The 72,089-nt window shown below is 43.6% G+C and overlaps 1 protein-coding gene and 1 pseudogene across 2 annotated transcripts; one reads left to right on the plus strand and one right to left on the minus strand.

The window, feature by feature from the left end:
- Nucleotides 1-21,049: 21,049 nt before the first annotated feature.
- LOC149314705 (disintegrin and metalloproteinase domain-containing protein 20-like) lies at nt 21,050-25,746 on the plus strand (annotated as a pseudogene).
- On the minus strand, nt 25,566-41,240 carry CCDC177 (coiled-coil domain containing 177). 2 transcript variants are annotated; one of them, XR_016280954.1, is made up of 3 exons: nt 40,967-41,240; nt 34,761-38,446; nt 25,566-26,546 (listed from the first exon to the last, which is right to left on the minus strand). XR_016280954.1 is itself a non-coding variant. In XM_089521763.1 (2 exons), exon 2 carries the CDS (start codon nt 38,425-38,427, stop codon nt 36,292-36,294), a length of 2,136 nt encoding a protein of 711 aa, XP_089377889.1. In that variant the 5' UTR covers nt 38,428-38,446; nt 40,967-41,240; the 3' UTR covers nt 31,868-36,291. The 2 variants fall into 2 exon arrangements, 1 of the variants encoding a protein (XP_089377889.1); XM_089521763.1 differs by lacking the exon at nt 25,566-26,546 and having other exon boundaries at nt 31,868-38,446.
- Nucleotides 41,241-72,089: the final 30,849 nt, after the last annotated feature.

Genomic DNA, 72,089 nt, shown 5'->3' on the forward strand with positions numbered 1-72,089 from the left:
TGTGTGTGTGTTTGGCCATGAGCATTCAGCAGAGTGGCAAGGCTGATCAGCACAGCTGAAGCTCATTGGCTCAAGGACACTTCAATGTCCAAGTGCACGTAGCCATGGATGATGAAACATGTGTCTGGATTGCACAGGAGACACATGACATGGTTACACACCTGAACTCACTGGGTTTGGGAGACCACATGGTCTGGAGACTATATAAACCCAGGGGTTGCAAGGGATAGCTTGTGGGTTTGAAGTAGAAGTTGGATTGGTATGTTTTGGAGTTTTAGAGATCTGGTTTTGTATTATAGCACTGTTAATAAAGAGCACTTTGGGGATTTTGTTTCTCTGGTGGTTTATCAGAAGAAGCTACAGCATCGGTTTGCTGTGTGTCCCCGGAGGTTCCTGCATTGCTGCAGTTCCTGGAAAACATCCAGTTGCTGTCATCCCAATTGGACTTTGGAGCCACGCGTCAGCTTCTGGAAATTTCCAGCTCTGCTACAAGGGTCCGATTTAACCCCAGGACTCATTTGAGTTGCTGACAGTGGTTGTTGGACCCCAGCAGTTGTGCTGACACTCAATGCTAGGGAATTCTGGGAACTGTAGTTTTGTGAGACATCTGTTAGAGCTCTGGTGCCATTATAAACTATAATTTCCAGGATACCCTAGCACTGAGGCAGGGCAGTTAAAGCAGTCTCAAAATGGATTATTTCTGCAGTGTGTTTTGGACCATTGTTACATTTGAAATGTATTTAAAGTGATTTAAAATAGTGCATTTTTACTAGAAGTGTGCACGTCTGTGTCTATTAATATGATTGTTTTTTAAAAAATTAAAAAGCTTTGTTGTTGTTGTTTTAATCAGTGTTGAGAGTTACCTTACATCCTGCATTGGTAGAAAGGATCTTAAATTAATTAATTAAAATAGATACAGGTCTCAGAATTCTTCTGCTGTCTGAGGATTATGGGCACAGCAGTCCAAAAGGTAACTTTTCAGGCTCTGGTGCTGCCCAGTTTTCCATGAACAGGATGCAAAAGTAGTGAGGAGCATCTGCACAGAACTTCAGTGTCCAGTACATGATAGTACATGCCCGTTTCCCTGCCTGCCTTCTCTCTGCAGGTCTTCCAATGGCCCCATTCTGTCTTTTGAGTCCTGTAGCTTGAACTCTTCACTAGTCAGCTGTGACTTAATTCATTTTATGTAACAAATTATTTTGGATATCACTTTGGAAGGACAGAACATTCTAAGTGGCTTCAGACATGAGCAGTGCCAACTGCCTCAGGAACATCATAGAATAGGGAGGAGGACTGAATCTGTATGTGCAAACAGACCCATCAGTGGAGCCTGAAGCTGCAATGTCCATTGGAAGGCTGTCCAATGAAACTGTAATCAGTGGCTGTTATCAGCAACTGTTATCAGCATTATTCCATTGCGCTGCCCCGTAATTGCATTACATCAAAGCTTGGAAAAGTTACTTTTCCAAATGACAACTTTGTTTGTTTTTGTAACAGTACCTTGTTTTAAACAGGATGTGAGCCACGTTCAGTCCTATGCAATGGGAAAGAATAATAATAATAATAATAATAATAATAATAATAATAATATAAAACTGCCCTGGTGGCACAGTGGTTAAATGCCTGTACTGCAGCCACTCACTCAAAACCATAAGGTTGTGAGTTCAATACCAGCAAAAGGGCTCAAGCTTGACTCAGGCTTGCATTCTTCCAAGGTCGCTAAAAAGAGTACCCAGATTGTTGGGGGCAATTAGCTTACAGTTGTAAACTGCTTAGACGCTGTTAGTTCAGTATGAAGTGGTATATAAATGAAGTTGTTTGTTAAAAAAAACAGTTTCCAGATCCAGCCACCCTGGGCACAAATACTGGCCATTCTTATCTGGGGATTCTGGAAGCTGTAGTCCAGAAAAAAAATTGTTTCCACCCTCTGTATTCCATTAATAGCAATTCCATTGATATCAGTGGGAACTTACTTCCAAAAAAGGTTGCTGATGTGAATCACATTCAGTAACTAAAACAAATGCTCTTAGTAAGCATGTAGGGATGAGTGAAAAAATTATTTTTGTTCATTTTCAAACCAATAATTTACAATCCTCCTCTTCCTCCTCTTTTTGTTGCTATTAATATATAGGTTTTTATGTAGGGATGAGTCTACCAGGTGTTACTAACTGGAGTTTTGGGCCATGAATAATTCAGATTCTTTCCAAGAATCTAGGAATCTGTGAGTTATTCTTGGATAATGTGGCTTGCTCCAAGTAACTGTGTTGTTATCACTTTTTGCAACTGTCCTAGTGTGGTCCAACTTTTGGCAATTTCATTCAGGTATTTTGTCAGATTGTTTGGATTGCTTCTAGAGCACTACCTGGCCAGACCACGAAAGCATTGCTGGGGGACAAGCAAGACATCAAGGGGGGCGGGGGATGGAAAAGAAGGCAAGGCTTCTTCTTTAGGTTTCTCTGCCTCCTTGGCTCCCTTGTCTGAGAGAGCCGTGACAGTGGAGAAGCTGGAATAGGCATGCATGCAGCCCTTCTTCTGTGGCCTCTAGATGGCCCATTTCGTGGCTGGTATGATTGCTTGCCCAGTAGGTGTGCCAAATCTGGAACAGAAGGCACCATACACACCCCACCAGCAACCACTGATAGGGGGTTGTTGCAGCCTCCTGGTGGCCCCTTCCAGTCTGGCATAGCTGCTAGGTGAATGAGAGGCAATACCCTTTCTCACTTGTCCAGCAGCACCAGTCCCACCAGGTGTACCTCCCCACTGAGCATACACCCCACCTCTGGTGTGTCACCCACTGTGGTCTGCACCCCCCCACACACACACATCCCTAGAGATGTCCCTGCCACTGAAGCTATTTTAGTAAGGAGGTTATGTGTTGCTTGTAACCAGCCTGAGTCAGCAAACTGGCTGGAATGTTATGGATTCTCTGTCATTTTCAGATAGTTTCCAAGGGCAGCCCCACACCATAATCAAAATGGGATGTAATGAAGGCATGTATCACTGAGGTCAGATATGATTCCTCCAGTAATGGGTGCAGCTGGCACTTTAGTTTTAACAGGGCAAATTACTTCTAGCCATCACCAAAACCTGGGCAGGCTCACACCTGAGCCTAGGGTGAGTGATTGTGGTGATGCAAACAACAGCTTGATGCAAGGTTTTAAAAAATGTTACTGTAGGTTTGTTTGTTTTTTAAAAAAAACTGCACTACATTCAGGTTTCATGTGTATAAGAAGGAACCATTTCAAAGCTATTTTTAATGAGCTTAACAGCAAAATGGAAAGCTGCAAATGTTCAAAGCATCTTTAATTTTCTCCCCTGAGTTGCCAGAAATACCTTGAACCTGAATGGAAAGAGAACTTCAAAAGGTCTGCTAGAGGCAGCCACAACAGCCTTATGAAACCATCTTCTTCTGCCCTTGTCTTGTTGACTTCCTCTCAGCTTTCTGAGTGTCCCCTCAGAAGAACCAACATGAAGGAGTATTAAAGCATAAAATGAAACATTACTTGTGGTTGGTGAGGGACTTTAAAAACTGTATGCAAAGAACCTACATTTCTTCAATGTTTTAGTGTTTATTACTTAATGTTTACTGTTTTCTCATTTACTGTTTAAACTGCATCTCTGTTAATGCCTACAAGACTATATATACCATGCCCTTGTGTTCCACTCATTTGTCAGTCATCAAAAGCACAGGAGGAGCCAAGCTGGAGTAGACCAAAGGCCTGCCTTGTCCAATATTTACAGTTAGCCAACAGTTGCCCATGGAAAGCCCACCAATAGATCAAAAGAATTATACTGCCCTCCATCTCATGGTCCTCAGCACTTCATATGTAGAGGCACGCTGCCTCTGATATTTGAATTATTTCATAAATTCATAGTAATTTTTTTTGTGGGCCCCAAACAAAAATGTAAAAGCAGTGGGGTTAAGAAACTCTGTTAGTGAATTGTGAATATGTGTAATGCATCACTGGCAAGTGTCCAGCTGCGCATTGGCATTCTCTAGTTGGTATCATAATGCACGATGGGACCCATGAGCATTGGTTTCAATATGCATTGATCCCATTGTGCTTCAGTCCTATTGTCCCTCTGTCCCAATTCCCGTTGGTCATTTTGTTGGTTCTCCTATATAGTAATAGAAACCCGTTATAATAAACTCTTTTAGAACATGGCCTCATAGCCCCCCCAAAAAACAAAACCCATCAAAAAACCCCTATTTTTTTAAAGTTAAAATTGGGAGGAGAAGATGCTTGTGAGGGTCTCAGAAATGGCTCTATGGTTACAAGCGATGTACTAGATGTATGTGGCTCAATGATGTACCAGTTGTGATGGAATCCATACACCACTGCTCCTCAAACATTGTTCTAGTTTTACAAATAAAATCTCATACTGCGTCAGTTTGTATAACAAAAATCCTATCAAACCGGATTGTGGGATAAATTAGTAAGCTTCACCTGCACTGTATTGTAGAAACCATAAATTGACACCATGGCTTTGACTGGCTGCTTCATAATCTAGCCTTATTCAAAATAATAATAATAATAACAACAACTTAGCTTCAGTCTCTGCTAGACAAAAGGAAATAAAGTGCAAGGCTGAGCAGCAATGTCCTCAGCTATTCTCCCATTCTTCTGCAAAATATCTAGATGGAACTTGCAAGCCCCCAAAAGTACACAGACCACAATTAGGAAAAAAAAAATACTGCAGATTCTTAATACTGAGTATGGAAGGACTGGCCTCAAGCAAAGGAGAACGGAGGTTACAAAAACAGAGATATTTGTTTCTGAATGTTAGAGGCGCTTGACATTCTTTATGAACATTAGGACCTGCAATTATACTCTTATTCACCCAAGCATATATTTATTTCAATGAGAGGGAAGAGGAAGCTTTTATTGCTTGCTGAGGTGTGGGTGGAAAATGAAGGAATTGCTAATGTTATCCAAGGAAGTGAATTTCACAGAAGAGAAAAACGTATACTACTTCTTAGAGCCAAGATCTATTGTTCCAGCTGGATGCTGATTACAAGAGAAAATTTCCCATACACATCCTCTACGCAGACTATCCTTCATGATATCCTCCTGCTTCCTCTTTTTTGTCTTCCATGTCTGGTCTGCAGGGAGCTTCCGCAAAGAATACTACATCTTCCTATTCTAATTACACAGCCCATTTTGTTCACCATCTAAACTACACAAAAAGTGATTTTCACCTTGTGTACCCTTTATTATTATTATTATTATTATTATTATTATTTATATAGCGCTGTAGATTTGCACAGCGCTGTACATAAAACAATAAATATATAAGAGAAAGCCTGCCTATGGCGTATAATCTAAGAGATAATAGGGAAATACATCTAAAATACAAGAAATGGTTCAAAAAACAGGGAACAAAAGAACATCACATAGTAAATGATAATCACGCAATGCCTGGGAACACTTCTTTGAACAGGATGGTCTTTAACTCTGTTTTGAAGCTGGTTAAAGAAGTGATGGCCCTTGCTCGCGGGGGAAGAAGGTTCCAGGAGTGAGGGGCAGCAAGTGATTCTTGATTGACAACACTCTACCCAAGCATCTCTTGATATGCTTGCCTGTGTGTAAAGAGAAAGTGACTAGAAAACATCCTACAAATCACTGCTTCTCAGAGTATGCAGTGTGAAGGACTGCCAATTGTTTCCCCCAATGGGTTGAGGACCAGCCCCATATTTGTGCCCATTAGCTACCATTGTTTCCTGGAAACTTGCCAGGGATTAGCAACCAATGCCTTGGGAATGGGCACTAGTCCAGAGACCACAATTTTAAGTAGCACCACTATAAACAAATCCCACAACCGACCATAAAATGCACCATACTTGACAACATTTCACAGATAAAAACTGGGGTGCATGTGGCCAAGCAACATCAAAGTGGGGCTTAGATGGGAAAAGTAATTGATGATGAAGAACACAGGAGCTAGGAGGGGCTGAAGAGGTTTGATTCTGCCAGAACCTACAGGGAAGACCAAGATTGTCACTGTTTCTCCTCTCTCTTCTGAGCTGACTGAGTGAAAATATCTTCTGTACTTTGAACTCAGTTTGCAGAATTTGAAGGAAGATGAGAAATACGGGAGGAAGTGGGAGGAAATATAGGGGACATTTTTAAAGCAATTTAAAAAGTGGGAAGGCAGAATAATCAGGTCTGTTCCTGCCAAACTGGGAAACTTAGAATACTTCAGATTTTGTTTTATCATCAACATGGATACCCTACATTTGGAGAATGGCAGGATGTGCAGATATCAAACTTACCCTATAAACAGGGAGTGGATTTACACTGGGACTTGATTTTCTGAGCATTATTCTCTCCAGCACAAAGTAAAGCAGTCTGATTTGGCTTAATTGACATGGCTTCACCTATTGTTGTTGTTGTTGTGTGCCTCCAAGTCATTTCTGATTTATGGCAAACCTAAGGCAAACCTATCATAGGGTTTTCAGGGCAGGTTTCTTCTGACAGAGGTTACCATTGCTTTCCCATGAGGCTGAGAGAGTGTGACTTTCCCAAAGTCACCCAGTGGGTTTTTTTTTTTTAATGTTTAAGTGGTGATTCAAACCCTGATTTCCAGAGTCATAGTTCAACACTCAAACCACTACACCATGCTGGCCGTAATGCCTAAAGTTATCTCTCAGCCTGATAATGCAGAAGCTTCCCGAGAGACTCACTGCATCCTTCCTACAAAGTGGTCTGTGGCATCACACAAGACAGAAACAGAACTACTGTAGTTCTCAAACAGAGGTGCTTTATTGCTGCCAATGGAGAAGGAAATGTTTACTGCATTTCTTTTACTGCTTTTGTTCCTACTCATTCATGGCTATGGGACTGTGGCCTAACCTCATAATCAGGTTAAGTAAACACCCCAACCAAGGTGTTCAAAGATCATCACTTTTCTTCTGCTACATTATTTTTTTAACCACCTTTCCCTGATGAAGGAGCAAGTATGATTCAAAAGCTGATGTGATGTATTTTGCACTTTTCAATTGGCTTTATAAAGCAATCACCACAATGTCTACTCTTATAGACAAATAACAGATTGTTTGGGTTGTGATCCCCACTGCCTTGCTTCTGAACAAATTATGTTATAATTTATATGAGAAATGGTTTTAACAATGGATTTTCCCCCTTGCATATAAATTGTTGTTCTGCCAGACAGATGTATTTTTTCTCCAGATTTCTGAGACGGCTTTAACAAATCCCATACTGCCCGCACCCCAGCTGAGGCTGTTCAGCTGACAGCTTAGCAAGATGCTTTCATCAATTCACAGGGATACGTGGAATCCCTGAGGAAGCCCCTTCTGTGTGGGTCTTTAAAAAATCATTTATTTATTCATGCACTGCTGTCTGACATGCTTGGTGGATCTCTCTGGTGACCAGCAGCTCAGTTTTTAGCTTATCACGTATGTTCTCTGGGATCTTGTGCTGATCTCTGCATAGATTCTCCAGTGTTACTATCCATGTTCTCTTTTTCTAATTGTGAATTAAATCCCAGCAGGCGAAATTGAAACATACCACCACTGTAGTGCTGAGCTACAAGGAAGTTCAATTTATCAATGAAAAGGAGTGGTTATTTGGCAACACTGGCTGGGTTCTTGGTGAAACTTTTTGGTAGTGCTGTTGTACTCATGGGTCTGTTAGTTTCAAATTTGGCATCTGGTTGGCCAATATGTGAAGAAAATGCTATACTGTACTAATTAGGCTTTCAGTCTGATCCAAAATGGCTCCTCTTATGTTCTTACAACTGAAAAGCCCATGTGTTGTAAAGGCTAAGTTGTCAGATAAGGAGCACAGGCCTAGATTCAGATTCATTGGCATGGTACAGACCACGCAAATGCGCCGTGCTGGCACTGATTTTAGGGTTAGAGACCACTTGGCAACCTCATGATCCCTAACCCTAGAATGGTGCAGCGGTATTCCGTGTACTCTACACTGCCATTGTTACATAAGTGCTCCACGGCGTCCGCACGGCGCTGCATGGCACTTACATCGTAAGTGCGCCAATGGTGCACTCGAGACATCAGCCCTGCAATGCAAAAAGAACCCGTTTTTTCCGGGTTCTTTTTCCTCCAGAGGGAAGCCACGCAGTTTGGCGGCTGCGGCTTCCCTCTGGAGGGAATTAGGCCACTGGCAGGCCACCCCTTTGGGGTGGTCTGTCCCATGCCTTATTCAGCCACCATATTCACTGGGTGATCTTGGATCCATCACTAACTTGTAGTGGCTGTGCTTAAGCATTTGAACTCCCTTTCCAAGGAAGAATAATGTCACTCCCATAAAGATTTCTTGTTTTTTGTTGTTAACTGCCCTCGAGTTGATCTCAACCCATGGCGACCCTTCTGCTGAGACATCTCCAAGACCCTCTGTCCTCCACTGCTCTGATCAACTCTTGCAAACTCATACTCATGATCTCTTTAATAGAGTCCATCGAATAGACAGGGGGTCTTGGATGAAACGGATTATCTGGACCCATTTCAAACTGGCTTTCGGGCAGGTTATGGGGTTGAGACGGCCATGGTCGCCTTGGTCGATGATCTCCGTCTGGGCATCGACAGGGGAAGCGTGTCCCTGTTGGTGCTCTTGGACATCTCAGCGGCTTTCGATACCATAGACCATGGTATCCTTCTGGGGCGCCTGGCAGAGGTGGGAATCGGGGGCACTGCGCTCCAGTGGTTCCGGTCCTACCTCTCCGGGAGGTCCCAGATGGTGCAGCTGGGAGACGTGTGCTCCGATGAGAGGGCCCTTAAAACTGGGGTCCCTCAAGGAGCCATTCTGTCTCCCATGCTATTTAACATTTACATGAAACCGCTGGGAGAGATCATCCGGAGACATGGGGCGCGGGGTTATCAGTACGCTGATGACACCCAAATAATCTTCTCTATGTCTCCGACTGATGCAGTGACTGAGGATGGCGTCTCTCCTCTCGTGGCCTGTCTGGAGTCAGTAATGGGCTGGATGAGGGAAAACCGACTCAAGCTGAATCCAGAGAAAACGGAGGTACTTGTGATAGGTTCCCCTGGTCCAGGAATGACGGTGGTTCCACCTGTCCTGAACGGGGTCACGCTCTCTGTGAAGGACTCCGTGTGCAGTCTGGGGGTGCTTCTTGACTCGTCCCTTCGCCTGACTGCTCAGGTGAATGCGACGGTCAAGAGCACCTGCTATCAGCTTCGGCTTATTCGCCAGCTGCGCCCATACCTGGCCCAGAGGGACCTTGAAACTGTGGTACATGCCCTGGTAACCTCGAGACTGGATTTCTGCAATGGACTCTACATGGGACAGCCCTTATACCAAACCCGGAAGCTTCAAATGGTGCAGAACATGGCTGCTAGGCTGGTCACTGGCACGTCCAGAGCCAGCCATATAACACCGTTTTTAAAAAACCTCCATTGGCTGCCCATTCGCTTCCGGGCACAATACAAGGTGCTGGTAATGACCTATAAAGTCCTAAATGGCTTGGGCCCAGGATACCTGAAGGACCGCCTCTCCCCGTACATGCCGCCTCGCACCCTCAGAACATCTGGGCAGCAACTCCTTAGGGTCCCTGGGGCGAGGTTATCCTCCACCTCTAGGAGGTCTTTTTCCATCGCCGCCCCGGCCCTTTGGAATACGCTGCCCATAGAGCTCCGCTCAGTTACCTCCCTGGCCCAATTCAAACGGGAGTTGAAGACCTACCTGTTTCAAATTGCATTCCCCAATTAAGTCCCTATAGGCCCCCCCGCCGCAAAGGCCGCACAGGCAATGGTTGGCTAACCCGGGGGCATTTGTTGTTGTTTTTATTTTTGTTTTTTGCTTTGTGTTGTAGTGTATTGATGTAATTTTTGATATGGTTTTTAATGGAATTTTTTGTGTATTTTTAAATGCTGTAAACCGCCCTGATCTTATGGAAGGGCGGTATACAAATAAAACGTTTATTTATTATTATTATTATTTATCTTGCATGTGGCCTCTTTCTACTTCCCTCTACCTTTCCTAGCATTACTGGGTTTTTTTCAATGATTCATGCCTTCTCATGATGTGTCCAAAGTACAACAACCTGAGTTTTGTCATCTTGGCTTCCAGGGAGATTTCTGGCTTGATCTGCTCCAGGACGCATTTGTTTGTCTTTGTGGCTGTCCATAGAATCCTTAACACTCTTCTCCAGCACCCACATTTTGAATGAGTTGATTTTCCTCCTTTCCTCCTTCTTATCTGTCCAGCTCTCAGATCTATGCATGGCAATATGGAATACAGTAGCTTGTACGTTTCTAACTTTTGTGCTCAGTTGTATATCCTTGCATTTTAGGATCTTCTCTCATTCTTTCATAGCTGTCCTTCCCATTCTTAATTTTCTTCTGATTTCCTGGCTGCTGTCTTCATTTCTGTCAATGTTTGATCACAGGTATCAGAATTCTTTTACTATTTCTGTTTTTTGTTGTTGTTGTCGAATTCAATTTGTGTAGGTTCTCTGTGGTCATTATTTTTGTTTTCTTTATGTTCAACAATAGGCCTGCTTTTGCACTTTCTTCCTTGATCTTTCTTAGTAGTTGTTCCAGGTCTTTGAGCTTTTCTGCTAGTAGTATGGTGTCATCTGCATATCTCAGATTATTCATATTCCCTCCTCGTATTTTCACCCCTCCTTCTTCTGTATCCAAGCATGCTTTTCTTACAATGTGTTCTGCATATAAGTTGAACAAGTAGGATAAATAAACCTACCTTGTATGATAAGATAAATAAACCTACTTTATAGGATTGTTGTAAGGACAAAATTGGTAGATCATATCCATATATGTCACCCTGAGCTCATTGGGAAAAAGTAGTGAAAAATGTAATAAATAAACTGCAAGTGGCATTTGGGTCATTGCCCATCTATTTGTATTAACTTTAATTGCCTATAGATTTTTTAAAAAAATTGATCAGTAGCATGTAATGTATTTATTGTTGTTGTGTACCTTTAAGTCATTTCTGACTTATGATGATCGTAAGGTGAAATTATCATGAGGTTTTCTTGGCAAGTTTCTACTGAGGGGGTTTGCTGATATCTGATCCAAATCTCAGAAATAGATGGTTGCAAATAAATACTTACTTATAATACAATAATTCCTTTCCCCCAATAATAGAGGTATAATCACATTACAGTTATAACTAAATGAGGAATAATGGCACTCCTTTTATGGTGTGGCAGTAATGCATATGTTACTGTTATAGATGAAGGAGTCTGTCCTGACTTAATGGTGAGGGGGAAATACTCCATGGTTCAGGTACTGCCTCAGTTCTATGTTGCATGTGTTGAGGAGTGACAAGTTGGCTGAGAAGACAGTATATTCTGTACCAGTGCTACCCAAAATGGCAGTCCATGGAACATTGCTGGTTCATGTGCTATTAGCTGCCAGTCCACAGTCATTTTCCAGGAAAGGAAGAAATGTAGTTAGGACTCAGATAAGTTGCTGATCCCTGGCATATTGGAGAAAAATCTTTCTCGTCCCTTAATAAGTGCTGCTTTTTCACACAGGCTAAAGACTGCCAATGAATACCAGGTGTTGTAAGCTATATTTCAGATGAAGGAACTGGTAAAACCATCTCTGAATATGCTTAATACCCAAGAAAGCCCTATGGAATTAATGGGATCACCATAAGTTGGCAGGCAACTTGTAGGCACATACACAGAAAGAGAAAGGAAAAAAACCCAAGGAAAATGTACAATTCAAAGACATAGCCATGTTAGTCTGGAATATCAGTATGAAAAGGAATCCTGCATCACCTTTGAGACTAAGGTGATAAAAATTAAGACAGAGGTTGTTAGCATGAGCTTTTGCAGACTTGAGCCTACTTCCTCAGATGCATGATGCAGAACATCTGAGGAAGTAGGCTCAAGCCTCCAAAAGCTCATGCTACCAATGTCTAGTCACAAAGGTGCTGCAAGATCCCTTTGCATAGGAGAATGTATAGAAGAGGAATTCCACTGTGGTATGTGTTTTAAAAAGAGTTTGTGGATTCAAACCTGCAAGATCAGCAGCTTTTGAGAACATGCTGCATTTTCACAGCTAAGCCACAAACAAAAGACCTGGTTTCAAATTTCTCTTCACAAAACTATTTCTTTCTTTTAAAATATGTGATTCTAACTGCATTATTCAAATTGCAAACATTACACACACATTAAATGTGTTATTTGTGTCTCTCAATTTGAAGTGGAGGAAAGTGCAAGGGGACTGAATTCCAATAGAAAAATAAGAGGTGGGGGTGTATGTGTGAGAAGAACTGTGTGAATATATTTAGAAAGAAGGGATAACTTTCAGGTTACCATAGTAACAATGCCAAAGAGGACAGTTAACACTGTCTAACACAAAGGCATTGAGCTTTAGACAAGCAGAACATGAAGGTCGGTTTTTGTTTGGGGTTTCGTTTGTTTTTATCCTACTAGGCCTATAATCCCAAGCACTCTTCTGGAGGTAAATGACAAAGGAATCAAATGTTCTTTCCAAATAAACATGGTTATAAAAATGTTGTGTGTTTGTAGTGTGTGTTTATAATGTAGCTTTTATCAAAATAGAGGGAAATGTTTGCATTTGTAGGGAAATGGCAAAGGACATAAATTATACAAGACACACAAAGCAATGCTCAGGGGTCAGGCAGGCAGAGAGAATAAGCAGAGGCCATATGCTCATTTTTGTACCATGCCAAAATATCTAACAGCTGCTCTCTGAAGACCCCGGCAGACCCCAGGGGAAAATAAAGTGATATGTGTCCCCAGCTGTAGGACAGAGGATGAGCATTTGCCATTTGTATTGTCCTCATCATTCATCTCTTGCCCCTTCATCCCAAATGTAACCAGGGTGTCTGCTTACATATGGGGGGACAGGATGAAAGATGATGTCAATTGCCATAAACATTTTCATATGTTCATTTTACATATCAGTGTGATTTTAGAAACTGTTACAGGTCACATAGACTACAATTAATTTCATTATAGTGGAAAAGGCTATGATCAAAGGCCTTCTGTGTTTCAAAATTACAGTGCTGTGATTAATTTCCAGGGCAACATCCTATGAAATCTTGGGATTTTCTTTTTGGGGAGGGAGAATCAGAAAACTCCAGCACCTCACCAAAATACAAACTCCAGGATTCCATAGGATGCAGCTGGGGCTGTTAAAGTGGATTCATAGCGCTATAATTGTGAAATGGAAAAGGGGTCCAGGTGACTTGTGTCAGTCTGCTGTCCAGGTGCTAAGTGCTGATGCACACCTTGAAGGCCACTGATCTCCTTTCTAAATCTTTAAATCACATTTCAGCTGAATTTCAGACAAAAGAGATCTGCAAACAGAAAACTGTTGTCTGGCAGGCCATGAAATAGAAGAAAATTTGAAGTAAGTTCCATCGCCACCCTAGAGTTCATCCTAAATGGTTGCTCTTCCATGGTTTCTCTTCTCTTTTGACCAAAACATTTAGCTGCTGGTGCTGAAAGAAAGGTTACTCACACCTCTGCTCTGTATAATAAAGCAGAATTGCTAGAAGAAACCATGGCATGCCATTCCTCATTTATTGGAATACAGGAGATGAATAATGAATATTCTGCCTTTTCCTTCAACCCAGCTTTGGGCTAGCTCAAAACCTACCTTAAATAATATATAATCCTTCAATGCTAGAGACAGATGATAAAGATTCTTTAGGGATCTGCAGCTAAAATTTGGGCTGACTAATTCAATCAATAAGTGAAATGCAGTCTTCTCTTCTACACTTAGCATTTACCTCTCCTCTTGAGCATGTAGCTCAGAGTGCCCATGGCTTCCAATAGACATCTTGCCACAAGCCCCTAGCATCTACTGTACTTATCTCTTTTGTGCAGTTGTTGCCCTCTGTATCTCTCCATTTCATCTGTTCCTTCCACTAACCATTCCTTCTCCCCCAATCATCTGTCTCCCTTCCTCCTGTGACTTCTCATTCCCTGCCATGCTAGAAATTTGAGGACTGAAAAAAAAGTTAGGGGGAGTGGGACACAGAATTCCTATCTGCTGGAGGCAATGCCCTCATTTTGCCTCCCTCTGGCTACATCCTGGACTGGGGTTTGGTAGTTTGTGTTGGAAGTCTCAAGGTGAAATATATGTTTGGTAAAGAAACCAATGTGCTCAAGTTCCCACGTGTATTGTAAAGCCACACAAAGTGCTTCTGTTCCAGTTCACCAAAGTTCCCTTCTGTGACTACAAGCTCTGAGAGATGTGACATGAGCTGCATACCACACGCTCTGTCATCTCAGTTACGATCTCTGTGTGAGGGGTTCACATGCTGCACATGGTGTGCTGTAATTGGGATGTTCCTGAGTTATGCTGTATTATACTAGCAGAGAATCACAGACTCATAGAGTTGGAAGAGACCCAATGGACCATCCAGTGCAACCCCTACCATGCAGGAATACACAGTCAAAGTACCCCTGACAGATGGCCATCCTGTTTCTGTTTAAAAACCTCCATAGAAGGAGACTCCCCCACACTCCAAGAACAGCTCTTATTGTCAGGAAATTCTTCCTAATGTTCAGGTGGAATCTCTTTTCCTGTAGTTCGGATCCATTGCATGTTGCCATAGTTCAGGTAATACGGAGATGGGAAAAAAAGGAGTGGTAAATCTGATGAGATAAGATGAGGAGCTGGAAAGAAGAACTGATGTTTAGAACTAATCTAGCAAAACAGCTCAGGTTATGCTGTTTTACCTACTTTGTCATGCTCATGTCATTGTTGATGCAAGACAGTTCCTAATCCTTCCATTTAAGTTATGGGAAATTTTATTTATTTTTGTTTGCATCAGGCTCAGGCCTATGAAAAGACCTGCTTTTGTGGAGGAGTCATCTGTAGCTTTAATGCAGTGGCAAGAAAACTCTGAAGCACAAGGCTTCCCTGTCCAGCCTGGGTGCAGCTTCTCTAGGCTGTCCCTTTTCTGCTGCAGGCTGGTGATGAAGGAAAAAATAGGTCTTTTTCTGCATTGCCAGCACTTTTGGTTTGTTTGCTCAGTGCACAGTTAGGAAAAACAGTGAGCTATTTCTGATGTAGGTGATAGAGGAGAAGATATGTTGCATATGTATTTCTCCTCCGTGTTGTCAATTCACAGCTGTGCCACATTCCAGCTGTTCTGTTGTCATTCCTTGATAGATATTTCAAAGCAGTAATATTCAAAGACATAGTCATATTAGACTGGATCATTATGCAAAGGGATCCCGCAGCACCTTTGAGTAATGGTGTGCCTTGTATTCCACTGGTCTAGTGGGCTTATTACCAAATACTAGAACCCTGGAGTGAGCAGGCTCTAGCTTTCCAGATATTGCTAAGCTATGGTTCCTATCAACCTTCACTATTGGTCATGCTGGCTAGGGCTGATGAAAGATGCAGCCCAACAACATTTGGAGGGCCACATCCTTCTCCAGTCCTGGCATAGCCCCCCCCCCCCTCATAAATCCTGAATATAAAATTCTTTCCCACATCTCTCACTTGTTTGCAAATGCTTATTTTACCCTTTGCCCTTGGCAAAATGATTCTCTTGGCACATGTAGTATCCTCCTATCCTGCTCTCTCCTTTGACCTGGGCTTACTGATTCACTAATAACCACCAGCACTATTTAAAGCTTTTTTCCCTGTGTAGCATTAGCCCTGAGAAGACCATAATGCCAAATACACTCAGTAGCCAAAAATAGTGTTGGAGATAGTATGTGTGGGCATGTACAGAGCAGCAGGTGTCTACATGTATCAGATCGGTGGAAATCACTGACAGCAAACAAAGGAGGTTGCAGCCCTCCTCTCTGCATATCTCTACTGGCTTCCTGAAGGGTTTCCAGAGGCAAGGGTAAAGCCAAAGAGCATAAGAGGTGAAAACCCCTCCCAATCAGATAGTGAGAGTTTAGCATGTGTTAAGCGCTGGCTGTGTTATCTCTCAGAGACAAATCCTTAACCCGAGGTCAGGAGATGAAGGATTTGCAGTGTAATTAAACTTGCATTATCTGTGGTCACATTTTCAAGATAGGAGTCTTCCATCTCCCAGACCACTATCTCACCCCCTTTCTCTGTTATACTTGACAGCGTATACTCTGTTATGCTTGATTTTTATACTTGTAAAATACATGCTTTTGTAAACTATGATGATCTCTTTTTCCAGTGATTGCCTGGAGAATATTATAACCTAAGTAGGGCATTTTGATTTTGCGGGTATGTAGCCATATGGCAGAGAAGTCTGCACTGTGTGTGTGTTTAAGAATCAGCTTCCTAACATCATTTTTGTCCACTGAGTCTGGAGGGCCTGCCTTGCTAAATGAATATGGTATGAATGATAACACTGCATAGAAGTGGAGATCCTTGGATCCCATAGAGTTAAATAGTCAGCTTCAAAAAGATTATAGCTACTAGTCTGTTGCAGCAAAAACAGTTTTTGGCACCTTAAATACTAACAAATATAGCATGAATTTTAAAGGACTAGAGCTTACTTCTCCAGAGGCAGAAAGGAGTATCCAGAATTTTAGGTATCTATAGCAAAAGCTCTGTTCTGATTTTCCAGGAAGTCATCAACAGTTTTGTGACTCCTTAGTGCTAATAAGCAAATGCTACCGTCAATACTCTCGGATGTATTCAGACCATACTCCCTATGCCTTCACCATATGTACTATATATATTCCTAATTCTGGATGTTATTTCACACATCTGATGTGAAGTGGGCTATGGCCTATGAAAACTCACAGTATGTATTGCTTAATAGTCAATTTTTATTGAACCAGAGTGCTGTTATGATTAGCTTGTTGAATTGGGCCTTGGGAGGTCCAGGTTTAAACCCCAATCAGCTACAAATTTCATATTTAACTGCCATATAGAATCCCAGGATTTATTATCTGGTGAGGCACTAGTGCTCTCCAGGAAAGAATTCTAAATACCTCATGAAACTACAAAGCCCAAGATACCATAAACTACAGACATGACAGTTAGGGTGGTATCAAATGTGCAAAAGAGATGTGCTCAAGGCCAGTCACTCTCTCTGAGGCTGTGTCTGCACAGACCAAATAAAACATTCTCTCCATATCTTAACAACAATGTGTCAAGACAATGCAGGGCCCAATCCCCGATTCCAGTGCAAACTGTCTTGACAACGTACAGCCAGTGCAGCACCAAACCCACATTATGCCACCCTTACAACGGATTGTTAAAAGTCACCTTTCGCTCTGGGTTGTCCCAAAAAATTTGGAGCTCTCTGGAGTGATGTTGGGCAGCTGTTCTTATGTGCATCCCGCAGTGCTGCCTGCCACAGCGGTACGAGTCACTCTCTCTGAGGTCAGAACAAGGCACCCAGCCATACTATCAATGCTGGACACCTCGTTTTCAGACTCAAAGGGAGTGACTCACACCGCTGCTGCTGCCATGTGCCCAGTGTCTCTCCAGAGTGCCCAGGTAATGCCCATTATTCTGTGCAGATGTAGCTTGAGTGACCTAAAAGTAGCTCACAGAGCTGATAATTAGGATGTGGAAACCATTTGTGCTGTGTTGTTCCTCTCATAGGAAAGCCAGGTTATAAAAGTTATTATGATGCTTCCCAGATAAATTAAAGACCTGTTTTGTTGTTGTTGTTGTTGTTGTTAACCATCCTCAAATAGATCTCAACACATGGTGACCCTTGGATGAGACATCTCCAAGACTCCCTTGTCCTCAGAGATTAGCGTACCATCTTTTATTCCCATGCTAAGTGCAGGATGTAAACGCACAGGAACGGATTCTATTGCACAGCTCTGTCCCCAGGCAGTACTCATTCCGTACCCAACCCGGGCTTCTCTCAGACCTTTTAAAGAATTGGCTACTCTCCCTCTACTGCTCTGCTTAGTTCTTGCAAAATCATACCCATGACCTCCCTAATAGAGTGCATCCATCTAACATGCGGCCTTCCTCTCTTTCCACTTCCCTCTATCTTTCCTAGCATTATTGTCTTTTCTAGTTATTCATGCCTGCTCGTAATGTGACAAAGTACAGGAGCCTCATTTTTGTCATCTTGGGTTCCAGGGAGATTTCTGGTTTTATCTATTCAAGGACTCATTTGTTTGTCTTTTTGGCTGTCCACAGAATTCTCTGTCCTCTCCTTCAGCACCACATCTTGAATGTACTGATTTTCTTCCTATCTTCTTTCTTAACTGTCCAGCTCTCACCTACATGATTACAAACACCTACATGATTACAAACATTACAAATATACCTACATGATTACGAACATATACTAACCATATATATTGTGGGTGGAGCTGTGGAGGTTTATTTCTAGCAGATTTCTTTGTGCCATGTCTAAGCTGTTCTAGGTAATATGAAAGATCCTTAGAACAGCTAAAAATGGAGCCTCATCTGCAGACAAACACCCCGTAAAAGTCCAGATTGGTTGTTTGTTGCTGCCATTTCTTTATACCAGGTGTGAAAATCATATAACTCTGCAGATGTTGTTGGACTCCAAGTCCTTGTATGGCTAGGTATTGCAGCCCAACAACATCTGGGGGGGGGCACCTGATTCCCACTGCTATTTTAGACTGCAAATTTGGGTAGCATGCAGGATTCGTGGCATGTTTCAGATCTCCCCCTCTGACAACTAAGAGAGAACACTGATCACAGAAGTGGGGATGCAGACTTGCAATTGGTCTGTCAATCCATGTAGCAGGAAAGAGAATTATACAGGCTATTGTCAACATTTGGACCACCAAGGTTCTATATGTGCCCCCCAAAATTGGCACTTAATGGAGAATCATTTCCCAAAAGCCTTCAAGGGGCATGATTTCCATTTTAATGCTATTGGGGGGGGGGTCATGAGTGGGAGAAAAGTTGTGTGTGGGTCCTGGCCACTCCACAGCTATCTGCTCTTGAACTCCAGAGGTGTTTGTGGATCTACATCTCCAAATTAATTAACCTCAATTAAAGTTTCGGCTTTCTTAGAGGCAAACAGGGGTGTTCCTTGAGTCCGTCAGGGATAGATCATAGGAAGACTTGGATTTTTTGGTTTCAAATTCCTTTCATTCTCCTGACACATCCCTGAACTGAAACAAATTGTACTCCAGACCTGGAGCTGTTAGGTAGAGTTTCCATGTCTTTGGCCTGGTACCTCTTCTTAGGGAAAGGAAAGAATCTTAAGGCAAGAACACTGCCTTGAAAAGTGTATGTAGACTTGTGTTTTTTCATTTAAGTGGCATACTTTCTACAACTGTCACTGATGCTTCATGTATCATGCTGAATGGCATTCCCATGGTTGCCCTTTGTAATATCATCTGGGTAACATCACTAGGGCCTGCTTCCTGTGACATTGCAGGGGTAGTCCATAGATCTCAGGTTTTACCCCTGAAATCTCAGAGCCTGGCACAGTCTTGACAACACTAGCTGATACACACAGTTTCCCTCCCATCGTAACAAGGGAGGGAAATTGTAAAAATAAAGATAAAAACAATACTGCTCTTTCCATTTGCCTTGTTGGTGTCAACATGGCAGAGCTTTGAATATGGTGGTTCCAAGGGCTGGCTGCTGGCCCAAGAAATGTTGCTGCTTAACATGAAAGGGTGCCTGCCCACTCTGTGTATAGACACTTATTTCAACATTGTCCACCACCACATCTGAAGAGAACAGTCTAGAAGGCAGTTTTGGTATCCATATTTTTTTCCTTCAACAGAGGGGAAAGGCCAGGGAACTTGGGAGGAATGGTTGAGGGGGCTGGCATTGATGGCCCCTCCCCTAGCATTTGCTCCCTGAGATAATCCCTCACTCTGTCTAACGGTAGGACCAGCCCTCACAGTTTCTTTGCCTTGGGATCCTCATTTTGCCCTTCCCATTGGTAGGATTGTCCTGCTCAGCCAGTCAGAGGAACTAGGTAGGGAAGGCCTGCTGGAAGAGATCTATCTTAAGAGCCTTCTTAAAGGCTGTAAGAGTAGAAATGTGGCGGATCTTCTCTGGCAGGTCATTCCATAGCTTCGGAGCAGCGGTGGAGAAGGCCCTCTTGGGTACTTGAGGTTAGTCTAGATTTTTTTGGATGAAGTAGATTCTTCCCTGAGGATTTTAGAGTGTGGGACGGACAGTATGGAAGAAGGTGTTCCCTTAAGTATTCTGGACGCAAGCCATGTAGGGCTTTAAAGGTAATCACCACACCTTGTACTAGCTGGCAGCCAGTGAAGGGATTTAAAAACCGGTGTTATGTGATCATTACGACGAGTACCTATAATTAACCTGGCTGCCATATTTTGTACAAGTTGAAGTTTCTGAACTTGGCACAAGGGTAGCCCCATATAGAGCACATTACAGAAGTCCAATCGAGAGGTGACCAGTGCATGTACTACTGTTTCAAGGTCTCCCGGTTCTAGGAAGGGGCATGGCTGGCGATAACTGATAACAAGTGCTCCTGACTGTCGCATCCACCTGAGCTGTCAGGTGAAGTGACGAGTTGAGGAGCACCCTCATTTTGTGTAATGTAAGCTTCTTTTTCTGCACAAGAATGAATATTTCCCCACTGAAATATTATTTTTCATGGCCTTCATTTCTGTATCTTTTCATGTTCTCATTATGATGGAAGTGTGAGCAACTTTGGGGAAAAATGAATTAAAAGGTTGCCTACAATAATATACTATATTACCAAAATATCTAACAATGTCAGCTCATTGTTTAACAACAACAATAACAACAACATCAACAACACCCTAGGCAACAATAAGCAGCTCCATTAACCGTGGAACTGTTCCCAACTGGAATAGGAACTATCACAATGGTAATTTGGGGAGATCATCTGCTTCCCAGGTTCTCAGCGCACTTAACTCTTCTTCCTGTCCAACTCTCAGCATCTGCTCTTCAGATATGTCTCCTTTCCCATTCAGCCACTGATGTTGTCTTCCCATTGTCCTCTGCCATTGATCTTCTAAGCTCTGCCCTCATTCCAAAGAAAACCCCATTAAGTGTTGCTATGGTCACAACTCTTCTCCTTTTCTATCACACATGCAGCTTCCTTCCAGACTTCCTTTAGGCCCAACAGCAGCTCTAGGGGACTTCCCTGTTGTAACCGAAAAGGTAGAGTGGAGAGCTCCACTGGATTCTCTCCTAGGGAAAATGGTGAACAACTCTGCTTGGCTGTCACTGCTGATATTATGGAATGTGCCAAGGGAAACAGAAAGTTCAAAGTCACCACACAGTTTTAAGTATGCTTCCTATGAGGTGACCATCCCAAGGAAAGTGATGCCAAGATATGGACATCAAGAGACTCTAGAGGTCACCTATCATTTACAGATTGAGGGGAAGGGCCGTATGGTGCACCTCTGGCAGAAGAAGAGCTTTATTCCTAAAAACTTTCCAGTCTTTCCTACTCTAAGCAAGGAGAACTTCAGGTGAACTACCCACTTATTAGGTTTGACTGTTTCTATCAGGGTTATGTAGAAGGAAAGCCTTCTTCATTGGTCAGCCTCAGCACTTGTTCAGGAGGATTTAGGGGTTTGTTTCAATTAGAAAATAACACCTATGAAACTGAACCTGTCCCAGCTTCTCCTGTCTTTCATCACGTGGTTTATCGACTGGAAGACCTGGAGACTGATGCCAGTTTGAAGTGTGGACTAACAAAGGAAGAACAAAGTCGTCAAGAGGCCATGATACAGAATGCAGAGAACCTAACCAACAAAAGTATTTCTGGAAGAAACTGGTGGCCGCACACTAGGTATGTGAAGATTGTAGTTGTGGTGGAATATGAACAATTTGTGAGGTTTGAAAAAAATGAAACTCTTACAATTATGAATGTCATCCATGTTGCAAGTGCACTGTATGATTCTCTTTCTATTGAGTTGACTTTAACTGGATTGGAGATCTGGTCAAACCAGAACTTCATAGCAATTGGTGCTACCATAAAAGAGACACTTGCCTCTTTCACAAAGTGGAGAAGAGATTCACTAGTTAAACGCCTACCACATGATGCTGGCTACTTATTTCTATTTAGACGCTATCAGGGAATAGCTGGGTTAGCATATCTAGGAACAGTTTGTAATAAAGATAAAGGATCTGGCATTTTATCACATATTACCTACAGTTTGGCTTCTTTTTCTAATGTATTTGTTCATGAATTAGGGCATAATCTTGGAATGAGGCATGATGACCTTTACTGTCATTGTGGTCAACTCATTTGCATTATGGATGCACATATCTCAAACAGTTATAAATTTAGCAATTGCAGTTACATTGATTATTTCAGACTAAGAAATACAGCTTGCTTGTTAATTCCCCCAGCTTCTGATAGAATTTTTAAATCCCATTACTGTGGAAACAAAGTAGTAGAAAATGGAGAGCAATGTGACTGTGGTTCCAAAACTCAATGTCTGTCAGATCCATGTTGTCAACCTAATTGTAAGCTCCGTCCTGGTGCCACCTGAGCTTTTGGAGAATGCTGTGAGAACTGTTGGCATCTCAAAGAGTCTTCCATTTGCAGAGAAAACACTAGTATCTGTGATCTTCCTGAATTCTGCTTAGGACATTCAGTATGGTGTCCCAAAGATGTTTATGTACAAGATGGTACACCCCATGCAGTCATGAATCATATTGTTATCAAGGGAATTGTACTACCCATAACAAGCAATGCAAAAAGATATTTGACAAGAAAGCCACTGTAGCTTCAGAGGATTGCTTCAGAAATGTGAATGCTCAAGGTGATCGTTTTGGTAACTGTGGTCTTAAATATGGAAGATATATAAAATACTGTCCTGAGCATAGCCTGTGTGGCCAAATCCAGTGTGAAAATGTTCTCGTGTTACCTCATCTGCAGGAACAACACACTGTAATTCATACAGGCATTGGCAGTAAGAAGTGTTGGGGTACAGACTATCACACTGGAATGAATGTACCTGATATTGGAGTAATGAGAGATGGCACTCCTTGTGGCACTGACATGATGTGCATTAAAAGGAAATGCATGAATGTGTCTGTCTTGAATTATGACTGTGATTACAAGAAGTGCAATTATCGAAGAGTATGCAATAGCAATAAAAATTGCCACTGTATTGCTGGCTGAGCCCCTCCCTTCTGTGACGAAAAAGGATACGGTGGCAGCATTGACAGTGGCCCTACACCACGACCGGAATTCACCACGACAGAACAGTTATTCAGATATATAGCTATTCCTGTGGTTTGTGCTTGCCTTCTAGTTTTGGAAGTTTTCAGGAAGCAACTGACACCCTTCAGCCACCATCTTGGGGGGAGAGAGGCAGGCAAGCTCCAACTGCCTGCCTGAAGAAGAAAAGCCCTCCCTTCAGCCACCATCTTGGGGGGAGAGAGGCAGGCAAGCTCCAACTGCCTGCCTGAAGAAGAAAAGCCCTCCCTTCAGCCACCATCTTGGGGGGAGAGAGGCAGGCAAGCTCCAACTGCCTGCCTGAAGAAGAAAAGCCCTCCCTTCAGCCACCATCTTGGGGGGAGAGAGGCAGGCAAGCTCCAACTGCCTGCCTGAAGAAGAAAAGCCCTCCCTTCAGCCACCATCTTGGGGGGAGAGAGGCAGGCAAGCTCCAACTGCCTGCCTGAAGAAGAAAAGCCCTCCCTTCAGCCACCATCTTGGGGGGAGAGAGGCAGGCAAGCTCCAACTGCCTGCCTGAAGAAGAAAAGCCCTCCCTTCAGCCACCATCTTGGGGGGAGAGAGGCAGGCAAGCTCCAACTGCCTGCCTGTAAGAAGAAAAAGCCCTCCTTCCGACCACCATCTTGAGGGGGAGAGAGGCCTGTTATGTTTTATTTTGACTTTGTATTGTACTTCCTGTTGTACACCGCTTTGATCTAATTTGGAAAAGCGGTATATAAATAAAAATTATTAATATTATTGTAAAAATATGTCAAAATTTCGAAATGAAGAATGACAAAACAGAGTCAAAAAAAGTTGAACATTCAGAGAATATCAATTAGTGAAGTGATGGGAACAGTAAATAATGGACAGTATTGTGCAAACTTGCTTTTGAGTGTGCAATATACATTATTATTTCTAATAATACTTTTGTTGGAATTTGTCTCCCAGGAAGAGCCTTGGTTCATAAACAGGGAGGAAACTCTCTACTATGTGTTGCGGTTCTCTTTGCCCTGTAGCTCAGAGTATTGTCTCCCTTCAATGCAGTGGAGTATATATTCAGAGCAAAAGCCTTTGTTCCCAGTGTGAATGTATTACCACCAAAATCTACATACGCACTTGTGTTATTTGAGTAAATCTAAAATTCTACTGGATGTAGCAGGCTAGGAAAGGAACCAAATTCCCTAGAACTAATTTGTGAGGTTATTATGTGCTAATGTAGCAAAGCCATTGCAAAAAAGTAACCAATATCTGTGGGAACAAAACCATCCTACAGTAGTAATATGTAACTATACTGACGATAACTTTAAAATGGAAAAGAAAGGGTTTAAACAGTGCAGTTTAGGTGTAAATTTAATGAAAGTTCAGAGTAGAAGAGATCTTGTTCTGTTCTAAATAACTTCCTTCTCGATAAATTCTGATGAAAGTTCACCTCATCTATTTACTATGGACCCTTCATCCACCATCTTGAGGGAGAGGGAGGCAGGCTATCTCCACCAGGCCTGTCTGGAAGAAGACAAGCCCTCCCTTCATCCACCATCTTGAGGGAGAGGGAGGCAGGCTATCTCCACCAGGCCTGTCTGGAAGAAGACAAGCCCTCCCTTCAGCCACCATCTTGAGGGAGAGGGAGGCAGGCTAGCTCCACCAGGCCTGTCTGGAAGAAGACAAGCCCTCCCTTCAGCCACCATCTTGAGGGAGAGGGAGGCAGGCTATCTCCACCAGGCCTGTCTGGAAGAAGACAAGCCCTCCCTTCATCCACCATCTTGAGGGAGAGGGAGGCAGGCTATCTCCACCAGGCCTGTCTGGAAGAAGACAAGCCCTCCCTTCAGCCACCATCTTGAGGGAGAGGGAGGCAGGCTAGCTCCACCAGGCCTGTCTGGAAGAAGACAAGCCCTCCCTTCAGCCACCATCTTGAGGGAGAGGGAGGCAGGCTAGCTCCACCAGGCCTGTCTGGAAGAAGACAAACAAAACAAAAAAACCAAGCTTCATTGATATACTGCTTCATACCGCCTAAGCAGTGTCTAAGCAGTTTACAACTGTAAGCTAATTTGCCCCCAACGATCTGGGTACTCATTTTAGCAGCCTCAGAAGGATGCAAGCCTGAGTCAAGCTTGAGCCCTTTTGCTGGTCTTGAACTCGCAACCTTGTGGTTTTGAGTGAGTGGCTGCAGTACAGGAATTTAACCACTGCGCCACCAGCCCTCCCTTCAGCCACCATCTTGAGGGAGAAAGTGACAGGCTAGCTCCAAGAAGCCAACTCCTCCCTCCAGTCCATCTGCCTTGGTCCAGGCCTCGGAGGTAGTGAAGAACTGCTGGACCTGATCCCCTTCCCCACCACCACTCCCTTTTCCTTTTGTGTCGTGTCTTTTTAGATTGTAAGCCTGAGGGCAGGGAACCGTCTAATTTAAAAAGATTGTATGTACAGCGCTGTGTAAATTTACAGCGCTTTATAAATAAAGGTTAATAATAATAATAATAATAATAATAATAATAATAATATGGACTATGTTTGGTTATGAGAAATGTTTCAGCAGTATATTTAATATTATAGTACAACTGTGGCGCAGATAAAATGCTTTCCTCATGACATGTTCAGCAGTGAACAAGTCAACTCTCCAGAATATAATACTGAAGACCCTGATCCCAATCTCTCAGCCTCAGATGATGATGGTGGAGCTGAGAGCGGAGATCACTCATACTTCCCCACAACACAGTAGAGATACTACGTGTTTATTATAATGGTCATTGTTACAATCAGCTATATCTTCCCATCAAGAATCACTGCAAGAACCTTCAGCAGCAGCCTGCCTGCAACTATATAGTGCCCATTAATGTGCAGAGAAAGCAGGATATTATGACTGCAGCCTTCTAAGTCACACAATCAAGGAAGAAGTTGGTTGGGAGACAGAATACCTTGCAGCCTTGCTATGAAGTCAACCCAGTACATGAGGGCATACACCTATGCAGTAGGACATTTATCAAAAGAAGAAGAAAGCAAAAATAAATGACACATTTCAGAGGAGACTGTGGTCATGGATGCCAGTACTGTCAGCAGTACCAAGCCAAGTGACTCTTCTTTTGCTTCCCTCCATACACCCGTTCCGCCATGTGGTTTGTCAGTTGCACATTATACAGTTGTCAGCAAGTCCACTGGTTACAGTAATTACATTTTTTCTTTCTTTGTGTTTACTTGATATGGATAATGGTACATGGCCATTCTTATGGTGGGAACTTGTGTGACCAGAGACTGAATGAAATGAATAGAAGAGATGATCTGGGTGATTTTGCAGGAATACAGTGATCCTGATGGCAGCAGGAAGGAGAGTGCTTGGCCAACTCTCTGTGCTGGAGCTGTGACTCTGCAATTCCCTCCTGCAGGTGTCTATTCAGAGAAGATCACAATGCAGCAGATATGGCAAACACTCTGTCACACTGGATTGTCAGGTAAGCAAGTAAACCAGTTGAGCTCCATAAGGATTAGTCAACATTGGCTTCCCAAGGACATCGGATCCAGATCCTGAAATAAATGAGAGATGTTTTAGGTCAGTGGAGGAACTCCTTAACCAGGAGGAAAAGAAGGAGGAGGAGGAGGAGGAGGAGATGATGATGATAACTATGGAGGTGGAGTGTAAAATGAGAAGGGCTGTATCCGAATTTTCTCTTTCTCAGTGACAGTCTAGTGTTTAGATTTATTTAGTGTTTAGATTTATTTATTTTTATTGGAGTTCAACACACTCTTTAAAAAAACACAACTTAAAATATACTTGTATATTTCTTTTAAAAGAAAAATCTTTCTTATTTCAGTTAAACAAATAAAAAAACTGACGTTTGAAGTAAAAATGGATTTTTTTTTACAAAAATCAAAGTCTTACATTGAGCTTGAGTGTTTACCCCATAAATTCTAAATATACAAAATAATAATAACAATAGTAATAAGAGACATTTCAGAATTGGATTGCAAAGGCTCTGGGATTAGACTAAACTCTGCTCAAAGCCCAGATGGACCGTAGGATGGAGCAAAATGCTGTCATGTGGCAGAGAGGAAAGTCTGTCAATGGGGTGGCAATTCCACCTCAGAGACAGGCTATTCTAGAGGTATGTCAGGTACTTGGTACACTGGATCATATGAATCCATTTCTTTCACGTGCCCCCCAATTAGACCTCAAATTATGCTAAGTACTGGATCTGGCATAGCCCCCCCCCCTCAATGCAGTCAGTGGGTAGGGTGGGAGGGGAAACAAAACAAAAGTGAAAACAGTGACAAAAAAAAGTAAGCTTCCTCCACATCTCCTGTTCGGCTTACAATCAACCAACAGGGCAATAAACACATCTTAACACAACAAAACAAATATGATACAATAGGCAGCAGTGAAACCTGGTGGATGTAATAACAAAAGAAGTATAGCCTATGTCAAAGAAATAGACCAAACAGAAAGGGGAAAGAACTGGCATTGTATGTCAAGGATATTTACATATGTGAAGAGTTCCATGACTTGAATCCTGGAAACTAGGTTGAGAGGTTCTGAAAAAAAATTAAGGTGGAGATAAACAACAGCGGTGTCATTGTAGTGGTCTACTATAGATCCTCAAGCCAGACTGAGGACTTGGATGATGCCTTCCTGGAACAGTTGACCACACATCAAAAAGGAGATATATAATAATAATGTGGGATTTCAACTATCCTGTTATTTGTTGGAAGTCAAATTCTGCAAAGAACATAAGATCCAGCTAATTTCTCCATTGTCTTGCGGAAAATTTATTTGTCCAGAAGATGGAAGAAACAAGGGGATAATCTATTTTACAGCTGATCCTAATGAAGAGGGATGACTTGGTTAATGGACTGGAAGTGGCAGGATCCTTAGGTGAGAGTGACCATGTTCTCCTGGAGTTGATTATACAGCAGAAAGAGGAAGCCAAGCATAATCAGACACATGTTCATCTAGACTTTAAGAAAACTGATTTCAATAAACTTAGGGAAGTACTGAGTGTGATCCTGTGGTCAGGAATAGTAAAAGAGAAATGAGTTCATGAGTTCATGATGGATGCAGGTTTCTTAGAAGTTGAATACTGAAGGCACAATTTCAAACAGTTCCAATGAGGAGGAAAAATTGTAGGTGTCTAAAGTGTTTCAAGAAATTAGTCTAAAGAACTTTAAACTGAGCTAAGGTTTAAAAGGGATATGTACAAGAAATTGGAAAAGGAGGAAATCACCAAGGAATAACTCAGACCAATAGCCAGCACATGAAGGGAGAAAGTCAGAAAAGCTAAAATTCAGTATGAGTTCATGAGTTCAGTATTGTTTTAAAAACAATAAAAAAGGCAACCGTTGTTGTTCACCTTTATGTCATTTCTGACTTATGGTGGCCCTAAGGCAAACCCATCATGGTTTTTTTTGGCAAGATTTGTTGCCTGAAGCTGAAAGCACGTGTCTTGCCCAAGACCACCCGGTGGGTTTCATGGTTGAGTGGGGACTTGAACCCTGGTTTCCAGAATCCTAGACCAACATTCAAACCACTACACTGCACTGGCTCTGCTTTTGTTGTTGTTGTAGCAAAAAGAAGAACAAGGAAATGGCCTCATTGTTCCCCCATCTTCAAAAAGGGGGGGAGGGGAAGAGGAGCCAAAACAATTACCACCCAGTCTTATTTTACTTTTTATGTATTTTTTAAACCATTGATCTGCTGGTCTTTGACCGTAATAAAGTTTATCTTTATCTACCACCCAGTCAGCCTGACATCAATACCAGGAAAGATTCTAGAGCAGATCATGAAATAGTCTGTAAGCAATTTGAAATGAATACCATGAGCCATAGAAGTCAACAAGGGTGTCTCAAAAACAAATCATGTCAGACTAATCTTTTTTTAAAATAAGAGTTACAAGCTAGGTAGATGAAAGGAATGCTGTAGATGCAGCATACCTTGATTTCAGTGAAGACTTTGACAAGGTTCCCCACAATATTCTTGCCAAAAAAAGCTAGTAAAATGTGGGTTTGATAATGCTATTTTAGGTGGATCTGTAGTTGGTTGACAGACTGAACCCAAAGGGTTCTCACCAATGGGTCCTCTTCATCCTGGAGAGAAGTGACTAGCTGGGTGCCACAGGGTTCTGTCCTAGGTCCAGTGCTATGCAGCATCCTTATCAATGAGCTGGATGATGGAATAGAGGTCATTCTTATGAAATTTGCAGATTACACCAAATTAGGCTAATACCCTAGAAACCAGGACCAGAATTCAAAATGACTGTAACAGATTGCTGGGCAAAAACTAACAAAAAAAATTAAACAGAGACAAATGAAAGATAGAATCATAGAGTTGGAAGAGACCACAAGCAACATCCAGCCCAACCCCCTGCATGTTAAATTTAGGCAGAAAAAAAGAAAGAAAGGCTCAGACATAGGCGGGTTACACACCGCCATTTAGTACGTAATGAATACGTACTAGGGTTAGGAAGGGGTGGTGCTTCCGCACCCCCCTAACCCTAGTATGTATTCTGTATGTAAAATATGGCAGCGGCCGTTCCACACGGCCGCCGCCATATTTACGTATCGGACGCTGTGCGTCTGCACGTGTCGCGGCGTCTATGATGTCGTGAGTCCGCCCCTGGTGCCTCGCGACGTCATAGAGGCGCTGCTTAAAGAAGCTCCATTTTGGAGCTTCTTTTTCGGTCCATGCGGGAGCCGCGCAGTGTGGCTGCTGCGGCTCCCGCACGGAGCAAATGGTGGCGGTGGTGGACCGCCGCAAAGCGGCGGTCTGTAACCCGCCATAGGTTGGGTGACATCTGGCTTGAGAACAGTACAGTTGGCCTTTCTTATCCACAGATTTTTTTATCCACAGATTCAAGCATCCACGGTTTGAAAATATTCAAAAGATATATAAATTCTAAAAAGCAAACCTTGATTTTGCCATTTTATATAAGGGACACCGTTTTACTTGCCATTCCATTTAATGAAACTTGAGCATTCACAGATTTTGGTATCCATGGCTGATCCTGGAATCATACCCCAGCGGATACCAAGGGCTCACTGTACATGCAAAAAGGTCTTAGTAGACCACAAGTTGAGCCGAAAGCGTGATGCAGCAGCTTTAAAAAGCCAAGGCAATTCTAAACTATATTAATAAGAGTACTGGGTCTAGATTGAAGAATGTTATAGTACTACTGTATTCAGACCTCACCTGTAATAATGTGTCCAGATCATTATCGTAATAGCCATGATAAATATTTGAAAGGGTGTCATGTTGAGGATGGAGCAAGCTTGTTTTCTGCTATTCCAGACACTAGGATATGGAGTAATGGATGCAAACTACAGGGGGGGGGGGGGGGAGATTCCATCTAAACATTAGGAAGAACCTCCTGATGGTAAGAGCAGTTCACCAGTGGAACACACCCGCTTGGAGAGTGGTGGAGTCTCCATCTTTGGAGGTTTTTAAACAGAGACTGGATGGCCATCTGTTGGGGATGCTTTGATTGTGTCTTTCTGCATGACAGGGGGCTGGACTGGATGGCTCTTGTGGTCTCTTCTAACTCTATGATTCTGTTCTGTTTGTTCTGTTTCTGGTGCCTCAAAATTATCTCCCAAGAGAAATTACAATCTTAACTAAGCATAAGAAGGAGGAAACAAAACAACTGGCTCCTGTGAGGTGGAACTACAGGAAAACACAGTTATATAAATTGTCTGACTTCAAAAATTATACGCTAGTGAATCAAAAGGGCCACTCAACCAAAGCTGTCTTCCACATTGATTGCAACCAATGGAATATAGGGTAAGGGCACTTTGAATTTATTGTAATTACAGTCCTCTTATTACAGAATTTACAATAAATACTCTGATTGTGGTTTTACAGTTTCACTTAGAAATACTCTCTGAAACAATTATTGTAGCTATGCTTAATTAATGCAATGTATTGACATGCTGAAATGTTAACACCATGAGATGAAAGCATAATACAGTGGGCCCTTGGTATCCACTAGGGTTTGGTTCCAGGACCTACGTGGATACTAAAAATCCATGGATACTCAAATCCTATTAAATACAATATAAGTAAAATGGTGTCTCATATATAAAATGGCAAAGTTAAGGTTTGCTTTTTGGAATTTATTTATATATATTAATCTTTTTAAGGCATGGATGGTTGCATCCATGGATAAAGAATCTGTGAATACAGAAGGCCAACTGTATACCAGAAATCAGATGAAAAAATTAAAGATTATCAGACAAAATATAATGGTTAAAATACACATTAGTTAAAACACAACCTTTCTTTACTGTCCAGAAACACTACCTCTTTGTCTAGAAAAGATGAAGGTACGATATTGATGTTCTTTAAAACTTTCTGTTTTTAATGCCTTTCTGAACAGGAAGGTCCTAGCCTGCCAACAGAAAGACAAGAAGGTTGATCACACTGAGATTTTTGCAGCTCAGATCCGGGGTGACTCCTGGTTCAGCTATGCGAATTCACGTCGTAACGTGACTATTTTATCACACCTGGTTGCCCTTCCGAATCGAGGGGGAATCGAATCCAAGGCAAGTCACATGATGCAGATTCATGCAAAGCTGAGTGAGTGCAGATTATATTACCACACCGGTGGATACCATGCGGATTCAACAATTCGAATTGGGACCCTTGCGCATGCTCAGTGGGGCTCTGGACGCTGTCCTCCTTCCCTGCCCCTTCTTTAGCTTTCATCCTTCATCAGGCTGAAGGAGCAGGCAGGGGATGATGGGATAAGTTGCAGGGGGTCACTGGGGCCAGGATCGGGCTGAAGGAGCAGTCAGGAAATGATGGGATATGTTGCATGGGGTCACGGGCCAGGATCGGGCTGAAAGAGCAGTCAGGGGATGATGGGATGGGTGGCAGGGTGGCAGAGAGGACGAGAAAGCATGAAGGAGGAGGAGGGGGATGAAGGAGCAGGACGCAGGGGGCCAAGGGAGGGCGACATCGGAGTGATCTTCCACACCAGATCAATTCAGAGTGAAATTGAAGTGAGCTTGGAAGCGAATTCTGTGAATTCACTTTTTTTCTGAATTCATCAAAATGAGGAGTCACTTTGGAATCACTGCGGAAGTGCCACGGAAGGAGCTCGCATAGAAAGGAATCGTGTCTGATAACACATTAACATTATGACATGAATTCGCATCATGGACCCACAGTCAAGTCAGATCTGAGCCGCAAAAACCTCCATGTGATAAACGCCAAGGTCTCCCTGGGAAGGGATTTCTAGAGTCCAGGGCAGCCACCAAGAAAGCCCTCTGTCAAGTCCTCACCAACTGTGATGTGACTGATGCTGGTGGGACTGAGAGGAGGGCCTCTGCTGATGATCTCAGAGCCTGGCTCACACAGGTCTGCCAAATAGCCCGAGCCATGTAGGGCTTTATCGGTCATAACCAGCACTTTGAACTGTGTGTGGAAGCAAACTGGCAGCCAGTGAAGCAACTCCCCCTTTCTAGACAGTTGAAGCATGTAAGAGAGTGTTGTGTGTGTATCAAATCCAGAGAAGATAAATCTGCAAATAAGTGTCCAAAACACATTGCAGAAATAATCCTGTTTGAGATCGCTGCCCTGGCTCAATGCTAGGGAATTCTGATGACTGTAGTGTGTTTTGGACCAAGAATAAGGAAACAACTACATTGCATTGCACTGCACTGCACTGCATTGTAGACTGCTTTGGCTACAGAGGAACTTGGAAATATGGAGCCCTGGTGGCACAGTGCTTAAATGCCTGTACTGCAGCCATTCACTCAAAACCACAAGGTTGCGAGTTCAAGACCAGCAAAAGGGCCCAAGCTCGACTCAGGCTTGCATCCTTCCGAGGTCGCTAAAATGAGTACCCAGACTGTTGGGGGCAAATTAGCTTACTTGCTAATTAACTTACTTGCTGTTCGCCGCTATGATCTTTGGAATAGCGGTATATAAATAAAACAAATTATTATTATTATTTATAACAATGCACATTTTGCCTGTAGTTCAAAACCTACTTGCCTGGAAGTAAGCTACATTGCGTTTGGTGCACTAATATCCAAGTAGGCAAGCACTGGATTATACTATCAGTGGTCTTTTTCTAAAATGGGAAGTGCAGGTACCAGGACTCAGTGAGAAACAAGACTTTCTGACCCAGGACCCATTAAAAATTTGTTTAAAATAGAGGTGGGCAGTGTCTGAAGATCTGGGGCCCATTTTCACCCTTGCTCCAGGCCTCAGTGGTCTGCATCTCCCCAATGTAGAAATAACACTGGTTGGGCAATGTCAATTAGTACATCTGGAAAACCCAGGGATGAAATATGCTAGAGATGTTTCTTCCCACTGGCCAATTTTTTAGCCAAATCAGCCTTTTAAAAAGAAATATGACCTTCCAGGTCAGCTGCAGAAGGCAGGGAAAATATGGGAGAAAGGGTTCTGAAGAAACACATTTGTGGTTATGGACCACAGTTTGCCTACCTGTGTTTCAAAATGTAGGCAATGATGTCTGGGATGCCCTTTGGACATATCTATCTATCTATCTATCTATCTATGGAACCTAATATGGTGGTCAGATACAAAAGAGGTTGGGTTTGCGAGGTGAAGTTGAAGGTGCAGTAAAGGAAACAAGTGGCATGCAAAAACCTCGTCTTCTTTCTCTGACACAGTGACTCCTTTGCTACTTTGCCCTCCTAGCTTCTCCCAGTGAAGAGCAGAAGACTGCTTCCCAGTCATACAGCAAATATTATTTTGCAAGCTTCCTGTGTCTCCTCTGCCTGCTCTTTCCAGCTGTATAATTTCTCCTCATTCTTGGCAGTTTGTGGGTAGAGGTCATTGGGGAGTTTTGTTTTCCTCACTGGCAGGTACATGTTTGCTGTTTCCACTGTCTCTCACATGAAATTGTAAATTATCTAGAATTCCCAGATTAAAAACTGGAGACGATTCCTGTCCCTTTAATGGTGGTGCAGGAGGAGGGGTTCAGAAGGTGTTGCTTGTCATGCCACTAGATAAGAAATAATGCTGAAATTTCCTCTTCTACACAACCGTTAAAGGGACAGGAGCGCTCTCCAGCTTTTACTCCGGAAACCTTACAAAGTTACCCTATTACTGCCATGGACAGTTCATACATGAGTATTATCAATACCATATCCACTTATTTGGAAACAAACCTCACTGAACCCAGTGATTAGAAATCTGGCTACTGCATGACTGTATGCTCCATGCCCCATAAAGGAAGGGGAGTGGGGAAAAACAACCCCAAAAAAACATACCCACAGCAACTTGAATTCTAGATTTTTTTTCCAAAGAAAAGGAATGTTAATTAACAGATGGCCCTGAAGGTATTGTCAGACTTAACTGCAGTCAGCCCTGGGCAACACAGCCAGTGATGAGGAAAGATGAGAGCTGCAGTTTAACAGCATTTGAAAGGCTGGGCACTTTCCCACCCTGTCTATACAGGTAAATCAGGAAAGGACTGTACAAATCAGGTTTCTATGACTATAGGCTTCCATGTGGAGCACCCACCTTGTGTGTTATACTATGTGAGAGCCTGAGAGTAAATGGGTGGTTCATACAGTACATGAAATTATATTTCATGAACTTTCCCTCTTTCTGGGTTGCAAGTTTTCACATTTAGGTATTCACTAATTTCATATTATCCCTCAAATGTGCCACATTGCTATTGCCACAATATGTTTAAAACAACATTAAATGTCACAATTGATTTTAAGACAACTTTAAAGAAACAGCCTATTACAAAACCCACCCAGGACACATACCTCACGATTCTGTATATTCTACCTTCTTGCATCCACATGCATGAAAACAGAATGGTAAACATTCCAACACTTAAAAGTCATAACTTTTCTGTTTGTGACATTAATATTTCCATAGTAGCAGTTTGAAATACCACAGACAATAGAGCGTATCTTTTGCTTATAAGCGAGTGTCTATTATACTTTGGATTTACAAGGAGCAGATCAAAAGATTTCTCTTACTAACTGAGATGTTTTGATATTAACAGCTAAACAGAGAATAAAGGCAACAATTTCTTTCTGCAAAGAATGATTCTCAGGGGGAATTGTGTAGAGACTGATTCTACTAAATGCAGCATCCAGTTCAAGACGTAAGGATATCATGCTCTCCTGCTGAACTAAACAGAGATATTGCAAAACTTGATTTGATTTCATATTACGTCTTTCTGTCCCATTATAGCACCAATGGACAAATAAACAAAATATATGCAAATAGGCCTTGTTGCAGACTGTTGAGCTGAAGAAATGATGTTATCATTAATCTGTGGGTTGTCCACAAGCTTTCCCTTGCTGCTAGTTTTAAGTGTTTGCATTTCTGTTTATGTTCTGAGTAAATGGATATGTTGTTACCTTCAGCATTTGGCCTAGTTTCCATTCACTGCAATTACACACAATGCTCTCCTGTTATATTGGGCACAGTGATCAAAAATGGTAATGACACAAAAGAAATATATTTGAGTGCAACTAAACAAGTTTTTCAATATGGTTACAGTCACTCTTGGTATAATAATAATTGCACACCAGTATGAGAAACAATGCTGATAAGGCCTGTTCTTTCTGCTGTTTCTTAAAAACACTAAATTCCTGATTTAGCTGTTTACAAATAATTAACAAATGGGACTGTAAATACCTTCTGAGTGTTTGTCATTTTATTTGAATAAGAGTTTCTGAACATTGCTTTTGTGTCATGGATCAGGATCAAGACCAATCAGATGACTATCTGCATTTTGGTTTTTAAATTATATTATAAGCCCCAATGTTTCCAACAGCATGGATAAAGTGCACCATATGGGCTGATCACTATAAAATAAATTCTTCTTAAATAAGGACACACAGCATAAGAAAATACAAGTTCCAGCAAGCAATGCTGCAGCCTGATCTAAAGTGAACTGCATTCAAATGAAGTCTTAAGGGTGTCACAATGAAAGTAGTTGCTATTTGATTATCTGAGGGGAAATTGCTATGGCCCTTAGCTTTCAGGGAAGTTATTACTGCATATATAAAAACTATTTGTCCCTGTTTGGTTCATTGTAAACAAGTTTTTTGTTCAACAAAGGGTGATATACATCTTTTTCTCTGTAGCATTGGCTGAAACAGATTTTGCATATGAATAACAAAAGCATTTGGGGGGGGGGAAGTCTGTGACGTAGCTGCCATAGTTTGTGTGCTCTTCCAAAATAATACATAAAGATTTTTAAATGTCCAGACAAAACTTTTTGATAATGAGCATTGGAAGATATATCCCCACTTAATCTGAAAGAGGAAAAGAGAGCATCTATTTTTTAACCAGGCTAGCCTGCAGTTCTGCTTCAAAGGCCATCTTGTCAAAGGTGCGCACATTCATCTCTTCCCTCACTTTTTCCCGGACATGGAATGATGCCCGAGCGACAGACCTAGCATTTTCCAAGACGTTCTTTTTCTCCTTACAAATCTGTTCACTCCTTTCCAGCTTCTTCTCAATAGAAAGGAGGATCTCCCTGCGCCGGATATCTTCACACTGTTCAACTTTTTTCTTGTTGACTTTCTGTACCTTCTCCTTCTCCAGTCGGCTCTGGACCACCTTCCGGGCTTTCTGCTGGACAACCTCCTCAGCTACCTGAGCCGCATGCTGGAGCTTCCTTTCCGAAGCTTTGGCCAGGGCTTTCAGGTACTCCTTCTGCTCCAGGTCCCTCTTCTCAGCAGCCAACCTGGCTTTCTGAAGCTGCCTTTCCTCCCGCTTGGCTCTCTCTCTCAGTTCCCGGTTCCTTTTCTCCACCAGCTGCTCATAGTTCTCCTGAGCCTTGTTCAAGCTCCCTTCAACGGAAGCCCGTAGCATGGCCTTCTCTTCAGCTTCTTGCTTGGCCAACTCCTTGAGGATGGTCTCATGCTTCCGCTTCTCAGCTTGGTTGAGCAGCTTCTTCTCCTTCTGCAGTAGCTGCTCCTTCTTGAGCCTCTTCTGGGTGGCTAGGGACAGCTTCTCCTGCAGGAGCTGGACATCTTTATCCAGGGCTTCCCTCTTGCCTTCCTCCTGAGCTCTGAGGTTGTGCTCCTGGTGGCGCTTCTTCCTCCTGTCCTCCAGGGTCGCCTTCTCCAGCCTCTCCTTCCTCAGCCTCTCCTGCATCTCCTGGTGTTCCCGCCATTTCTCCTCCACCATCAGGCTCTGCCTATGCTTCACCAAGGTGGCCTCCTCCTCCTCGTAGCTCAGCTGGCAGCGCCGCTTTTCCAGCCTGGTCTCCCACATGCGGTGGCACTGAACCAAGGCCCGGTGCTTCTCCTTCTCCTCCTGCTCCCTCCGCCGCTCGGCCTGCCGCCTCTGGCTGTCCCATTCAAGGTGGGCACTATGGCGCTGGGCATTCAGGATGCTCTCCTCCTGGCGCTTAGCGATCATCAGGGCGGCGATCTTGCGGTCCCTCTCAGACACCTCCTGGAGGCCTTTCCTCTGCTTGACCTCCTTGATGATCTTCTCCACCCTCTGGGCAGTCTGCGGAGAGTGGCTCAGGTCACCCAGGCTGAAGCTGCGGCCTACCTGTGGGGAGGTCATGGTGGAGGCCGCCTTAGTCCTGGGCACCCTTGACCCTTCTTTGGGCCACTTGTTCCTCAAGCTGTCCCCGCTGTAGGAGGAGGAGGAGGCCCCCGAGTCTGAGGAGGTTTTGGCGGATAAGCCCTTTTCCCGCCTTTTGGGTAAGGAGTCCAAGGAGTGGCTCTTCTTGGTCCTGGCACCAGAGGAGGCCCTCAGAGGAGGCCCAGACGATCTTGTTGGCTGTGGGCCTGCTCCTGGACTGCAGCTCCCATTGACCCTGGGGGTGGAAGTGCTGCCCCTGAGGGCCCCTTGGGAGGAGGAGGAGGAGGAGGAAGGGGCAGCCGGGGGACTGCCCATGGCAAGGAGGAGAGGGGTGAAGAGGCGCCGTTTTTCCTCCCGGAGGACCCTCTCCCTTTCCTGGCGGCACTGCTGGAGTTTCCTCTGCCGCTCAGCCTCATAGACCTCATAGAGGCCCGCCGCCACCCTCAGCGACCGCCCTGGGGCCTCCTTGACCAGCTCGCCCAGGGAACGAGGCAGCAGCTCCACAGGCTTCACGGCACACCGTGCGCAGGCCTCCAAGGAGCGAGGGCTGGTCAGCACATAGCGGCTCCCCTCCGCCTCCGCAGAGTCAAAGTTGAAGAGGTCCAGGTGCAAAAGAGGAGCAGGAGGAGGAGGAGAGGAGGAGGACCCTGCACTGCTGGGCTTCTCTCTCTCGCCGTCCAGTGAAGGGGACGCTGCTATCACCTCTGATGCCATCACCCCTGATGCTGCAAGGCCAGGTGCGGAGGACTCTTGAGAAAGGGCCTCCGCTGCTGTGGCCTCCGGGGCTGAGGCTTCTCCTCCTCCTTCTCCTGCTCCACCTGTAGCATCCCCGCATTTCGCCTCGCCCGGGTCTGCCACGGGATCCACCATGCCTGGCCTCCAGCAGGATCTGAAATGGAAGAGGGATTTTTGTGGGTTTGTTTGTTTTATTTACTTAATAATAAAATCTTTATTACAATTATTACACACAAAATAACAACACAATCTTGATTTCAGTAAGGCCTTTGACAAGGTTTCCCCATGACATTCTTGTAAACAAGCTTGTAAAGTGTCGGCTAGACAAGGTAGCTGTTTCATGGTTGACCGGCCGAACCCAAAGAGTGCTCAACAATGGCTCCTTTTCATCCTGGAAAGAAGTGACCAGTGGAGTCCCACAGGGCTCTGTCCTGGGCCCAGTGCTATTCAACATCTTTATCAATTGGACGAAGAAATAGAGGGCATGCTTATCAAATTTGCAGATGACACCAATTTAGGAGGAGTAGCTAATACCCCTGAGGACAGGATCAAAATTAATAATAATAATAATAATAATTTATTTATTTATTTATACCCTGCTCTTCAGCCAAGGCTATCAGAGCGGCTTACAGTTTGTTAATTAGACATTTCCTTGCCCTCAGGCTTGACTTGAATAGACTAGACAGTTGGGCCAAAGCTAACAAAATGAAATTCAACACAGAGAAATGTAAGGTACTGCATTTAGGGTGGAAAAATGAAAAGCACAGATATAGGATGGAGGACACCTGGCTGAATGAAACTACATGTGAAAGGGATCTGGGAGTCCAAGTAGACCATAAGTTGAACATGAGTCAACAGTGTGATGCGGCAGCTAAAAAGGCTGCATCAATAAAAGTATAGTGTCTAGATCAAGAGAAGTAATAGTGCCACTGTATTCTGCTCTGGTCAGGCCCCACCTGGAATATTGTTTCCAGTTCTGGGCACCAAAATTCAAAAAGGACATTGAGAAACTGGAGAGTGTCCAAAGGAGGGCGACGAAAATGGTGAAGGGTCTGGAAACCATGTCCTATGAGGAATGACTCAGGGAGCTGGGGATGTTTAGCCTGGAGAAGGTTAAGAGGTGATATGATAGCCCTGTATAAATATTTGAAGGGATGTCATATTGAGGAGGGAGTAAGCTTGTTTTCTGCTGCTGCAGAGAACAGGACCCAGAACAATGGATGCAAGCTCCAGGAAAAGAGATTCCACCTCAACATTAGGAGGAACTTCCTGACAGTAAGGTCTGTTTGACAGTGGAACAGACTCCTTCCTCGGAGTGTAGTGGAGTCTCCTTCCTTAGAGGTCTTTAAACAGAGGCTGGATGGCCATCTGTCAAAAGGGAGGCTTTGATTGAGATTTCCTGCATGGCAGAAAGGGGTTGGACTGGATGGCCCTTGCGGTCTCTTCCAACTCTATGATTCTGTAATTCTATGATTCTATAAAAATAAAACAAAACCAATAATATTACAACACAGACACACATACATATCTCACAAAACATTCACTGCCTCCCCATCTGCCTACAATCAACTACGTTCCTGCAGACAGTGCAATGCGTTTGTTTGTTTGTTTGAAATGCCTGAAGTTGGGGATGGGGAAGAGGAGGGCCACCTGCTGCTCCCGGAGGAGAGGAGTCCTCCCAGGCCCCTGGATGGGGTCGGCCCCTCGGGCGGGAGGAGGCCTAGCTGGCCCGGGCCTGGCTCAGGGGCCCTCCGAGGGAGAGGGCCAGCCCTGGCCCCCAGCCCCACCGGGGCAACAGGAGGGGAGGGCCGGCTTGGGATTGGCATCACCAGCCCTAGAGATGCTCCAGGCCACAACTGCACCCTCGCTTCTCCTGGGACTACAGCTCCCAGAATCCACCACGGAGGCTGGCTTCTGGGAGGTGTAGTCTGAAATGTTCCCAGGTCTGTGGCTGAGCTCCAATCTCTATTAGTGGATGCTGTCTTATGAAGTGTTCGAGACCCCCTCCCTACTGGGGGATGCTGGTTTATGGTGTGCTCCAACTCCATTCCCTACTAGTGGATGCTGGCTTGTGGTGGATTCTGGGACCTGGCATCCCAAAGACGTAGTAGCGTTGCTCAGCTGGGGCTGGAGTCGAGGAGAAGAAGCCCTGAGCGGAGGCACCAGGCCGGGGGCGCAGGCTGAGTCTTTCCGCCCCCCCCCCGGGCCCAGAAAAGCCTGGCTTATTTTAACCTCTCCTCCCCCCCCCCCCCAATATAGGGATGGAGCTGAGAAGGGACACCCCCCCCCCTTTTCTCTTCCTCGATGACGTTTCCCTCGCCACCTGGGAGATCCCCCGGAAAAGAGGGCTGGGAGGCCTATCACCACAAACTCCCATTCCCAGGATTCCATAGCACGGAGCCACGGCAGTTCAGCTGGGGATGCTTCCCTGGAAATGCCCGCATGGCCTCCCTCTCCCTCAAAAGCCAGGGACGCCTGGGGCCCGGGGCTGCTCCCTGTCTCCCCCTCCTGGAGGGAAAGGGCACGGCGGCCGCTCCGGGCTTGAGTCCGAAAACCTGGAATCTGAATCCCAGGGCCTCCAGCCCTCCCCTTGCCCACTGCCCCCTGGGCCTTCTTTGGGGGGGGGCTTTGGGGGGGTCTATCCGAGGGGAAGAGGGGCACCCGAAGCCTTTACCTGCTGCAGCCCAGAGGAGGAGGAGGGAGGCAAGGATGCAGTTGGCCGGGGGCTTGGGCTGGCCAGCCCCGAGCATCTTCTTGCTCCCAAAGCTCCTAGGCTGCAGCAGCAGCAGGAAGAGGAGGAGGAGGAGGAGGAGGAGGAGGAGGGCAGCGGCTTCCCATCTCGGCTTCCCAGGATCGGCCTCAGCCTCAGCTCCCCAGCCCTCGTCCCTCCAGAGCTCCTCCTGCTGCTGCTGCTGCTGCTGGAAGTGGAGGAGGAGGAGTGAAGGCAGCAGCAACAACAACACCATCACCTTCGTCCCCGTCACAAGGCGTAAGGGATGGAAAGGGAGCAGGAGGAGGAGCTGCCTCCAAAGCATCGGAGATGCCTGTCTTCTTGCTTGGCAGGCCCAGTCCAGAGGCAATACTCTGCTAGCTTCCCTTGAGATCGCTTGGATGGGTCTTCCTGCATGGCCCCCCTGCTCCCTTCCAATCCTAGCATCCTGCCATGATCCCTCCCACTCCCCTTGTTCACAGGGGAGCTCTGATGGCCATTTATTAAATTCAAAGAAAAAACCCATCAGTGATACCTTTATGGGCCACCAGAAATGCACAATAGGCTTGTTGCAAACTTTCAAAGCTCCATGGGCTTCTTCATCAGGCAAGATGTTACATCCCTAGAGATGTTAGTAAGATACCTGCACTTTGTTGTTCCTGGCCTTATTTAAGATGGTATGTCGAGGGTATCTCTAGCAGGTTCTGGAAATGCCCCAGAGGACAGGATCAAGATTCAAAATGACCTGAACAGACTAGAAAACTGGGCCATAGCTAACAAAATGAACTTCAACACAGAGAAATGTAAGGTACTGCACTTAGGGCGGAAAAACGAAAAGCACAGATATAGGATGGAGGACACCTGGCTGAATGAAACTACGTGTGAAAGGAATCTAGGAGTCCAAGTAGACCACAAGTTGAACATATTGGAATATTGTGTCCAGTTCTGGGCACCACAATTCAAAAAGGACATTGAGAAACTGGACCGTGTCCAAAGGAGGGCGACTAAAATGGTGAAAGGTCTGGAAACCATGTCCTATGAGGAACGACTTAGGGAGCTGGGGATGTTTAACCTGGAGAAGAGAAGATTAAGAGGTGATATGATAGCCCTGTTCAAATATTTGAAGGGATGTCATATTGAGGAGGGAGCAAGCTTGTTTTCTGCTGCTCCAGAGACTAGGACCCGAGGCAATGGATGCAAACTGCAGGAAAAGAGATTCCACCTCAACATTAGGAGGGACTTCCTGACAGTAAGGGCTGTTCGACAGTGGAACACACTCCCTCGGAGTGTAGTGCAGTCTCCTTCCTTGGAGGTCTTCAAGCAGAGGCTGGATGGCCATCTGTCAGGGATGCTTTGATTGTGATTTCCTGCATGGCAGGGGGTTGGACTGGATGGCCCTTGTGGTCTCTTCCAACTCTATGATTCTTTGATTCTAGGCTGGCCCCTCTTCTTCTGGCCCTGCAGGAATTGGGCAAAGTCCAGGGAATTTAAAGTCCATTTGCACATCAGCAAGGACCCCCCTTTTGCAATCCAACCTGTCTCCATTCTGTGAGGCCACAGGCCTCTTTGTAGGGAGAGGACAATGGATTCCTCAAGAAGCCCCCATGCTTTTGTATCACAAATATTTTGGTAGGTGTTCAGGTAAAACATGCCAATCTGGTCCACATTTGAGAAGAAAAAAATTGTTTTACCTTGGTTGAAGGTCTGGCTCCCTTATCAGGGTTCCCCTGTTGCAGCTATAATGTATCTCACAGTCCAGAAAATATGCAGGGAGTATCTGTGTTGGCCATTTAGTAAATTCAAACAAAAATCCACCCAACAGTGATACCTTTCTTGGCCAACCAAAATGCACAATATGCTTGTTGCAAGCTCTCGAAGCTCCATTGGTTCCAACTGCTGTGTGCTTTCAAGTCATTTTGTCTTACGCGGGTGCACTATACATGTGATGATAAAAGCAATGGTGCACGTGCCCATGGCATGTGCACTGCCCCAAGCCACAAGGACACGCCCCATTGTTTCCAATGGGGCGTGAGCATACATGGATTTCCCCTTATGTGGGGGGGGGGATCCAGAACAGATCCCCCACGTAAGGGGAGGAGGACCCACTGTACAACAGCTTCAGTTCAATCATCTTTGTATCCAGGGAAATTTCAGGCTTGATCTGTTCTAGGACCCATTTGTTTGTCTTTTTGGTGCCCCATGATAGTCTCAGCACTCTTCTCCAGCACTACATCTCAAATGATTTTTTTCCATCCTGTCCACCTTCTTCACTGTCCAATTTTCACATCCGTACATAGTGATAGGGAATACAATGGCTTGGATGATTCTAATTTTAGTGTTCAGCTGTATATCTTTACAATTTAGGATTTTATCTAGTTCTTTCATAAATGCCTTTCCCAGTCCTAGTCTTCTTTTCCTCTCTTCACTGCAGCCTCCATTCCAATCAATGTTTGAGCAAGGTACCATTTCGATTTCCTCATTGCCTAAGTTGAATTTATGTAGTTCCTCCGTGGTTATTATTTTTGTTTTCTTTATGGTTAGCAGGAAGCCTGCATTTGCACTTTCTTCTTTACTTTTCCTTAGTATTTGTTTCAAGTCTATGATGTTTTTCACTAGTATTATGGTGTCATCTGTATATCTTAGATTGTTGATGTTTCTTCCTCCTATCTGCACTTCTCCTTCTGAGTCTAAACCTGCTCTTCTTATATTTCCTGCATACAGGTTGAACGATTAGGGTGTTACTATGCAGCCTTGCCTGATTCCATTGTCAATTAGGAACATTCTGTTTCTCTGTATTCTGTTCTAACAGTAGCTTCTTGTCCTAAGTCCAGATGCATCATCAGGACTATCAGTTGTGTTGGCACTCCCATGGCTTTAAGGGCATTCCATAACCTTTCATGATCTGTGCAGTCAAAGGCTTTGCTACAGTCTATAAGGCACCTGCTGATTTTCTTCTGGAATTCTTTGGTTCTTCCCATTATGCATTGTATGTTTGCAATATGGTCCCTTGTGCCTCTTCCTTTCCTGAATCCCACTTGAACCTCTGGGATTTTTCTTTCCATGTGTGATTGGAGGCCATGCTACAGCATTTTGAGCATAATTTTACTTGCATGGAAAATTAATTCTATGGTCCTATAGTTACTGCAATCTTTTGTATCTCCTTTTTTGTGAATAGAGATGTATCTTGATAGTTGCCAGTCTGTTGGCCATAGTTTTGTCTTCCATATTTGTTGGCATATTTTGCTTAGCATTTGAGTTATTTCTGTCTCTGTGGCTTGTTGAAATTCAGTTGTAATACCCTATGTTCCTAGTCATTTATGCTTCCCAATTTTTCTTATTGCAGCTACCTCCTCACTTTCTAGAATTTGGGGTTCATCCTCATATGGTTTCTCATTCCATGTGTCATTCATTTTATCATGTCTTTTATATAGCTCTTTTGTGCATTGCTTCTACCATATTTTTTTATACTCTTGGTCTTCTAATATGTTCTTCTGGTTGCAGAGCATCCAAACTTTGGTTTAAACTTCCCTTTTAGTTCCTGGATCTTGTGGGAAAGGTCGATTGTTCTTCCTTTCTGTTGTTGTCTGCATGATAGGTTTGCCTTAAGTTGGAAATGACTTAACAACAACAACAACAACAACAAAACAATCTTTACTACAACTTTGTAAGGTTGGCCAGTGATTTTAAGTCTGTATGGCAGATTTAGGATTGATTTTGAGAATATGTGGTTTGTCTGATATATTCCATCTGATATGGTGGCTAGGGTATGTTTTGAACCTGGGATTTCCAAGAATACAACCTTGTCACTAGGGTACAAGTGCTTTCCAAGGAGAGATCAAGGTGGTGAATCAGTTCTGTTGCATCATTCCAATAGTGAACTCAGGTGGTGTGTGGCCACAGGTTTGTCACCCAAAGAGGGCCACTGAGAGATGGAGTCACTGGGATTTACAAGAGAGAAAGAGAGATTTTTTTTAAAAAAAATACATTTACAGTCTGCCTGTATGCAGTGTATTAGAACTTGTCATCCTCCTTTGCATTTAACAATATTTATTCATTTCCCAAGGCTTTTCCACACTACACAATTGTAGTAGTACAATTCTGCTATAACTGCCATGACTGCATGCTATGGAATTCTGGGATTTGCCGTCTGGTGGTGCAGTAGAGTTCTCTTGCCATGCTGAAAACTGCAAATCTCAGGATTCCAAAGGATAGTGCCATGGCAATGACAGTGAGATCATGATAATGCTATAATTGTGTACAAGGAAAATTCCCCTGAACTTCCTAAGAAATCATAAAAGCATTCCATCTGATAAGGGTTTACTTCAGTGGCAGACTGAACTTTAAAGGAGCTGTCCAAGCCAGTGGCATCACTAGGATTGGCATCACTCAGTGCGGTAACTCATGGGGTCACCCCACAGTGACCTCCTCCCATACCACACCATACAGAATCTTTAGTAATGTGTTTTTGTACTAATGTTACTCATAAATCGTAATTCCCATATATCACTGCATGTAATGGGAACAATTGTGACATAAACAATTAGGAACATTAAAATTATACCTTTAAATTATAAGTTCATATACACAGGCTAAATGTATTTACATGTGCATTGTTTTATGTGGTTAAAGTGAAATTTCGTTAAGGTGTTGTTGTTTTTAAAGAAAATTTTAAAATATTTTTAAAACAATATTTTAAATGTTATTTTAAATCTTTTTTTTAAATTAAAAACACGAGGCCTCTCCATTCTCCTCCCACTGAGCCTTGCCCCACTAAGCTCATCTCTTCAGCATTTTAAAGGGATGCAGGTGAACACCACAGACCACTTTTACCAAAAGGTAGATGTTCAGGGAGCAGTGATTAGAGTTTAAAGTTCATACTAAAACCCAGAGTGGATTCATTTTCCTACTGATATTGAAGCCATCAGTTGCCACTTGTATACTCTGTACATTAGCAGAGCATTAAGCCAGGGAGCTGCACACAGGCCCCATTCCCAACATCCAAGAGTGCTCCAGCCCACACTGAGCTTAAGTTTATGCTTATTCTACAGCCAGCCATTGTGGTATAGTGGTAAGAATTCAGAACCGACTTGGGAAACTCCAAGTTTCAGTCCCCACTGAACAATAGTATTCACTTGTTGGGACCTATCTTGTTGGGACTGACGCCTTCTCAGGACTGGTGTGAGGACAGAGGAAGAGAACCATGTATGATGGAGGAGCCTTGGTGGCACAGTGGTTAAATGCCTGTACTGCAGACACTCACTCAAAACCATAAGGTTGTGAGTTCAGTACCAGCAAAAGGGCTCAAGCTCGACTCAGGCTTGCATCCTTCTGAGGTCACTAAAATGAGTACCCAGATTGTTGGGGGCAATTAGCTTACAGTTGTAAACCGCTTAGACAGTGTTAGTTCAGTATGAAGCAGTATATAAATGAAGCTGTTTGTTTTTTGTTTGATGTCTTGAGCACATTGGCAGAGAAGCAAGCTATTAATATAACATCAATAAACAGTTCATATCTATATTCAGGCCTGCTCCCCGGTTGTTGAAAGAGCATTGGATTAGTTAAGTATCTTTAAAGAGCAACAGAAAACTAAAGAAAATCTGTGGAACAAAAGCACCTAAACTTGATTTGATGCTACATTCATAGGCGAAGAGTCTGTTATTCATATACTGGATTTTTAAGAACTCACAGGAAAAACAAGGCCCTATGGAGAATCTATGAGTGAGACACTTCCAAGAGCCTTGGCCTTCAGTTGGCTTTCTCAGGTCTTGCAAACTCAGGATGCTTCCTTTATTGCAGTGATTCTCAAACTGTGGCACAAGATCCCCAGGGCAGGCACAAGAGTTGCTCAAAGGGGCACAAGACTTGGAGGCCCTGATCCCCCCTCCTCCTCTCCCCAAACCATTTCTGCCCTGGAGGGGAAGATAGAGGCAAACAGGATGCTTTTCTGACTCTCTCTTCCTCCAATGCATTAATTCACACACAGTGTCATTCACAAATTCTCTGTCTCTGTTACTCAGCAACACTTTTTATCTCTTTTTTACATACTCACATGTGCACCTATGTATACTCACATGTAAAAAACAGAATGACTGTTTCTGTGTGACTGTGGTATATGTGTGAGTAAAAGAAAGAATGAAAGAGCATGACTATGTATGTATCTGTGAGCAATGGTATATGTGAGTGTGGCTGTGAGTGAGACAGTATGTGTAAAATGCAAACAAGTGTTGAGTTAGGTACTGCATTTATTTAAATAGAACTATTCTAATTTGAATGATATTATTTCCTTATAAAATGTTAAAATATAAATATACACGAATGTGCAAAAGAAAATGTACTCACTAAACAAAAATATTTTTATTCCTATACTATGCCAAAGGGGTGTGAGATCCACAAGTAGATGCAAAGGGGACCACAAGGTTAAAAAGTCTGAGAACCACTGCTTTATTGAATCAATCCAATTGTAATATGGTTTTCCTCTTTTCTTATTGCCTTCCCCTTTACAGAGCATTTTATCATCTCTTCCAATGAATCAAGTTATCTTATTAGGTCCAAAATATGATAGCCTCAGTTTATTTGATTTAGGCCCGATTTAGACGGGCTTTTGCGCCGCCCCTGTCACGTGCTAGGAGTTGGCGGACGACGCACCATCCATACCAGCCTCACCCCTAGCACGTGACGGGGCATCAAAATGGTGGCACCCTGTACACATGAGCACCACCATTTTGACGCGACGGACGCATAGCGTCCACATGCCCCATTGTACTTGCAACGTCACAAGTGCGCCATTTGTGCACTTGGGTGTTGCAAGCGCGATGCAAAAAGAATCCGCTTTTTGCGGGTTCTTTTTCCACTGCCGGGAAGCCTCGCCGATTGGCAGCTGAAGCTTCCCGCCGGTGGAAATGGAGGCGGCGGCAGATCGCCCTTTTTGGGCGGTCTGTATCCCGCCTTAGCTTCTAGTGTGAATTCATTTATTAATGCATTTTCCTGATAGCCCATGGTATTTGTAGAACTCTTCTCCAGGCTCAGCACCACAATTCAAATGTGTTGATTTTCAGCTTTCTTTCCTGTCCAGCTTTCACAACCTTACATAAACATTGGAAAATGCTAGGTACCATGATGTGTATGATATGGAAGTGCCCACCACTGATGGCTCAAAGTGAAGACCTGCATTGTCCTTGGGCAAGACACCTTCAGCGGGCTCTTTTGATATTGACCCCAGCCCTACAGTGGGCCCAACTTCTTCTCACTGCCCTTGTGATTAATTGTTCCCCCTCTTTCTCTGCTCACTTTCAGAAAGAGAGCGAATGAGGAAGTTCTCCTCACCTCTGGTGGCCCTGTGCTCATTTCCTTTAAGGGTTTCTTCTTTCTGGTTGAAATTATCCAGATGTTTATGTATTTCAATGGCTTCCCTGTGCATTCTGACCTGATAGTTGTTGGCGTGGTCCAGGATTTCAATGCTATCAAACAGTATTTTGTGCATACCATGCAACTGTGGACAAATCTACATAGGGACCACCAAATGCAGTGTACAAACACAGATTAAGAAACATGAGAGACACTCCAGACTGAGTCAGCTGGAAAAATCAGCAGTAGCAGAACATGTTATAAACCATCCTGAGCATAAAAAACTGTTTGATAGCACTGAAATCCTGGACCATGCCAACAACTATCAAGTCAGAATGCACAGGAACCAGAAAGAAGAAATCCTTAAAGTGAACAAAGTTTGGCTAGCAGTCCTGAAAAATAGCAAAATGAGGACTCAGCAAATGCAAAGGAGAAATCACCGAGGGTCAGGGGCTTTCCTCTCACCCTGAGGCCTTGCCATCAACAACAGAACAATACACAGATTAACATGGAATGGATGAAGGAATGCTGTGGATATAGTATATCTTGATTTCAGTAAGGCCTTTGACTAGTTTCCCATGACATGACATGACATGACATTCCCATGACATTCTTGCAAACAAGCTTGTAAAATGTGGGCTAGACAAGGTAACTGTTACATGGATTTGTAATTGGTTGAATGGCCAAACTCAAAGGGTGCTCAACAATGGCACCTTTTCATCCTGGAGAGAAGTGACCAGTGGAGTCTCACAGGGTTCTGTCCTGGGCTCAGTGCTATTCAACATCTTTATCAATGATAATACTAATACCAGAGGTCAGGATCAAATTTCCACACGACCTGAATAGACTAGAAAGTTGGACCAAAGCTAACAAAATGAAATTCAACATGGAGAAATGCACTTAGGGCAGGAAAATGAAATGCACAGATATAGGATGGGGGACACCTGGCTGAAAGACACTACATGTGAAAGGGATCTAGAAGTCCAAGTAGACCACAAGTTGAACATGAGTCAACAGTGTGATGCGGCAGCTAAAAAGGCCAATTCAATTTTAGGCTGCATCAATAAAAATATAGTGTCTAGATCAAGAGAAGTAATAGTGCCACTTTATTCTGCTTTGGTCAGGCCCCACCTGGAATACTGTGTCCAGTTCTGGGCACCACAATTCAAAAAGAACATTGAGTAACTGGAGTGTGTCCAAAGGAAGGTGACTAAAATGCTGAAGGGTCTGGAAACCATGTCCTATGAGGAATGACTTAGGGAGCTGGGGATGTTTAGCCTAGAGAAGAGAAGCTTAAGAGGTGATATGATAGTCCTGTTTAATGGATGCAAGCTACAAGTAAAGAGATTCCATCTCAACCTAAGGAGGAACTTCCTGACAGTAAGGGCTATTTGACAGTGGAACACACTCCCTTGGAGTGTAGTGGAGTCTCCTTCCCTGGAAGTCTTTAAACAGAGGCTGGATGGCCATCTGTTGGGGATGCTTTGATTGAGATTTCCTGCATGGCAGGGGGTTGGACTGGATGGTCCTTGTGGTCTCTTCCAACTCTATGGTTCTATGATTTTATGATTCTGTGATCTTCCCTACTCAGGGCCACACAGCGTATATATATCCAGCTCTCTTCTATGCCAAGATTCTCTGAAGATGCCAGCCACAGATGCTGGCAAAACGTCAGGAAGAAACTATTCTAGAACATGGCCACATAGCCCGAAAAACCCACAAAAAACTATAAAAAAGTCTTTGTCCACTGGTGGAAAGAGAGCCGGCAGGGAGCCAACTGAGCCTCCTGTAGGAGGGAATTCTACAACTTGTGAGCAATCACCAAGAAGGCTTTCTCTCTTATCCTCACTACACACACCTGTGACAGAGAGAAAAGCCTTCCCCTGAAGATCTTTAAAACTGAGAAAGATCAGAGAGCTCTTCAATATCATAAGAGCACACAAATGTAAGAAGTACCCTTTTGGGCCACGTCAATGGCCTATCTAGACCAGCTTTCTGATCCCCCAGTGGACAATCCAATATTAGTTATTTTATTTTGAATCTGTTTAAATTAAAAAAAAAAATCCAGCATACTCCTGGATTTCCTCCAAAAGCAGAAAATGTTTCTTTTACAAAGAGATGAACAAAATATTTGTTGTTGTGTGCCTTCAAGGTGTTTCCTACTTATGGCAACCCTGAGGGGAAACTATAGAGGGGGTTCTTGGCAAATTTCTCCTGAAGGGGTTTGCCATTGCCATCTCTGAGGCTGAGAGAGTGTGACTTGCCCAAGGTTTACATGGCTGAGCTGGGATTCAAACCCTGGTCTCCAGAGTCATAATCCAACACTCAACCCATTACACCACACTGGTTTACACTATAAATAAAATATTTAGAGTGAATGAAAAGATATACAAATAGCCCACTATAACGACAATCACGTTAAGTAACATAAATGTATGAATGAATACTTTAGCACTTTTCCTAGGATTTTCTTGTCCACTTCCCAACTGCTCACTCTGTCTTAACTCCCCTAAATATCCTAATGCATGTCCTCCCATCTCCATAGTTACCCAGTCACCCTTATCCTGTTCTGAAACCAGTTTGAAATGGGTCAAGGAAGTGTGTGTCATCCAAGACTGCTTGGAGTTGGAAGGCAACTGCACCCTCATCTTCCAACTTATAGGACCCTGAAGGCAAAATGGTCCGTTCTAGTTTCACTTGGATGTGATTTGTTCTTTACTTTTTCTCCAATCTAAACCCCTCAGCAGAGGGTGAGCTGAGGACCTGTTATTTCTGATGCTAAGTGACTTTGACTTGGTACATGATAACACTTTTCTCACAGTGCTCAAATAACCAGCCAGATACTGTACAGGCTCTGCAACACAATTATAGGGTTCTGAGGTTATTTTTTTCTCCACTTAACAGTGTGTGTGTGTGTGCGCGTGCACACACACACACCTTGAAGTCACTCATCAACATCTAGTGATCCCATAAATTTCATAGGTCTTCTCAAGCAAAGAATATTCAGAGGTGGTTTTGCCAGGTCCTTTCTCTGAAATATAGGATGAAAATTCAAAATGATAGGATCAAAGTTCAATATTACCTTAATACAATTGGTCCTTGGTATCCGCAGGTTTGTCATTCACAGATTCAAGCATCCGCAGATGGCACGCAGCTGTACCACTGTTAGGGACAGCTCACATTGTCCTGTGGCAGCACATGAACTTAAGCCATGATGCCATTAAGCTCCGTTGTCCCCAATGGCGGTGCAGCCATGTGCATGCATCACTACAGGACAATGAGGGCTGTCCCTAATGGTGGTTCAGCTGCATGCGCACGTCTCCATTGGGGACAATATGGGCTTGAGCATCCATGGATTTTTATCTGCAGGGTAGGTCCAGAATGGATCCCCCCCCCCGCCCCCCCAGATACTGAGGGCCGACAGTAGATTAGAAAGCTGGGCCCAAACTAACAAAATTAATTTCAGGAGGAAGAAATGTAGAATACTACACTTGGGTAGTAAAAATGAAATGCACAGATATAAATGGGTTACTCCTGGCTTGAAAACAGTACATGTGAAAAGGATCTAGGATTCCTAGTAGACCAAAAGGTTGCACATGAGTCAGCAGCATGATTCAACAGCTAAAAAAGCCAATGCAATTTTAGACTGCATCGACTGAAGCATGGTGTCTAGACTGAGGGAACTAATAGTTCCACTATGTTCTGTTTTGGTTAGGCTTCACCTGTAGAATACTGTTTCCAGTTCTGGGCACTACAATTCAAACAAGATCTTGACCAGCTGGAGTGTGTCCAGAAGAGGGTGACCAAAATGGTAAAAGTTCTGGAAGCCAGGCCCCATGAAGAGAAACTTAGGGCGATTGGTATGTTTAGCCTGGAGAAGAGAAGGTTAAGAGGTGATAAGATAGCCTTGCTTAAATATTTGAAAGGATGTCATACTGAGGATGGAGCAAGTTTGTTTTCTACAGCTCCAGGTAAGAAGACCTGGAGCAGTGGATTCAAACTACAGGATAAGAAATTCCACCTCAACATTACGAAGAACTTCCTGACAGTAAGAGCTGTTTGACAGTGGAATTTGCTGCCTTGGAGAGTGGTGGAGTTTCCTTCTTTGGATATTTTAAACACAGGCTGGATGGGTGCTTGTTGGGGGTACTTTTACTGTGTATTCCTGCCTGTCAGGGGGTTGGGCAGGATGGCCCTTGTGGTCTCTTCCAACTCTATGATTCTATGAAGTATAGCCTACATCACCTAGTATCCATTGATGGTTTCCCAAGCAAGTACTAATCAGCGCTGACCTACATAGCTTCCAAGATCAGACAGAATCTGTTGCCTTATAGACCCCAGGGAAACAGATATCTTTCTCAAATATATTTACTACAAGTCTTATACAGATATACAGTGGACCCTTGGACCCTTGATTTGCCAGGGTTTGGTTCCAGGACCCCTGTGAGTACCAAAATCTGTTGATGCTCAAGTCCCATAAAATACAATGACAAAATAAAATGCTGCCTCTGATATACAATGGTAAAATCAGGGTTTGTTTTTTAGAGTTTAAAATTTTTAAAAAATATTTTCAAGCCATGGATGGTTGAATCTGTGGATAAGGAGGGCCAACTGTACTTAGTGGGACTTCTAAGCAAGCGTGGTTGTTTTTTTTTTTTTTGTTGACAGCTAGTTTGTGGTTCCAGTAAAAATGCCTTGAACTGTTTTTCTTATCTACATGACAAGAATAAGATCTTCAGAATGACATGATGTGATACCAAAAACGGCCCCTCCCTTGATGAGGGATTCCCAGCACAAAACTTGAGGTACTTTTTGAAATTATCCAAATTCCTATCAAGGACATTTGGCTAATTTCAGCACATGCTATTTCATGGCATTTATTTATTTCAGTGGGATTTGGCTTGAGCAGGACAGCTTTTTGGTGGATTGGGATGCTTTGCTTCAAATGGGATCATCTTCTTTTGGCTAGGGTTATGTGTATACATGCGCATGCGTGTGCCATGCAGATGTCACATTTTCATTCCATAGATGTCTGGGAAAGTTGCCAGCATTAGAGATTGCTGGAAGGAAATCTTCTGAACTCCCATAATGCTTGGCATAAGCCAGTCTGTACGAGATGCTGAAGAGTTAATCCTGTACACATGCAGAAGTCAGTGGTTCATGTTTTAAATGCACTACCCTTGAAATCAGCATGCATGGTGGTTTCAACTGATGATAATTAGATATTTCCTCTTTCCTGGGTCATTTAAACTGCTGGCTTAAAATAAAATAAAATAAACCCAGATCTAAAATGCCACTACCAAATGTCTTATGTAATACATACAGAAACAGTTGCCTTCCGAGTGCCATTTCAGAAAGATAAGCGGAAACCATTTGAGTTTAGTTAGAAAACTGACAGTTTATTGCACTGTTGTGTAAACTGTAGAACAGCTATAACACAGTTGCCACACAAAGCAATACAGAAGCTACAAATGGCAATCTTATGCTGTAGCTTCACCTTGCGGAGCCCTAGGATTTGTAGTTTTACAAGGGCTTTAGCCTTCTTTGCCAAAATATGCCGGTTTCTCACAAAGCTACAAATCCCAGGGTTCTGTAGGATGGAGCTATGGCACTTAAAGTGCTGTTAAAGTGCATTATTTCTGCAGTGTAGATGCACTCCTAGTTACTTCCTTTGAATATATCTAGATTTGTCTTCTAGGGATCTTAAATTAATAACTTGCATGAGTAGAAAATTAATTTCTTACACATTTTTGTGCATCTTTTCTATGGGATTCCTGTGGTTAAAGAGTAAATCAATCTGCAGAACTGTTTTTCCTACCAAGTGCTATGACTTTTGTCAGTGGCAACCTGTATAGAGTTTTTGCAGAAGATACAATGAACCAGTGTCACTGACACCCACCAGCCACATGGGGAGTTGTGCCAGTTCCCATGCTAAATGTTGGTAGTCCAGATGGATCAATAGGTTGCTATACCACAAAAGCACAAGAACAAAGAGGACTTCTGTCAGGTCTGTATCAGATTTGTGAACAAGACAGGTAAGCTACATTTTATGTCCAAAGTGGTCAAAGTGTGGCCCTGGGATTAAATAAGAACCTTAGTGCTTTTTTGTGGCCCTCAGCTTCTCCAGACTTCTCCAAATCCCCTTTGTCTAGCCAAGAAAAAAATAAGCTGAATTACCTTTCCTGCAAATTGGCCAAACAATCTCTTTTTGCAGGATATATCCTAAAATTCAAGCTTCTGTCCAGAAAATATTCCAAAATGTCCTCCATTTTGTGCATGACTAAGAAGTATATTGAGTAACACCATGTTTGCTGTTCTCCTTTGAGCCCTACATGGCCTGGCTCCAACATATCTAAAGGATCGCCTACTTCCACATAATCCACCCTGCACCCTCAGATCCTCTGGGAGGAACCTATAAGGACCAGACTAGCTGCAACCTCCCAGAGGACATTCTCTACTGCTGCTCTCAGATTGTGGAATGCCTTGTCGGAGGAGATTCGTCAAATTTTCAGGGTAGACAGCTTTTAAAAAGCTGTTAATATGGATCTCTTCTGGCAGGCCTTCCCCGAATAGAACAATCAGCTAAGGATTTCTCCCCACCTTAAGTATCATTTTACTATTTCCCAGTAGATTGTTGTTATCAGTTATTTTAAACAATTGATTTTAAATTGTAACGTGTTTAATCCTTTTTTAAGCAGGGGGTTAGATATAGTACTGTACAGACTGTATGTAGTGTATATTGACCATCTTTTAATCATGTAAGCCACTTTGATTGGTCCTGTAGCAGAAAAGCAGGGTATAAATAAAAGATTTATTTATTTATTTATTTACTTACTTACTTACTTACTTACTTACTTACTTACTTACTTACTTACTTGGCAGCCTGTCCTCACTGCAAGTAAGGGAATAGGATGGATCCTTCGAAACTTCGTCTTTCCTATGAGCAGCAGCAGATAAGACCTGCCCCCTGAACTCAGGGTGCATTGGTTTCTCAGAGAGGAAAAGGACAGCAAATGTGTTGGCAATGGGCTGCTTGAGCACACAATGCAAATGTTGAAAGGGTTTTCCCCTTAATTTCAGCACAATGGGTGAATGAAAGGAATTGTTTAAATATTGATATAATCAAGGGCTTGTTGCTAGTAAAGTACAATGTTAATCATTTGTCATACTCAGAGTTCTATAAGTATATTGCAAGCCAACAAAGATAAGTTTATCAGAAAAATACAGTTGAATACATAATAAAATACAGTATATTTAATATATCTGTAAATAAACCATGAAATTAATTTATATTTATATTGGTGTTTTCAGCTTTTATTTTTAGTGCCCTACCCTTTTCTTGAATGTCCTACATTTGTGGTGCCTTGTCCTCCTTTATAGTTATGACGTCTGGTCACCCTGCTCTCCTGAAGCCCTCTAGGTTCAGCAGTTGACCCATTAAATACATTCTAGGATCCTTCTCCCTTCACTGTTTTTTTTGTAAAGCATCCCTGGATTTCAAAGCTGAAGTCAACTTCCAGCCACTTCTGTTTCATTTTGACCAGAATGTTTTGACTCTCTCTGTCGGGAGGTTTCAGAGGCAGAAAATTAAGCCCTAGACCAGGGGTCCTTTAACATTACACAGTTATGCCATTATTCCATCCTATGGAATCCTGGAGTTTGTCATTTGGTGAGGTACATGGGCACTGCTGAGAATTCTCAATGCTGCTCTCCAAACTACCAATCCCGGGATTCCACAGGAAGCTGCCATGGCAGCACAAGTGGAATTATAGCTCTATAACTATGTAGTGTGAAAGGGATATTCATTTCAGCATCCTGAAGGCAAATCTGTAGAAACCTGGGCAAGTTTGTCCCCCTAACCGTTCCATGACCGGCACACAACTGATAGCACTGGAAAATAGCTGGCTTTGGCCATTTACTGGCCAAAATGGCAATTGAAAGTAATGCTATATCATTTGTGATTGCCATTTATTGGGGGAGGGGTTTTAGATGGGTGGAGGGGACACTTTTACATGTTTGTGTTAATTCTGGTATAGTTTTTAGATGAAAATCACATGAAAGTTATATCAATTTTTAAAAACAGTTTTGGGGAGCTCAGTGTATTTTTTTTTAATTAAAGAATTTAAATTAAAACATACATTCTTATAAACTCATCTTACAATACATTCTAATGCATTATAATACATTAATTATTCTATTACAATGGCTTAACATCATGTTACAATTATCAGGTGAGATATACATAGAAAGGAATGTTCCTTAGGACCTTATCACACTGAGGTTATTGGAGCTAAGTGCAGGTCGAATGATTTGAATTGACGTTATAACGTGGCTGTTTTATCACTCCTGGTTGCTGTTCCGTTGCCCTTCCGAAGGGGAATCGAATCCAAGGAAGTCACGTGATGCAGATTCAGGCAGAGCGGAGTGAGTGCAAATTGTATTTCCACACCTTTGCATACCATGGGGATTCAACTATTCGAATTGGGACCCTTGCACATGCTCAGTGGGGCTCTGAAGGCATCCTGAACCTTTGCACTTCCGGAGTGAAGAAGGGAGCCTGGCTACACTTTCACAGGAATGACAGCTGCCCCTTTCTTCCTCCCTTCTATTTCCCCTCCACTTTCATGGGAATGACAGCTTCCCTTTTCTTCCTCCCTTCTATTTTCCCATCCCTGGCAGCCAAATTCAAACGGTCCTCCGTGTCAGAGCCCCCTTCCATTTCATCCACATCTATATCTATCCTCTTGTCATTCCCCTCATCTATTTCAGCAACATATATCTATATCTATCCTCTTGTCACATCATCCCCTGCATCCTCCTAGACCCCGATCTCCTCCCTTCCTTCACCCTGACACCTAACCCATCATCCCCTGATCCCAGCGACCTATCCCATCACCCCCTGACTGCCTCTGCCTCCCGATCCTGGCCCCAGCGACCTATCCGATCACCCACTGACTGATGTGTATGTATATATGTGAGTGTGTGTGAGGGACGGAGGGAGGGAGGGAGGGATTGAGAGTGCTGACTGGCCAGGCTGCTCTGCAGAAGGTGCAGCGGGGAAGGAGAGGGAAGGAGACAGAGAGCTCCAATGAAGCCCCGGTTGCCCTGAAAGCGGAAAGGGCCACTGGAAGCAAATGGAGCAAAATGCCAGCAGGGCATCATGGGAGATTTGCAACCCGGGGGTCTTGCGATAGTGTCCAAGAGCATCAGCAGATTGGAATTCCACACCAGACCAATCCGCAGTGAGTTCGAACCCAGCCTCAATGCGAATCCCGTCGATCGACTTATTTAGCGCACTCGCCAAAATGAGGAGCCAAGAAGGATTCAGTTCGGAAGCCCCACGGAAGCCCCACGGAAGGGGCTCCCATTGAAAGCAACCAGGTGTGAAAATACATGAACGTTCTAACGTGAATCCGCATCACTCAGTTCACACTCACCCTAGTTCTGAGCTCAAAAAACCCAGTGTGATAAGGTCCAGTGTGTGTTGCTTGGTTGGAAATTTCACTCTTATAATTTTCTTTCTCATTTCTTTCCAACTGTGCTTCTTCCTATTCCCTTTCTTCCCTTTAATCTCTTCCCTAGTCTGTCTGCACTTTCTCTTCCATCTGATCCATTCCTTCTCATTCTTCCTACATCCTTTTTCATACATCCACTTACTATCTACCACTTACTTATACCCTTGAATCTATTCAACATATCTCTTTCTTCTACTCTCTTCTTCTTCCTTCCTTCATTCCAACCAAACAAAACTTCCTTCTATTTCTACCTGGAATTATAACCGTATCTATCATAGACCTTCTAAATTTCTTACCAATACCTGTTTAACAAGTTTCTTTCAACTACACTTTCTTTATAATATGTTCCTTTTGTGGAGGTCTTCATTCAGCTGTTTTCCGTAAATATCTCTTACGCTTCTATATAGCCTTGTCTATACAACCATGTATACAAACTTTCAAGTTCAGCTTACATGCACTGTTATAACAAATACCATTAAATTATATATCTTTATAAGTCATGACTGAGTTACTTTACTTAATAAGAAGTAATAACATTATCAGAAAAATAAAGGAGTTACTTTTAAAAGTTTTGAAGATTTACCAATTCGTCCTATATTTCTATTATTGTTCTTTCTCAGTATTTCTGCTAACCATTTCCCTGTTTTGTTAGCATATTCAAAACATTTTTGCTTTAATGCTTAGAGTTTCTTCCCTATTTCTAGTGTCTGTTTCCTGTTTCCTTGTTTTTTCAAGATTTCTATTTCCTCTAAAATATTTTTATTCCCAAGAAAATTCTTTAATTCATTTTCTTTTTGAATTAAACATTTTGGAGATCTTGTTCCTTCTTTTTCTTCATTTTTTGTACATATGCATCCTGGTTAATAAAGAGTCCTCTGAGAACTGCTTTGCTCGTATCCCAAATTGTAGTCATTTTGGTTTCAGGTATTTTCTATTTAAAAAATTAATGGTTTCTTTAGCTTTTTCAATTATTTCTTGACTTTGAATTAATTCATCTTTTAATCTCCAATTATATTGTTTGGGTTGGTCGAAAAGTGACATTATTACCGCATTGTAATCAGTTTGGGGCAAAACTTCTATTGATTTTATCGATTTATTCAGGGATTTAGTTATCCAGAACATTTCCAACCTTGAGAGGGAAAAATTTCTATTAGAATAAAACATGAAACCATTGGTGTCCTTATTAAAATGTCACCAAACATCATTTAGCACATAACTTTCTCTTATATGAAAAAAGGTATTGGGTAGTTTTCCTTGATTATTCTTTTTTCCCCCCTCTAATTTTCTGTCTAGATTTGGGTTAACAGCACCGTTGAAATCTCCAATTAACATAATCTTTTCATAATCTAATTCTGAAATTTCTTTATATAATTTTTCATAAAACGCTCCTTTATTTTCATGTGGGCCATATATAGCTACTATTAGTATTTTATCCTCATTCCAGTTTACTTCCACTCCTATGTAATATCCTGCCTGATCATTAATAATTTCTTTCACTTGAATTTAGTTCCTAACATAGATCACAACTCCTTTCTTCTTACAATTAGTCACTGAAATGAATTCTTTCCCTAATTTTTTGTTTCTAATTAGTCTTTTAAATGTATTTTTGCTATGTGTCTCCTGTAAACATATTATGTCTTACCTGCCTTTTTCCAAATATTGTGACACTTTTGTCCTTTTGCTTTTAGAGTTTAAACTTTTTACATTTAGGGTAGTAATTTCATATTAAATCCTATCCCGACAACAGTCTACAAAATTAGTAGAGATTGATACTAATTGACAAATTAGGACCCCTGAATCCTCCCCCTCAATGTGTTTTGAAAGACTGGCATGGGAGCTCTGAGGTGCGCAAAATGGAGATGGAGGGCTGCATGTGGCTCATGGGCCAGATTCCCCATCCTTACCTCTGACTATGACGGCCTTTCAATGTTCTGGCAGAAATCTGTTAGAATAAAAAAAAATGCTATTGTTGTTGTGTTTCCAATTTATGGAGACCCTAAGGTGAACCTATCATTGGCAAAATTTGTTCAGAGGAGGTTTGCTACTGTGTTCCTCTGAACAAGGTCATCCAGTGGGTTTCATGGCCGAGTTGGGAATCGAAACTGGTCTCCACAGTTGTAGTTCAATACTCAAACCACTAAGGCCTCTTACTACACTTGATTATAGCCAAAAGACAGAGAAGTGATAGGGCCTCTTAAATGTGACATAGTTAGGGCCTCTGTATGTCCTGATGTGGCCTTGCATCGGGTGTTTAGACTTCCCCATTCTGATTCAGGTTTAGCACTGCTACAGGTGGGGCATTCAGTGCAAATGCTGCTGGTTCTCAGAGACTAGAGAAATTAGAGGAAGCTGGACATAGGCACTACATAAAATAAGGAGGGTCCACTGGTGGTCTCTTGCTCCATACCCACTCACCCCTATCCTGCAATCTCAGTGCAGACTAATGAAAAGATCGTTATTCTTCTGATAAACTAAGAAATTTTCTCCCAGAATTACTTATCAAAATGAATAGGAAATGAGTAATTTACAGAGCAATCCTATGACACAATTCCTTAGAAACCTGTTGCCAAGGAAGGGAGAGGGAAATAACCTGTTAATACAAATGCAAACATCTACCAGTCTGAAAACACAGCTAGATTACGAGAAATCATCACAATCAACAGGAAAAAACTAGGAACCAATTATGGATTGGTAAGAAAAGATGGGCATAAAGACATAACTTATAAACTATTAAGCAGTTCATACCAAAACAGTTTAGCTTCCATCTCCTTGAAGTGGCTCCAAATACTAAGGAATATCTATTTGGCACTGAAGTCACTTAAAAGATATATACAATACATTGAAGGAGGTAAGATTTTAAGATAATAGTCACACCAACCATGGAGACCTGTGGAAGTCTAAGAATAGAGACAATAAAGTATATATTTATTAATTTTTATTTAATTAATTATACATAAGGAAAATTGTTTCTTTCTGAGTGATACATTTATTTCCAATTTGAGTTATAAGGAAAACTTTACTTTGTTTATAAGTGTTTATAAAGCAGAAAATGTAATATACCTCAATGCAACCAATGTAAAATGATTATAAGTAAAAGAAAAAAGAAAAAAAGAAAAAAGAAACCACACACAGCAGAAATGTCCACAGCATCCCTGGAAATGCCACATATGGCAATTCTACCAGGGTTTGTGCTGGTGACCCAAGAGTGCTCAGGATATTTTGCCGACTGAAGCAGAATATCAAATGATGCTTCATTCCTCTCATAAATGGCTATAATAGCTAAAGCCAGCCATGTTATTTTGACAAATGAGAAGGAAATACTCACAGGCATCTTTCCCCAATCCTGGCAGTGAAAGTACCAAAATAATGAATTAAATAGTTAACAATTGGCTGTCAGATCATAATGTAATAAATAAAGATAAAGAAGCTATAACAATTTTTTTCAAAGAAAACATGAGTGACGAGTTAAAGATGACAACAATCTGTTATTGTTGTGTGCCTTCAGGTTATTTCCAACTTATAGTGACCCTAAGGCAAACCTATCATAGGGTTTTCTTGGCAAAATTTGTTTAGAGGGGGTTTGACTCTGCTTTCCTCTGAGGTTGAGAGAGTGTGCCTTGCTTTCTGTCACCCAGTGGGTTCCCACAGCTGAGCTGGGATCTAAATACTGGTCTCCAGTCCTAGTCCAATGCTAAAACCACTACATCACATTGTCTCTCCACTGTTGTATACCCCTACTTTAAGGTATATAAGTCACCAGAGGCAGTGCTTCAGCATTAAATCAAGTGACATTTGACCTGATGGCAACAGGGTTCCTTTCTTTGTTGGTTTATAATTTTACAGTCACACTTGAGGAGGCAGAATTGTTCACCACACACATTCTGCAGTGTTTATTGCACATGGTCAGTCCTGAAAATGTGTCAGAGCTGCCCACACTTAAAATGAATAACCTTGCAACAACAGGAACTTCTTCCCTCTGCACTACCTGAATCATGACACAGAATACTTTAAGTGATGCCACAACACCCTTAACTTTATATTCCCAAGGTCACAGCCAACAGTATGAGGACATTACAGGAAATTTTTGTAGAGAAAAAGCAACCATCCCTCCATTTGGCTATAATCTGAGTGGGAACAAAGGCAGTAAAACAGGGCAGTTTGGCTTCTCCATTTGAAGTTAGGAAGCACAACCTCATCCTACAACTGTATTTGCATCTATCCAGTATTACGCCATGGGCCCCTATGATAGAAGAATGTACTTAGTTTAACTTTTAAAAAGGAGGAGGGTAAAGAGATGGGATTATAAAGGTGAAGGAGAAGCAAGAAAATTTGAAGAAGGTAGGTGGTGTGAATATAGGTAGTGGGCTTTTCAAACATCAATGCAGCTGTTTCCTTTCCTCCCAAGCGCAAGACAGGGACAAGGTGGAGGGGGAATAACAAAAGCCATTAACGGTTTTGGTGGAGGTTTTTAACTTAAATGGAAATTTACCATATATATTCAACCATAAATCAACCTCATTTATAAACTGAGGGCAGTGTTTTGGGTGAAAATTATGGATTTTGATATAACCCCTGGCTAGGTCAAGGACAGATGGCCATCCATCCTCTGTATAAAACCCTCCAAAGAAGGAGGCTCCACCACTCTCTGAAGGAGTATGTTCCACTGTCAAACTGCTCTCACTGTCAGGAAGTTCATCCTAATGTTTAGGTGGAATCTCTTTTCCTGTAGCTTGCATCCATTGTTCTGGGTCCTATTCTCTGGAACAACAGAAAACAAGTTTTCTCCATCCTCAATATGACACCCTTTCAGATACTTAATCAGGGCTGTCATTGTTGGGAAATAAAGCCTAAAAGAAAATGTCCAGATATGACAATGTGGCAAATGGTCACGTATTGCTTGTTAACCAAGGAATTGGTTGCAGCTGGAACTCATGTCAGCAGTTGGAAGTACAAGGTCAATGTGTGCCAGAGAGCATGTAATGCTAATGTAAATATCCAGTGTCATTCTGGAAGAAGGACAATAATTCAGGTGGCACAGGAAATGATGATAGCAAGAGGCTGGGCAAAGTGGCCGCATGGCTTAAATGTATATAAAGTCCAGATCTCTACTGTACAGTGTGGGATTGTGTCAGTGGTGGATGTGATATAGCTATTGTTAGTGTGTTCCTTTCTATTCAGCAACTCTAAGACATAAAGTGCCTCTTCAGAGATAAACCAGACTCCAGTTTGCTTTCATCTACAGCTGGATTCCTGGCAAGCTCCAAGGCTGCCGGTTGTTTCATCCTAACGCAGGCTTCCGGAGATACTCTGCATGCTCAATTCTGCTACAACAATCATATCACCTCTTAAATGTCTCTACCCCAGGCTAAATATACCCAGCTCCCAACATCTTTCCTTGTAGATCATGGGTGTTTATCAGATGGGGTCTCTGCCGCGTGGAACTGGGGCTTTTGCATACTGGGCGATTCGAATTCGCGTGATAACGTGAATGAACTTTCATACCTGGGTTTGAATCGCCCAATCTGCATTCGCACGAAGTGCGCCCCTTCCACGGGGCTTCCGAACTGAGTGCGTACTGGCTCCTCTTTTTGGCGCATGTTGGCGAGTGCACTTAATAAGTGCATTGGCGATATCTGGATTGGGGCTCTGTTCGATCTCAGTGCGAATGGGTCTGGTGTGAATTCCCAGTCCTGAACTCCGTCGCAAGACCCCCAGATTCCAACTCTCCCATGATGCCCTGTTGCAATTTGCCCCATTTTTCCTTCTGGTGGGTCTTTCCTCTTGCCAGTTCCAGGGAAGCCGGGGGGAGGAGTGCTCTTGGCGCAGGGGGAAGGTAAGCTTGCACTCCTTCCAGGGGTTTGTCTGCAAAGTGGGGTGTAAATTTACCCGCTTGTGAGGGTGGGGGTTTCTTCCAATGTTCTTTCTGCTCCTCTCCTTCGATGTGCAACCCATCTCATCATCCCCTGTCTTCTCCGTGGGGCCCATCTGAACCTCTCCTTCTACCTGCCACTGATCCCATCATCCACTGCCTTCTCCCAAGGGGGCCCATCTGCACCTCTCCTTCTGCCTGCCACCAATCCCATCATCCACTGCCTCCCCCAGGGGCCCATCTGAACCTCTCCTTCTACCTGCCACCGATCCCATCATCCACTGGCTTCTCCCAGGGGGGCCCATCTGAACCTCTCCTTCTACCTGCCACCGATCCCATCATCCACTGCCTTCTCCAAAGGTGTCCATCTGCACCTCTCCTTCTGCCTGCCACCAGTCCCATCATCCACTTCCTCACCCAGGGGCCCACCTGAACCTCTCCTTCTACCTGCCACCGATCCCATCATCCACTGCCTTCTCCCAAGGTGTCCATTTGCACCTCTCCTTCTGCCTGCCACCAGTCCCATCATCCACTGCCTCCCCCAGGGGCCCATCTGAACCTCTCCTTCTACCTGCCACCGATCCCATTATCCACTGGCTTCTCCCAGGGGGGCCCCATCTGCACCTCTCCTTCAGCCTGCCACCAGTCCCATCATCCACTGCCTTCTCCCAGGGGGGCCCATCTGCACCTCTCCTTCCGCCTGCCACCAGTCCCATCATCCACTGCCTTCTCCCAAGGTGTCCATCTGCACCTCTCCTTCTGCCTGCCACCAGTCCCATCACCCACTGCCTTCTCCCAAGGTGTCCATCTGCACCTCTCCTTCTGCCTGCCACCGATCCCATCATCCACTGGCTTCTCCCAGAAGGGCCCATCTGCACCTCTCCTTCTGCCTGCCACCAGTCCCATCATCCACTGCCTCCCCCAGGGGCCCATCTGAACCTCTCCTTCTACCTGCCACCGATCCCATCATCCACTGCCTTCTCCCAAGGGGGCCCATCTGCACCTCTCCTTCCGCCTGCCACCAGTCCCATCATCCACTGCCTTCTCCCAAGGTGTCCATCTGCACCTCTCCTTCTGCCTGCCACCAGTCCCATCATCCACTGCCTTCTCCCAAGGTGTCCATCTGCACCTCTCCTTCTGCCTGCCACCGATCCCATCATCCACTGGCTTCTCCCAGGGGGGCCCATCTGCACCTCTCCTTCTGCCTGCCACCAGTCCCATCATCCACTTTCTCCCCCAGGGGCCCATCTGAACCTCTCCTTCTACCTGCCACTGATCCCATCATCCACTGCCTTCTCCCAAGGTGTCCATCTGCACCTCTCCTTCTGCCTGCCACCAGTCCCATCATCCACTGCCTCCCCCAGGGGCCCATCTGAACCTCTCCTTCTACCTGCCACTGATCCCACCATCCACTGCCTTCTCCCAAGGTGTCCATCTGCACCTCTCCTTCTGCCTGCCACCAGTCCCATCATCCACTGCCTTCTCCCAAGGTGTCCATCTGCACCTCTCCTTCTGCCTGCCACCGATCCCATCATCCACTGGCTTCTCCCAGGGGGGCCCATCTGCACCTCTCCTTCTGCCTGCCACCAGTCCCATCATCCACTTTCTCCCCCAGGGGCCCATCTGAACCTCTCCTTCTACCTGCCACTGATCCCATCATCCACTGCCTTCTCCCAAGGTGTCCATCTGCACCTCTCCTTCTGCCTGCCACCAGTCCCATCATCCACTGCCTCCCCCAGGGGCCCATCTGAACCTCTCCTTCTACCTGCCACTGATCCCATCATCCACTGCCTTCTCCCAAGGTGTCCATTTGCACCTCTCCTTCTGCCTGCCACCAGTCCCATCATCCACTGCCTCCCCCAGGGGCCCATCTGAACCTCTCCTCCTACCTGCCACCGATCCCATTATCCACTGGCTTCTCCCAGGGGGGGCCATCTGCACCTCTCCTTCTGCCTGCCACCAGTCCCATCATCCACTGCCTCCCCCAGGGGCCCATCTGAACCTCTCCTTCTGCCTGCCACCGTTCCCATCATCCACTGGCTTCTCCCAGGGGGCCCCATCTGAACCTCTCCTTCTGCCTGCCACCGATCCCATCATCCACTGCCTTCTCCCAGGGGGGCCCATCTGCACCTCTCCTTCTGCCTGCCACCGATCCCATCATCCACTGCCTTCTCCCAGGGGGGCCCATCTGCACCTCTTCTTCTGCCTGCCACCGATCCCATCATCCACTGCCTTCTCCCAAGGTGTCCATCTGCACCTCTCCTTCTGCCTGCCACCAGTCCCATCATCCACTGCCTCCCCCAGGGGCCCATCTGCACCTCTCCTTCTGCCTGCCACCGATCCCATCATCCACTGCCTTCTCCCAAGGTGTCCATTTGCACCTCTCCTTCTGCCTGCCACCAGTCCCATCATCCACTGCCTCCCCCAGGGGCCCATCTGAACCTCTCCTTCTACCTGCCACCGATCCCATTATCCACTGGCTTCTCCCAAGGTGTCCATTTGCACCTCTCCTTCTGCCTGCCACCAATCCCATCATCCACTGCCTTCCCCCAGGGGCCCTTCTACACCTCTCCTTCTGCCTGCCACCGATCCCATCATCCACTGCCTTCTCCTAGGCCCCCTATCTGCCCCCCTAATTTGACCTGCAACCCTCCCAGAGAAAGCCCTTGGATAAGTCACACTCTCTCAGCCTCATAGGATTGAAATGGTGAACCCCATGTGAACAATCCTCCCATAGCTAGCATGTGCATATATATGATCGCTCCTAGCTATAGTTTTCTACCCGCCTGTAGACCTTCCTGTACATGTATGAGTGTTTCTGGGTATGATATCAAGTAATATTTCTTTGTTTGCCTTTCTTTTCTGATCCTGCAGCATGCTGGGGATGACATTTCTGGACACTGCAGCATCTGAAGTTGGGACCCCCGCTTTTTGCTGGACTTGCTTGGGGGAATACCTTGCCCTGTCTATCCTCGGTGTGTTCTTCCGAACTTCCCCGGCACCAACTTGTACAAAAGCCCAGGAGACAAGCAATCGTTAAACAAAAGATTTTAATTATGATTTTTGGTCTATCTATTCACTAAACTGCCAGATATATATGCATACATATATAAATGTATATATACACCACCAGACACAGAGCATATGTGATTTCATATGTGTGAATATATATAAATATATATATATACACACAGACATGGACACATATATACATAGACAAATATATACATACACATTCAGAAAGGCACACACACACCTACAGCAAATTACGTTGTACCCACACTGTCTCACCCACACTCTCTCTCACACACACACGGACCCCAACAGATCCAGGGAATAAGTAGGGGTGTGTGTGTGTGTGTGTGTGTGTTTATAAATATATAAATATCTCTATCTATCTATCTATCTATCTATCTATCTATCTATCTATCTATACATGCACACACAGAGAACATGTAGTAACAAAATTATAGACATACATATGCATACATATATATATGCAAACCCACAGAGCACATGAAACTACATATATATGCATATGCATATGTATGTGTGTGTATTCTGACACGCAAACAGCCAACATGTACATATATATGTGCGCATATATAAATACATACAAACACACCCACACACAGAGCATATGTACTTCTATGTGTGTGTATAATTTTCATATGTGTGTATACACATACACTCTTACACACAGACACTCACACACCTAGAGCTAATGTAATCATATATATCTCCATATGTGTGTGTGTGTGTGTGTGTACGTGTACACACACACACACACACACACACACACACACACACACACACAGAGTCACACAGACCCACACAGATCCAGGGAATATGTAGCTCTGTGTGTGTGTTTTATATATATACACACACACACACACACACACACACATATGCACACCAACACACACAGAGAAAATTTAGTTACAATATTATATACATACATATACATGCCAAGGCACGCACAGAGCATGTGAAATCATACATGTGCATACACACACACACACACACACAGAGCATATGCTATTTTATAGGTGTATCTACCTATGTATCAATATATATATATATATACACACACACACACACACACACACTGCACAAATGCAACTATTTGTGTGCATATATCCCCACACAGAGAGCATATGTAATAATATGTATGTGTGTGTGTGTGTATATATATATATATACACACACACACACCTAGAGCAAAACATATATATATATATATATTTCCATGCCTATGTTCATATAGATACACACACTCACACATCGGGCATTGCTAATTTGTTGCAAGGGAAGGTAATTGTTACATTAAAACCAAGCAGGAATGTAGAGAGGAAACAGTAACGGGCACGTCATTGTTAATGTGCATGAGCTTGCTCTCCAGCTGTTTACCAGGCTGTCAAGCCAGGCACGAAAAATAGGAAAAAGATGTGACCTCCCTTTTCACCCCGGAAGCGTTTAAGGTCGCAACCCATGCAGGGCACCACTGAGCGTATGCGAGGCGGCTGATACGAATCGGCCAATCTGCATGTTAAGGTCTGGTTTGGAAAAACATTCTGCACTGAATGCACTTCGCGCGAATGCGGATTGGCCAATTCGAATCCTGCCAATGCGGAAGGACTCCCAGGTATGAAAGTACATTCGCGTTATCACACGAATTCGAATCGCCCAGTATGGAAGAGCCCCAGTTCCATGTGGCAGAGACCCTGTCTGATAAACTCCATGGTTTCCAGACCCTTCACCATTTTGGTGGCCCTCCTTTGGGCACGCTCCAGCTTGTCAACATCCTTTTTGAATTGTGGTGCCCAGAACTGGACACAGTATTCCAGGTGAGGGCTGACCAAAGCCAAATAGAGTGGCACTAGTACTTGCCTTGATCTAGACACTATACTTCTATTGATGCAGCCTAGAACCATATTGGCCTTTTTAGCTGCCACATTACACAGTTCACTTACGTTTCAACTTGTGGCCTACTAGGACTCCTAGATCTCTTTCACACATAGTCTTGTTAAGCCAGGTATCCCCCATCCTATATCTGTGCATTTCATTTTTTTGCCCTAAGTGCAGTACCTTACATTTCTCGGTTTTGAAATTCATTTTGTTAGTTATGGCCCAGCTTTCTAATCTATTAAGGTCATTTTGAATTTTGATCATGTACTCTGGGATATTAGCTATTCCTCCTAATTTGGTGTCATCTGCAAATTTGATAAGCATGCCCCCTGTTCTTTCATCTAAGTAATTGATAAAAGATGTTGAATAGCACTGGGCCCAGGACAGCACCCTGTGGCACCCTACTGGTCACTTTTTTCCTGGATGAAGAGGAGCCATTGCTGAGCCCCCTTTGGGTTCAGTCAATCAATTACAAATGCACCTAACAATTGTATTGTCTAGCCCAGATAAATGTCTTATTCAAGTCATACAAAGCCTGATTCTTCCCAGTGCTCCTTTGAAGGAAATGCAAATAACCCCACCACTGCCACCATTTCCCCACTTAGGCCTTCAAAAAGGTCAGAAGTGGTGCTGTGGCAAAGAGAATAGAGGGCATGTGCTTCTTTTAGATCAGTGGTTCCCAACGTGTGGGTCGGGACCCCTTTGGGGGTCGAATGACCCTTTCATGGGGGTTGCCTAAGGCCATTGGAAAACACCTATTTAATTACAGTTATGAAGTAGCAATGAAAATAATTTCATGGGTTTGGGTCACCACAACATGAGGAACTGTATTAAAGGGTTGCAGCATTAGGAAGGTTGGGAATCACTGTTTTAGATGCTCCTGGGATGGACTAAGGTCTCGCCTTTCACCACTCTACTCAAGAGAAGTGGATGGTTTCTTTATTGATAAGAGTTAAGATACAGTACTTAAACTGATCACAGTTTTTTGGGGTCAGTGTTTGACTAAATATCTAAACTTATACACGAGTTTATACAGTAATATAAATTTAATAGTTAATTTTCCCTTTGTATTAGCTTTTTAATAATTATTAATGATTAACTAAACACATTTGTTAATCAGAGCTAGGATGGTGTAGTGGTTTGAGCACTGAATCCTCACAGGGCCATGGAAACCCTTAGGCAAATCACACTTTCACAGCCTCAGAGGGAAGCATTCTTAAAACACTCTCTGAACAAATCTTGCCAAGAAAACTCTGTGATAGGCTTGTCTTAAGGTCTCCAGAAGTTGGAATTACTTGAAGGCACACAACAACAAAATACATAAACTCTTTACTACTAACTGCCTTATCTCTTTAATCCTTTATCTTTTTCACAAGCACAGTTTCAGAGCAAAACAGAGAAAATGGAGGAAGGCAAGTTTGCAGCTCATGGCACCCATCTCTCTCCCTAAGCAGAATGCCTTCAGGGAGCACACCAGGGATGTAACTTAGGCAAAATGAGGGCATTGCCCTACAAATAACAATTATGCTTACCCCAGAATCAAATTTTCCTCCATTTCCCATATTTCTAGCATTTCAGAGAATGAGGCACTGAAAATCGTTCACATCAAGAACTCTTATAGTTGCTGAACTTACATTTCCTTGGTAAATTTGCTTAGCCATTTTCTTTTAATGTCTAAACTGTATTTCTAAATATTCGAGTTTTAAGTTAGTGCAATGCAGAAATTTGGGGACTGAAGAAAGATTTCATGGTGGGCCATTCCTAAGGGGAAGGATCAATGTCTTCATATTGATACGTCCTATCTAGATACAGCCTTGAAGCACACCCACCTCTTCTGGGAGATGGAGTCAAGATGCACTTATGGACAGAATATAGTCTTTCTAAATTTCCAAGGTTGTTCTTCCCTTCTTGCATTTGTGCCATGCTTCTAATTCTGGATACACAAATGTAGGTTTTATACTGAGTCAGCTCCAGGTTCAGATTTCCCATCTTGCCCCAAAGGAGATGTTTAGAAAATATAAACAGGCAAGCATCTATTCTTCAGTTTACAAATAGAGGGTTTAAATATCTTTAATCACTAGAGGGCACTCGCTGATCAGACAAATTCATATTACCTTCATTTTATTTCATAGAATCATAGAGTTGGAAGTTTCATATGTTTTTATAAAGCAATTTTCCAACAACTTCCTTCTCAACAATGAATAAACATCAACAACAAATAAGCATGTTAAAAGTAGCAAATTCATTTTATCTAGCTAAATATTTGAAAGATAGAAGGAATGAAATCAAGGTAAAGCATGAATTAAAGTAAGGTTCTGCACAATATGCAATTCCATGGGTGGCTTGTGGTTGAGTTGTTTATATGCTCCCCAAGAGTATAATGAAAGGGATTGATGGGTACAGCATACAATTATAGCACCTTAATACCACTTTTCCTGTCCTAGTCCCATCTTATTGAATCATAAGCCCTTATCAGATGAGTCTGGAACTGGGGGTCTTCAGCACTGGGCGGTTCGAATTCACGTTATTTCGCACAATACCATCATACCTGGGAGCCCCTCCGAATTGGCATGATTCAAATTGGCCAATACGCATTCGCGCGAAGTGCATTCAGTGCAGAATGTTTTGTCACACCGGTGCTCAACATGAGGATTGGCCGATTCGTATCGGCCCCCTTGCACATGCTCAGTGGTGCCCTGCATGGGTTGCGACCTTAAACGCTTCCGGGGTGAAAGGGGAGGTCACGTCATGACAGCCCGGTAAACAGCTGGAGAGCCAGCTCATGCACATTAACAATCGCGATACAACGTGCCCTCTCTACATTCCTCTCTGTTTCCTCTCTACATTCCTGCTTGGTTTTAACGTTACCATGACCTTCCCTTGCAACAAATTAGCAATGCCCGGTTGTACGTGTGTGTGTGTGAGTGTGTGAATATGTATTCTGAGGGGGGGGGGAGGACCAGTTCCAGCGGCTGTCAAAGAGGCTGGATGGCCATCTAAGTAAATGGGGATGCTTTTTTCCTCCTCCTCCTCCCGGCCTGGGAGCCAGCATAAGCTGCATCCCAAGAAGGGAACAGGCGCGGGGCCGCTAGAATCGCGGCGATCGCCGCCGTTCCAGCGGCTCCCGCGCCTCTTCCCTTCTTGGGATGCAGCCTATGCTGGCTCCCAAGCCGGGAGGAGGAGGAGGAGGCTGCCGGAACCACGATTCCAGCGGCCCCCCGCGCCTCTTCCCTTCTTGGGATGCAGCTTATGCTGGCTCCCAAGCCGGGAGGAGGAGGAGGAGGCCGCTGGAACCGCCCCCCCCCCCCCCGCTTCCCTGGAACCGGCAAGAGGAAAGACCCACCGGAAGTTAAAATTGGAATCTGGGGGTCTTGCGATGAAATTCAGGATTGGGTAGTCACACCAGAGCCATTCGCACTGAGATCGAACAGAGCCCCAATCCAGGATATTG

Source organism: Sceloporus occidentalis, unplaced genomic scaffold (assembly GCF_023333645.1).
Source record: "Sceloporus occidentalis isolate IW3139 unplaced genomic scaffold, rSceOcc1.0.p SCAF_4, whole genome shotgun sequence".
NCBI lineage: Eukaryota > Metazoa > Chordata > Lepidosauria > Squamata > Phrynosomatidae > Sceloporus > Sceloporus occidentalis.

Excerpts from the sequence above, each read along its gene's own strand:
- CCDC177 (XM_089521763.1), bottom strand. The coding sequence starts at position 38,427 with ATGGTGGATCCCGTGGCAGACCCGGGCGAGGCGAAATGCGGGGATGCT.